Source organism: Electrona antarctica, assembly GCF_951216825.1.
Source record: "Electrona antarctica genome assembly, contig: scaffold_413, whole genome shotgun sequence".
Taxonomy (NCBI): Eukaryota; Metazoa; Chordata; class Actinopteri; order Myctophiformes; family Myctophidae; genus Electrona; species Electrona antarctica.
The window spans coordinates 42,982-113,000 of NW_027637248.1; the positions used below are offsets into that span (position 1 = coordinate 42,982).

The following is a 70,019-nucleotide window of genomic DNA, read 5'->3' on the forward strand; positions in this document are numbered from 1 at the left end:
TCAGATAATAGGGGGGCGGAGTTGTGTTCTGCTGCCTGGCCTGCTTGAAGACGGCAAGACGCACACACACGTTGTCACACGCATTCAACATGGATGAACGCAGGGCTGCCAAGTCTCACGCTTTGAGAGTGAGAGTCACGCAATTTGACCTTTTACCACGCACCACGCCACACCTCTCATTTCTCACGCACGCCGAGGGGGGCATAAAATGTGCCAAAAAAGCCAAGCCGGCTATCATAATAACAATTTTATAACAACGCGCGCCCATGTGTGCGTCCTCACAAACGGCAAAATAGCCGATCTGCAGGAGATCATGCAGCGCTGTTATATGCAGTAGAAAGGGTAACCAGGCAGTGGACCACCAAATCGTCAGCCGGGTCCCTGACTGTGACGCATGGAAATGAGCCATGCAGAGTTTAACATCGCATCGAAATATTTTTCATGGAAGACAATATAGCCTCCACAAGTTACAACATTAAGTGAGTAAGTCACAAGTGACTATCTCTCTTCTATACTGGTGTGTGGCGTGACTGGCGTCTCTTGCGTGATATGAGGAACGGTGCCAGTAGCCTACGCACATTATAGGGTGTGTGTGTGTATGTGTGTGTGTGTGTGTGAAGGGGGAGGGGCCGCATCGCAACTTGTCGTTATAGTTCTGTTCAGAGAGGGGGGGGGGGGGGGGGGGGGGGGGGAGGGAGAGAGAGAGAGAGAGAGACCACAGATGTGTGGGCATGGGGAAATTAAAAATAAGGCATTTTCCCAAATTCCAGTTTTCTGACTTTTTATTTCACAACATATTCCCCAATTTCCACTGAGATTATGGGGTGAATGAATGTGGCCAGACCCATCTTCTCTTTCTGTCATAGTGACATTGTCCTGCATCAGATCATGTCCAAATCAGGTTCTCCAATCTCCAGTAGCCTCTTCAGTTTTTTTAAGATTTTTTGAGTGGTGCAACCACTCCCTTACGGAGCTATGTGTGTGGCTGGCTGGGTCTGAGCACTATGTGTGTGGATTGCTGGCTGGCTGGGTCTGAGCACTATGTGTGTGGCTTGCTGGCTGGCTGGCTGGGTCTGCATTTGCGTCCAAAATGGTGTCAATGTTGAGCTTTGGCTTGAGAGAACTTGCAACCTGTGATGTTGTGAGCTTGTAGATTAGCCGTTTTCGCCGGAGCGTGCGCTGTAGCCACTTCACGCTGAGTGTGTGTGTGTGTGTGTGTGTGTGTGTGTGTTGGGGGGGTGGGAGAGGGAAGACAGTTGTATCTTGTGTTGTGTTTAGCCGCACGAACTGAAGACGGCTGCATCCCCACTCAAAATGTGCACTTGGCCAGGCGTACACACACGCACGCACGCTACACAGAAAATGTGCGCTTGTCCACGTGTGCACACACGCACAGTACACACGCGCTGACACACACGCGCGCGTGAGTGCACAGCGAAGCGAAAGTAGTTTGTACACACAGTACACACACACACGCGTGCGCGCACAGCGAAAGTAGTTTGGAAAGTTTACGTGGGCTGTTGATGTGGAAGTGGTGGAAGTCAACATGTGGAAGTGGTGGAAGTCAACATGTGGAAGTGGTGGAAGTCAACATGTGGAAGTGGTGGAAGTCAACATGTGGAAGTGGTGGAAGTCAACATGTGGAAGTGGTGGAAGTCAACATGTGGAAGTGGTGGAAGTCAACATGTGGAAGTGGTGGAAGTCAACATGTGGAAGTGGTGGAAGTCAACATGTGGAAGTGGTGGAAGTCAACATGTGGAAGTGGTGGAAGTCAACATGTGGAAGTGGTGGAAGTCAACATGTGGAAGTCAACATGTGGAAGCAGCAGTGGGTCCAGCGTGATGCAGCAACATACGATAAGCAAGGGGCCCCAGCGTGTGTGTGTGTGTGTGTGTGTGTGTTTGTGCGCAGATAGGCAGTCTGAGCGGTGGGCCAGGGCTTCGTTAAGACCTCCATATTATTATGGTCAATGCCTGTGTGAAAAGTGGGAGTGATTTCAGGCAGTGAGGAGCTTAGATATTGCCCCCCCCCCCCCTTGTGGCCGCAGGGACTACTGCGCCCTGAGCGCATTTTTAATTCACTAATAAATTCATTATTAATCTATAATTTGTTAAATTGGAAAAAGGGCTTTGTTAAGACCTCCATATTATTATGGTCAATTATGTGTGAAAAGTGGGAGTGATTTGGTGCAGGCAGTGTGGAGCTATGTGAACGGAATTCATTTGAATGAGTAGTGCCCATGACGCGGGAACGGAATTCATTTGAATGAGTAGTGCCCATGACGCGGAAACGGAATTAATTTGAATGAGTAGTGCCCATGACGCGGGAACGGAATTCATTTGAATGAGTAGTGCCCATGACGCGGGAACGGAATTCATTTGAATGAGTAGTGCCCATGACGCGGGAACGGAATTCATTTGAATGAGTAGTGCCCATGACGCGGGAACGGAATTCATTTGAATGAGTAGTGCCCATGACGCGGGAACAGAATTCATTTAATGAGTAGTGCCCATGACGCGGGAACGGAATTCATTTGAATGAGTAGTGCCCATGACGCGGGAACGGAATTCATTTGAATGAGTAGTGCCCATGACGCGGGAACGGAATTAATTTGAATGAGTAGTGCCCATGACGCGGGAACGGAATGATTAGTGCCCATGACGCGGGAACGGAATGAGTAGTGCCCATGACGCGGGAACGGAATGAGTAGTGCCCATGACGCGGGAACGGAATGAGTAGTGCCCATGACGCGGGAACGGAATGAGTAGTGCCCATGACGCGGGAACGGAATGAGTAGTGCCCATGACGCGGGAACGGAATGAGTAGTGCCCATGACGCGGGAACGGAATTCATTTTATAGGCACTTTTTCTGGGGTCCCAACACGGCCTATTACTGTGTTATTGCTGATCCATTTCCGGTAGTCGTTGCTTAAAGTCCCTATTAGTTAGTAGCAGTACTTATTATTTAGTAGCAGTACTTATTATTTAGTAGCAGTACTTATTATTTAGTAGCAGTACTTGCGCGCTCTGCTTGTGCACAAGTATGCACTTGTGTGCAAGGCGCAACTTGGCACCTCGACAGAGTGCAATTCCAGTTACTTGTGCTAAGTTGCGCAAGCAGAGCACGCAAGTATACACTGACACCACGGCGCGTAAACAGCGCCACAAACGGGGGAAGTTGTGAATTTCACTCATTCACTGCAATGCAATTTGCGGCATTTTCAAAACAATATTGAGCAGAGTAACGATTATCAAACGTATTTGCAATGCCATACGTTGAAAGATCTGTTGCCCGTGGACAAGGCACGCTACCTCCGCAAGTTAGATAGCATCGGCATAGATGTTTGTCCGTATGTGATTAAGGATTGGACCAAGTTGCATTGGAAGCCATAGAAAATTCCAGGGTCAATTCTTACCCCGGATGTGACGTTTTTGGGCGTTCCTGTCTAGCGTGGTGTCAGTGTATAGTGGTTGGCTGGACAGATTAAAAGCAACCTTATTGGTTGTTGATACTGACGTAATTAAGATTAGGTTACACATTTTAACATTACCTTTTACCAGTGGCGTATCCAGGAATTACGTTTTGGCCAGGCAAGATATGTTAATTGTCGTCTCCCCGCGCACAATCGTATCACTAAAGGTTTTCAAAGAGATATACCTGCCAGACGAGTAGGATACAAAGGCTGAAAGGCATGCATTTACATTCCAATGGGTGATTGAGCGTCGCTCTACCGCAACGGCCAATCAGCTGTCCATTTTAATAGTTCTCAGGTCTTGTTTTTGCTTTTTTCTCATTGTATGGATTTTGGCCAGGCCAGAAATGGATTTGGACAGGCGGATGCCTGCCCTCGCCTTATTGTAGATACGCCTCTGCCTTTTACCCACCCGACATTGAAACAAATCTTAATTACGTCACCATCAACAGCCAATTATAACCATGCATACCATACATACAGACCACTTTCAGTCCAGCCGACCACAGTACTTTCAAGTTACATACATGTATACATACAATACAACTGTTATAGCAACATTGTATTTTATATTAATGTCATATTTCTTGCTTGACTTTTCTAATGACATCACGCTTATCAGTCAATCATTGGAATACGCTCAGGCTCTCCTTCAGTCTCTTGAGCAGGCCTCCAACTGTGTTGGGGCTTTATCTCAACGAGACGGAAAATGAATATGTAATTTCCAAATCCAACAATAACCACGTTATCAAAACACTTAACACTCCTCTGAAACAGGTTGATGAAAACAAGTAGCCTATGTGGGTTCATATATCGTCTTCAAACTAGGAAGGGAATGGCCTGGTCAGCCTGCAACGACATGCATAAGGTCTGGTCATCCAAGCTTAGTATGAGGTTCAAAGTAAAAACTGCCAGTGCTACAGAGCTGATAATGATGATCAAATGTGTGCATGAGTGTAACTTGACTCTCTTTCTGTTCTCTGTACAGAAGTAATGCTCTATGTCAGTAGCAGCTTTTACCCTGGATTTTCTTAGCTAGATTTGCTATGCGGGTAAAAATGAGCAATAAATCAAAATCAGTACATTTTAGACAGCTGAGGACCAAGTAGAAATGTTGAAGTGTGCTTCAATAAAGTACTGCAAAAACAAACAAAAAACACACAGTCAATCAAGTCAATTTATTTATCATTGCTGAATCAAAACAGTTTTCTCATCACAATTCAGGTCAAGATCATACATCATTTAGCCAACAATTCACCCATGAGCCGACAGCAAGGACACAATGCATTATGGGACGACAGCACGGACAAACTGTCCTTTACACAATGCATTATGGACACTGATGCATTATGGGAGCATTATTAACTGTTGTAATGCAAAATTTTACTATTTAACTGTTTTAATGCTAATTACACATTGTACCATTTAACTGTTTTAATGCTAATTCATAATTGTACTAAATCCTTTTTTTTTTCTTTTTTTTTAATCCCACGATTTTGCAACCCATTTTTCACCCAGTGTCAATTATCTAATGTAATGTAATACTCTAATTATCTAATGTAATGTAATACTCCCGAAAGTTACAGAAATAAACCTGAGCTTTGCCCTCCCACATACAAGGGATTTCACGCAGTGTTGGGCATTTTAATGCTAATTACGTGTTGTACTATTTAACTGATTTAATGCAAACTCAAGGCTGAAGTGGACAAACAATCAAACAGTACAGCCTTGCCGTGTTAATTTTGTCGACTAAAACTATGAAGGAAAATGTTGGTTGACGAGCGGAGAAGTCCTCTAGTCCTTAAAGTAGGACTTTAAAAAAGTGATTTTATGTTTGGTTTTGGCTCTGATGGCTACGATGCCATCAAGTCCCACCAAAATACATTTGAGTCGACAAAAACAACTGTAGATTTACTCGACTAAAACATATAAAATTAAAAAAACAAAATAAAAATGTACTCAAAAGACTATAGGCTAAAACTAAATCAAAATCAACACTGCAGCCTCGATTAGCGAAACGACCAGTGTTTTATCTTGTGGTCATGTGATGTTTAGCATGGGGGGGGGGGGGGGGGGGGGGGGGTAACGCCCCGCCTTCCTCTGATTGGCCTACCATAGACATGGTAACGCCCCGCCTGCCTCTGATTGGCCTACTGACACAGCCGGTGTCTCCGAGGTGGAAGATACATGCTGGATTGTCTGCCGCGAGGTTACAAGAGAATAACAGCTTGACACGCGCGACAGTAACTTTTAATTTTGTAGAAGAGGCAAACTAATATTGTTTATGCCGTTGGCCTGTTTATTTGTATACATGTGTAAACTTAAAACATTATTGTGCTGTAAAAAGGTATCTTTTCCCTTGATCTTTATCATTTTCAGTTTAATAGTATTAGTTTACTATAATTAGATTAATACACGATAATCAACACTTCATTTAGAACACAGCTAAATCAAATCATAGTACATGCGTGTTAAAATCAATTATTCAATCAAAGCAAACGGCACAAACAATATTAGTTTGCCTCTTCTACAAAAAATAAAGTTACAAGTTACTGTTGCGTGTTGCCATTCTCTTGTACTTGTATTATTTCCCACCACAGAGGACCCTTGCATCTCAGAGGATAGTCAAGACAGGCAGTGTCGGTAGGCCAATCAGAGGCAGGCGGGGTGTTACCATGTCTATGCTCGGACGTAGAATAGATACAGCAATGTCATGCTATGTGATTTGAGCCTGCTGTGTAAATTGTACAGGGTCATCCAGATGCATTATGGGATAAAATGGTAAATGGTGCATTTATATAGCGCCTTTATCCAAGGCCTTTATCCAAGGCGCTTTACATAGATGTGCATTACATTCACCCATTCACACACACATTCATACACTGATGGCAGCGGAAACCATGCAAGGCACCAACCAGCACATCAGGAGCAATTAGGGGTTCAGTGTCTTGCTCAAGGACACTTCGACACTAACTCTGGGGGAGCCCGGGTTCGAACTGGCAACCTTGCGGTTACCATCCGGAAACTCAGGTGGAAGACTTTAGTTAAAGGACAACTTTAGTTTACTTTGGACAGGTGGAAGACTTTAGTTAAAGGACAACTTTAGTTTGGACAGGTGGAAGACTTTAGTTAAAGGACAACTTTAGTTTACTTTGGACAGGTGGAAGACTTTAGTTAAAGGACAACTATAGTTTACTTTGGACAGGTGGAAGACTATAGTTAAAGGACAACTTTAGTTTACTTTGGACAGGTGGAAGACTTTAGTTAAAGGACAACTTTAGTTTACTTTGGACAGGTGGAAGACTTTAGTTAAAGGACAACTTTAGTTTACTTTGGACAGGTGGAAGACTTTAGTTAAAGGACAACTATAGTTTACTTTGGACAGGTGGAAGACTTTAGTTAAAGGACAACTTTAGTTTACTTTGGACAGGTGGAAGACTTTAGTTAAAGGACAACTTTAGTTTACTTTGGACAGGTGGAAGACTTTAGTTAAAGGACAACTTTAGTTTACTTTGGACAGATGGAAGACTTTAGTTAAAGGACAACTTTAGTTTACTTTGGACAGGTGGAAGACTTTAGTTAAAGGACAACTTTAGTTTACTTTGGACAGGTGGAAGACTTTAGTTAAAGGACAACTTTAGTTTACTTTAGACAGATGGAAGACTTTAGTTAAAGGACAACTTTAGTTTTTTTCAACCAAGGATCATTAGGTTGTTATTAGAGAAGGTCAAATATGAGCATATTTTTTATTTTTATTTTGCTGCCTTTTTTCATTTTATTGATTTATATGTTTATATTATTTATTATATATTTATTTTTTCCAAATTTTATAGCGTTTTTCTGAAAAAGGTTGAGAACCACTGACAGAAACATTATGCGACACTGAAGTAACACAGACGTACGCCATATTAGTCCACTTGAAGTAACACTGAAGTAACACGGACGTAACACTGAAGTAACACGGACGTACGCCATATTAGTCCACTTGAAGTAACACTGAAGTAACACGGACATAACACTGAAGTAACACGGACGTACGCCATATTAGTCCACTTGAAGTAACACTGAAGTAACACGGACGTAACACTGAAGTAACACGGACGTACGCCATATTAGTCCACTTGAAGTAACACTGAAGTAACACAGACGTACGCCATATTAGTCCACTTGCCAGAATGTGAACCCGGACATTTTGAGTGCCCTAAAGTTTTATGTTAGAAATGTCAAGTATGGGACCTCATAATTTAGAAACTGCCGGATGCTAACTTGCATATGTTGGGCAATTTCCATAATAGGGGGATAAGTGACCATACCATTAACAACCTATATAAGGAAAAGTTTTCAAAATGTCATCATGCTTTCAGTAGCATGTGACGTGTCAAACTAGCGGGTTTTCATTTCATTCTGAATCCATGCCAAGCATTCATTTTGCACACAAAGAAAACACTCTTTGGGTTAAAAACGGCCATAGCCGTCATCATAAATGTGATGAGGTCATCACATCTGGGCACATTTGGGCAAGTAGCTATGGACGTTTTTAGATGACTTTGGACATGTGATGTTTTTAGATTACTTTGGACAGGTGATGTTTTTAGATGACTTTGGACAGGTGATGTTTTTAGATGACTTTGGACAGGTGATGTTTTTAGATGACGTTGGACAGGTGATGTTTTAGATGACTTTGGACATGAGGTGATGTTTTTAGATGACTTTGGACATGAGGTGATGTTTTTAGATGACTTTGGACATGAGGTGATGTTTTTAGATGACTTTGGACATGAGGTGATGTTTTTAGATGACTTTGGACAGGTGATGTTTTTAGATGACTTTGGACATGAGGTGATGTTTTTAGATGACTTTGGACAGGTGATGTTTTTAGATGACTTTGGACATGAGGTGATGTCACTGTTATGCAACACGGGAGTAGCCGGGTCAGTTTTGTCTTTTTCTTTCCGTAATCTTTGACTCGCGGGACATTGTGCCGTTTTGTGGGACGCGGGACAGACTTTTCGGGACTGTGCTGCGCGATGCCGGACGGTTGGAATGGTTACCCTAATTCTGATAGTCATAATCGGACACACTCTGTGTCCGACACGGTGATCCAGCCACACAGCCAGCGATCCATTCCACATGATCGTGGACGTTGGCGTAGACACCAGGCACCTGACCGCTGCACGACCCGTTCACCCAGCTCACCAAGCCTGCAATGTAGTGAACATCATTGTCCTTGCAGATCAGCGGCCCGCCGGAATCTCCCTGTAACACACACAGAACCATATGGACCACCCTGTAACACACAGAACCACCTGAAGACACACAGAACCATATGGACCACCCTGTAACACACAACCATATGGACCACCCTGTAACACACATAACCATATGGACCACCCTGTAAGACACAGAACCATATGGACCACCCTGTAACACACAGAACCATATGTAACACACAGAACCATATGGACCACCCTGTAACACACAGAACCATATGGACCACCCTGTAACACACACAGAACCACCCTGTAAGACAACAGTGCTGGTTGGCAGGTATCAATACACTTTTGTGCCAGCATGGGTGATTAGATATATTTATTGATCGCCTCTTGTCTCGATTGTTTAACCGTCATGACGTCATGGGCCACTATGCTCGATACCAGGCTTGATAAGCCCAAAGCTTATTGATACCGGGTACTCGATAAGCCCAAAGCTTATTGATACCGGGTACTCGATAAGCCCAAAGCTTATTGATACCAGGCTTGATAAGCCCAAAGCTTATTGATACCAGGCTTGATAAGCCCAAAGCTTATTGATACCGGGTACTCGGTAAGCCCAAAGCTTATTGATACCGGGTACTCGATAAGCCCAAAGCTTATTGATACCGGGTACTCGATAAGCCCAAAGCTTATTGATACCGGGTACTCGATAAGCCCAAAGCTTATTGATAGCGGAGGTACTCGATAAGCCCAAAGCTTATTGATACCGGAGTTACTCAATAAGCCCAAAGCTTATTGATACCGGTTACTCAATAAGCCCAAAGCTTATTGATACCGGGTACTCGATAAGCCCAAAGCTTATTGATAGCGGAGGTACTCGATAAGCCCAAAGCTTATTGATACCGGGTACTCAATAAGCCCAAAGCCTATTGATAGCGGGTACTCGATAAGCCCAAAGCTTATTGGTACCGGAGGTACTCGATAAGCCCAAAGCTTATAGATACCGGGTACTCGATAAGCCCAAAGCTTATTGATACCGGGTACTCGATAAGCCCAAAGCTTATTGATACCGGGTACTCAATAAGCCCAAAGCTTATAGATACCGGGTACTCGATAAGCTTGTTCTCTTTTTGGGGGAATCTGTTCTGGAGCTCCATCCCTACTCCTGGCAGTGGTGACTGCCAAAAGAGTGAGCGACCATATGCACTTTATCATGGGAGAGAGAGAGGAATGACTGAGGTCTCTCTGGGGTAGTTATGAAGACCATGAGGTCCACTGGGGGTAACTCTCTCTGGGGTAGTTATGAAGACCATGAGGTCCACTGGGGGTAACTCTGGGGTAGTTATGAAGACCATGAGGTCCACTGGGGGTAACTCTCTCTGGAGTAGTTATGAAGACCATGAGGTCCACTGGGGTAACTCTCTCTGGGGTAGTTATGAAGACCATGAGGTCCACTGGGGGTAACTCTCTCTGGGGTAGTTATGAAGACCATGAGGTCCACTGGGGGGATCTCTGGGGTAGTTATGAAGACCATGATGTCCACTGGGGGGAACTCTCTCTGGGGTAGTTATGAAGACCATGAGGTCCACTGGGGGTAACTCTGGGGTAGTTATGAAGATCATGAGGTCCCACTGGGGGGAACTCTCTCTGGGGTAGTTATGAAGACCATGAGGTCCACTGGGGAGCTGGGGAGCTCGATACCAGGCTTGATAAGCCCAAAGCTTATTGATACCGGGTACTCGATAAGCCCAAAGCTTATTGATACCGGGTACTCGATAAGCCCAAAGAATCATAGCGCCCCCTGTGTCCCCAGGAATCATAGCGCCCCCTGTGTCCCCAGGAATCATAGCACCCCCTGTGTCCCCAGGAATAATAGCACCCCCTGTGTCCCCAGGAATCATAGCGCCCCCTGTGTCCCCAGGAATCATAGCACCCCCTGTGTCCCCAGGAATAATAGCACCCCCTGTGTCCCCAGGAATCATAGCGCCCCCTGTGTCCCCAGGAATCATAGCACCCCCTGTGTCCCCAGGAATCATAGCGCCCCCTGTTGTCCAGGAATCATAGCACCCCCTGTGTCCCCAGGAATCATAGCGCCCCCTGTGTACCCAGGAATCATAGCACCCCCTGTGTCCCCAGGAATCATAGCGCCCCCTGTGTCCCCAGGAATCATAGCGCCCCCTGTGTCCCCAGGAATCATAGCGCCCCCTGTGTCCCCAGGAATCATAGCGCCCCCTGTGTCCCCAGGAATCATAGCGCCCCCGTGTTTCCCCGTGGAGCCTGCCTGCTCTCACAGTGCTGTCAAATGTGAAAAAAGGAAGAAAACAAATCTGGTCTCGGTCTGGCTTTCAGTGGACTCGACTACAACAGTAACGCACGCGCGCACGCACGCACACGCACACGCACACGCACACTTACACACACACACACACTTACATTACAGAAGTTGACTTTTCCCATGGTGTCTTCTGCACAGATCATGGTGTTGTCGACTTGCAGGGCTCCATAGACATCCGTACAACGCTGCTTAGACATCAGGGTAACGTCTCCATGGGACATTCTGTGTGGCCGGTTAGCTGAGGGACAACAACACACAGACAGGTGGTCAGAACACACAGACAGGTGGTCAGAACAACACAGACAGGTGGTCAGAACACACAGACAGGTGGTCAGAACACAGACAGGTGGTCAGAACAACACAAACAGGTGGTCAGAACAACACAGACAGGTGGTCAGAACACACAGACAGGTGGTCAGAACACAGACAGGTGGTCAGAACAACACAGACAGGTGGTCAGAACACAGACAGGTGGTCAGAACAACACAGACAGGTGGTCAGAACACGACAGGTGGTCAGAACACAGACAGGTGGTCAGAACAACACAGACAGGTGGTCAGAACACAGACAGGTGGTCAGAACACAGACAGGTGGTCAGAACACAGACAGGTGGTCAGAACAACACAGACAGGTGGTCAGAACACACAGCCAGGTGGTCAGAACAACACAGACAGGTGGTCAGAACAACACAGACAGGTGGTCAGAACACAGACAGGTGGTCAGAACAACACAGACAGGTGGTCAGAACACAGACAGGTGGTCAGAACAACACAGACAGGTGGTCAGAACACAGACAGGTGGTCAGAAGCCATCTAGGATCCTGGAGAATCACAACCTGCATAAATCTTTCGATTCTGTGAAAAAGGTATTCGATTTCCTGTTATTTTGTGATTTGAGCCAAATGCTTTTATTTTGAAGGGAGTTTTGTGTGACATAGCCACCTGCACACCGGAAACAAGGACTGTCTAAAGAGGACGAGACGCGAATACCGTACGGGCGACGCCATGTTGCTCCATGGAAGGAAAGAAACATGCGCAGTTGAGACCAGGAAGTTGTACATGCCCAAATTTGTGCATGTACAACTTCCTGGTCTCAACTGCGCATGTTTCTTTCCTTCCATGGAGCACCATGGAGCAACATGGCGTCGCCCGTACGTTCTTCGCGTCTCGTCCTCTTTAGACAGTCCTTGACCGGAAAGAGGAAGGATATTACATAAACAGAGAGAGAAGCTCGAGAGAAGGCGTGCGTTTTGCTGCTGCTACAAAGCAATCTTACGTGCATCTTACTGTTTGTATCTTGAGACATTCAATGATTGTTTTAGCACCCCCCGAAGAGGCATAAGGTTGGTACACATGGACTGTGTTTGCTACATGAAGAGGCATAAGGTTGGTACACATGGACTGTGTTTGCTACATGAAGAGGTATAAGGTTGGTACACATGAACAGTGTTTGCTACATGAAGAGGTATAAGGTTGGTACACATGAACAGTGTTTGCTACATGAAGAGGTATAAGGTTGGTACACATGGACTGTGTTTGCTACATGAAGAGGCATAAGGTTGGTACACATGGACTGTGTTTGCTACATGAAGAGGTATAAGGTTGGTACACATGAACAGTGTTTGCTACATGAAGAGGTATAAGGTTGGTACACATGAACAGTGTTTGCTACATGAAGAGGTATAAGGTTGGTACACATGGACTGTTTGCTACATGAAGAGGTATAAGGTTGGTACACATGAACAGTGTTTGCTACATGAAGAGGCATAAGGTTGGTACACATGGACTGTGTTTGCTACATGAAGAGGTATAAGGTTGGTACACATGAACAGTGTTTGCTACATGAAGAGGTATAAGGTTGGTACACATGAACAGTGTTTGCTACATGAAGAGGTATAAAGTTGGTACACATGAACAGTGTTTGCTACATGAAGAGGTATAAGGTTGGTACACATGGACTGTGTTTGCTGTATGAAGAGGCATAAGGTTGGTACACATGGACTGTGTTTGCTACATGAAGAGGCATACGGTTGGTACACATGGACTGTGTTTGCTACATGCAATACAACACGTTTTTGGAGCTAAAAGGACTATTGCTAAAAATGCATTGTTGAATTGTTTACATCCTGTTCAGTTATGGTAGCCAATATGGAAGGACGGTAAATGAAAGAAACATATTTCTGCAGCAAAGGCACACAGTGCTAATGATAATGCCTTACATATAGCAGAGTTTGCTACTATTTCTGTAAAGTGTTGAAAATGAAAAGTTAGAATTGTACTTGGCAAAGGAAGGTATTTGATATGATTGTATTTCATACATTTTGGATAAAAAGGGTCTTTATTTCATGTCATTATTATATTACACTTAAAAGGGTTAAAAGGAGGTATTTCATTACTTTTGGAGTTAACAGCTGTTAAAAGGAAAAACGAGTTCATTATAATAAGTGCATGGTGATGTTAAAGTCATCAATTCATTGTAATGCGATTACAGTAATTATAATTTCTGACTGATGGTCAAAACCATTTAAAAGGGAATTGTACTGTTTTGAATATGCTAGTTACATTTGGAGCTAATGTGACCTACAGCAATTTTATGGAAAAATATGTGTAATACTAACAGAGTATTTAGTTTTGTGTTCTTTATTTTCTTAAATAAATTCACTACCATCAGTACAAGTATTGACCTTCTCTCGGCGGGGACCGCTACAGTATATATATATATATAAAAATAAAGGGGACTGTCCGGTGACAACTTACCCGGCCACGTAAGTCCCCTAACCTCATATCAGTCTTAACCGGCCACGTAAGTCTCCTAACCTCATATCAGTCTTAACCGGCCACGTAAGTCCCCTAACCTCATATCAGTCTTAACCTGCCACGTAAGTCCCCTAACCTCATATCAGTCCCTTTATTTAGAGGTAATAAAGTTGGCACCTCGACAGAGTGCATTTCTAGGTGTGATTAGTGGTAGACAGTGGTTGGATACGTACCATCTTTAGTTTAAGGTGTGATTAGTGGTAGTCAGTGGTTGGATACATACCATCTTTAGTTTAAGGTGTGATTAGTGGTAGTCAGTGGTTGGATACGTACCATCTTTAGTTTAAGGTGTGATTAGTGGTAGTCAGTGGTTGGATACGTACCATCTTTAGTTTAAGGTGTGATTAGTGGTAGTCAGTGGTTGGATACGTACCATCTATAGTTTAAGGTGTGATTAGTGGTAGTCAGTGGTTGGATACGTACCATCTTTAGTTTAAGGTGTGATTAGTGGTAGTCAGTGGTTGGATACGTACCATCTATAGTTTAAGGTGTGATTAGTGGTAGTCAGTGGTTGGATACGTACCATCTATAGTTTAAGGTGTGATTAGTGGTAGTCAGTGGTTGGATACGTACCATCTATAGTTTAAGGTGTGATTAGTGGTAGTCAGTGGTTGGATACGTACCATCATTAGTTTAAGGTGTGATTAGTGGTAGTCAGTGGTTGGATACGTACCATCTATAGTTTAAGGTGTGATTAGTGGTAGTCAGTGGTTGGATACGTACCATCTATAGTTTAAGGTGTGATTAGTGGTAGTCAGTGGTTGGATACGTACCATCTATAGTTTAAGGTGTGATTAGTGGTAGTCAGTGGTTGGATACGTACCATCTATAGTTTAAGGTGTGATTAGTGGTAGTCAGTGGTTGGATACGTACCATCTATAGTTTAAGGTGTGATTAGTGGTAGTCAGTGGTTGGATACGTACCATCATTAGTTTAAGGTGTGATTAGTGGTAGTCAGTGGTTGGATACGTACCATCTATAGTTTAAGGTGTGATTAGTGGTAGTCAGTGGTTGGATACGTACCATCTATAGTTTAAGGTGTGATTAGTGGTAGTCAGTGGTTGGATACGTACCATCTTTAGTTTAAGGTGTGATTAGTGGTAGACAGTGGTTGGATACGTACCATCTATAGTTTAAGGTGTGATTAGTGGTAGTCAGTGGTTGGATACGTACCATCTATAGTTTAAGGTGTGATTAGTGGTAGTCAGTGGTTGGATACGTACCATCTATAGTTTAAGGTGTGATTAGTGGTAGTCAGTGGTTGGATACGTACCATCTATAGTTTAAGGTGTGATTAGTGGTAGTCAGTGGTTGGATACGTACCATCTTTAGTTTAAGGTGTGATTAGTGGTAGTCAGTGGTTGGATACGTACCATCTATAGTTTAAGGTGTGATTAGTGGTAGTCAGTGGTTGGATACGTACCATCTTTAGTTTTGCCCCATCCAGAGATCACACACTGCTTTCCATCGGGGAAGATCTTGTTTGGCAGACAGGCAGTTTTAACATAGCTGTTTCCATTGGCACAGAATGCTCCGTTGGTGAAACTCAGCTGGAGTAATGCTGACACAGTAAACACAATAGTTCCATAACATTAGCATTAGTGAGGCGTAGGTGGTGCCCGGCCAGGAGTCAACCCACAGTGCCTAGTCCCTCCACATCACTGAGGATACGTCCCAGGTGATGGCCTTGGGATACATCACTGAGGATACGTCCCAGGTGATGACCTTGGGATACATCACTGAGGATACGTCCCAGGTGATGACCTTGGGATACATCACTGAGGATACGTCCCAGGTGATGACCTTGGGATACATCACTGAGGATAAGTCCCAGGTGATGACCTTGGGATACATCACTGAGGATACGTCCCATGTGATGACCTTGTGATACATCACTGAGGATACGTCCCAGGTGATGACCTTGGGATACATCACTGAGGATACGTCCCAGGTGAGGACCTTGGGATACATCACTGAGGATACGTCCCAGGTGATGACCTTGGGATACATCACTGAGGATACGTCCCAGGTGATGACCTTGGGATACATCACTGATGATACGTCCCAGGTGACCTTGGGATACATCACTGAGGATACGTCCCAGGTGATGACCTTGGGATACATCACTGAGGATACGTCCCAGGTGATGACCTTGGGTTACATCACTGAGGATACGTCCCAGGTGCATCAATGTGATGTCTTTAAGTTCTCTGACTGACATGATGTCATCATTTAGACTTTAAGCATGCTGTGTGACTGACCTACAGTAAATGGATGGACCAATCAGAGACATACAGTAAATGGATGGACCAATCAGAGACCTACAGTAAATGGATGGACCAATCAGAGACATACAGTAAATGGATGGACCAATCAGAGACATACAGTAAATGGATGGACCAATCAGAGACATACAGTAAATGGATGGACCAATCAGAGACATACAGTAAATGGATGGACCAATCAGTGACATACGGTAAATGCATGACTCACCAATGTCATTACTTCCAGTGCTCTTCCTGAAATCCACATGAATGAAGTCTCTCTCCACGGCGATGACCTGGTCTGACTCTTCATGTCTCCCATTGTCCACTCCCCCCACCACCACCTGCATGTCCATGGAGCTGTTACTGGAGGAACAACAGACAGTCAGTCATTAAGACCACCTGCATGTCCATGGAGCTGTTACTGGAGAGGAACAACAGACAGTCAGTCATTAAGACCACCTGCATGTCCATGGAGCTGTTACTGGAGGAACAACAGACAGTCAGTCATTAAGACCACCTGCATGTCCATGGAGCTGTTACTGGAGAAACAACAGACAGTCAGTTATCCCAGAGAGACATACATTATTCTGTCTCCAAAACTATGGAATGAACTTCCCATTGCAGTCAGAACTACAGACTCACTCCCAATCTAAGCTATGGAATGAACTTCCCATTGCAGTCAGAACTGCAGACTCACTCCCAATCTAAACTATGGAATGAATTTCCCATTGCAGTCAGAACTGCAGACTCACTCCCAATCTAAACGATGGAATGAACTTCCCATTGCAGTCAGAACCACAGACTCACTCCCAATCTAAACTATGGAATGAACTTCCCATTGCAGTCAGAACTACAGACTCACTCCCAATCTAAACTATGGAATGAACTTCCCATTGCAGTCAGAACTACAGACTCACTCCCAATCTAAACTATGGAATGAACTTCCCATTGCAGTCAGAACTGCAAACTCACTCCCAATCTAAACTATGGAATGAACTTCCCATTGCAGTCAGAACTGCAGACTCACTCCCAATCTAAACTATGGAATGAACTTCCCATTGCAGTTAGAACTGCACACTCACTCCCAATCTAAACTATGGAATGAACTTCCCATTGCAGTCAGAACTGCAGACTCACTCCCAATCTAAACTATGGAATGAACTTCCCATTGCAGTCAGAACTGCAGACTCACTCGCAATCTAAACTATGGAATGAACTTCCCATTGCAGTCAGAACTGCAGACTCACTCGCAATCTAAACTATGGAATGAACTTCCCATTGCAGTCAGAACTGCACACTCACTCGCAATCTAAACTATGGAATGAACTTCCCATTGCAGTCAGAACTGCACACTCACTCCCAATCTAAACTATGGAATGAACTTCCCATTGCAGTCAGAACTGCAGACTCACTCCCAATCTAAACGATGGAATGAACTTCCCATTGCAGTCAGAACCACAGACTCACTCCCAATCTAAACTATGGAATGAACTTCCCATTGCAGTCAGAACTACAGACTCACTCCCAATCTAAACTATGGAATGAACTTCCCATTGCAGTCAGAACTGCAGACTCACTCCCAATCTAAACTATGGAATGAACTTCCCATTGCAGTCAGAACTGCAGACTCACTCCCAATCTAAACTATGGAATGAACTTCCCATTGCAGTTAGAACTGCACACTCACTCCCAATCTAAACTATGGAATGAACTTCCCATTGCAGTCAGAACTGCAGACTCACTCCCAATCTAAACTATGGAATGAACTTCCCATTGCAGTAAGAACTACAGACTCACTCCCAATCTAAACTATGGAATGAACTTCCCATTGCAGTCAGAACTACAGACTCACTCGCAATCTAAAGTATGGAATGAACTTCCCATTGCAGTCAGAACTGCAGACTCACTCCCAATCTAAACTATGGAATGAACTTCCCATTGCAGTCAGAACTACAGACTCACTCCCAATCTAAAATATGGAATGAACTCCCCATTGCAGTCAGAACTGCAGACTCACTCCCAATCTAAACTATGGAATGAACTTCACATTGCAGTCAGAACTACAGACTCACTCTTAATCTACCGTAAACTATGGAATGAACTTCACATTACAATGAACTGCAGACTCACTCCCAATCTAAACTATGGAATGAACTTCCCATTGCAGTCAGAACTGCAGACTCACTCCCAATCTAAACTATGGAATGAACTTCCCATTGCAGTCAGAACTGCAAACTCACTCCCAATCTAAACTATGGAATGCATACCCGAGGCAGGTTTGGCGAAAGGGCCTTTCTGTGTGGAGTTTGCATGTTCTCTCCGTGTCCCCTAGGGTAGGTACCCTCACAAAAAACATGCAGTAATCCTGGTCTCTAAACTGCCTCCCCCTGGCCAGCCGGGGGGAGGAACTGGTTGGAATAACGTGTTCCTTCCACGCGCTACGTCCAACCAGGGAAACTCCCCCCTGTCAGGTGTAAAGGAGCAACTTGGACACTCAGGCATGAAGGAAGCATGAGTTCAAGTCTGTTGCTCTCCCCAGGTTGGCGGAGGATGTGTAGAGCCCAGGATCACATTAGATAATTGACAGGGGTGAAAAATGCGTTACAAAATTGTGGGATAAACAAATCTAAACTATGGAATGAACTGAATGGAATGAACACACATAGCATTTAAATTTTAGAGCATCTTACATGCAGTGAGCAGCCGTGAGGACCCAACAGGACGCGATGAGGACGCCTCCACAGTGGTGTCCGAACGGATCCAATGTTTCTTTGAGTCTGCGCTGCAGAGACACCTGCCATGGATGCTCTCCTGGACGGGACAGAGTGCCTTCGAGGACCGCGAATGTAATGCCATTCTGGTCCGTATGCCTGCCACACTGGCCTGGGTCAGATGGAGAGACAGAGCATGAGGACATTTATTTAATTTAACCTTTATTTTACCAGTAGAAACACATTGAGACTGAGACTCTTTTTCAAGTGGGAACTGGCCAAGAGGCAGAAACCAAATGACACTTCAATGCTATGTTGTACATGTCAAATAATACATCCATGACATACTTCAAGAAACCTATACAACACATCTCCAAAATGGTACACTAACAGTGACCGGGCGAAAGAACATTGTGCACAGAGCAAATACACAATGTACATTATAAACAGGGAGAATATAAACATAGGCCTGAAGAAAGGCTAGTACACATCTGGACATGTGCAGGTGTTGGACTGTACATCTGGACATGTGCAGGTGTTGGACTGTACGTCTGGACATGTGCAGGTGTTGGACTGTACATCTGGACATGTGCAGGTGTTGGACTGTACATCTGGACATGTGCAGGTGTTGGACTGTACATCTGGACATGTGCAGGTGTTGGACTGTACATCTGGACATGTGCAGGTGTTGGACTGTACATCTGGACATGTGCAGGTGTTGGACTGTACATCCGGACATGTGCAGGTGTTGGACTGTACATCCGGACATGTGCAGGTGTTGGACTGTACATCTGGACATGTGCAGGTGTTGGACTGTACATCCGGACATGTGCAGGTGTTGGACTGTACATCTGGACATGTGCAGGTGTTGGACTGTACATCTGGACATGTGCAGGTGTTGGACTGTACATCCGGACATGTGCAGGTGTTGGACTGTACATCCGGACATGTGCAGGTGTTTGACTGTACATCCGGACATGTGCAGGTGTTGGACTGTACATCTGGACATGTGCAGGTGTTGGACTGTACATCTGGACATGTGCAGGTGTTGGACTGTACATCTGGACATGTGCAGGTGTTGGATTGTACATCCGGACATGTGCAGGTGTTGGACTGTACATCTGGACATGTGCAGGTGTTGGACTGTACATCCGGACATGTGCAGGTGTTGGACTGTACATCCGGACATATGCAGGTGTTGGACTGTACATCTAAGACATGTGCAGGTGTTGGACTGTACATCCGGACATATGCAGGTGTTGGACTGTACATCTAAGACATGTGCAGGTGTTGGACTGTACATCTGGACATGTGCAGGTGTTGGACTGTACATCTGGACATGTGCAGGTGTTGGACTGTACATCTAAGACATGTGCAGATGTTGGACTGTACGTCTAAGATGATGCTTTTGAAACTCCTCAAAGGAACTTTCAAGGGCAATTTTAGTCTGAACTGCAGGTCATTCCACGACCACTATAGCAAGATTTGAAGGCTGGCACTACACACCGCAGCCAGACATTTGATCTGAGGTGTAGACCGTTCTTCACCAAATTGAATTTGGGGGAAATGTAAGGAGGAAGATCACCAAGTATGGCTTTATAAATGAAAATGATGCCAATGATGTTCTGAAAGGTGAGCTAGTTATGAATCTACAACATGGTACAGATAGATATGAATCTACAGCATGGTACAGATAGATATGAATCTACAGCATGGTACAGATAGATATGAATCTACAACATGGTACAGATAGATATGAATCTACAACATGGTACAGATAGATATGAATCTACAACATGGTACAGATAGATATGAATCTACAACATGGTACAGATAGATATGAATCTACAACATGGTACAGATAGATATGAATCTACAGCATAGTACAGATAGATATGAATCTACAACATGGTACAGATAGATATGAATCTACAACATGGTACAGATAGATATGAATCTAAAGCATGGTACAGATATATATGAATCTACAGCATGGTACAGATAGATATGAATCTACAACATGGTACAGATAGATATGAATCTACAACATGGTACAGATAGATATGAATCTACAACATGGTACAGATAGATATGAATCTACAGTTTGGCGGAGGTGGAGGAGGTGGAGGAGGTGGAGGAGGATCAAGCAAACCTATAAATGGTATCACCATAGTGAGTCCAACTGGGACAGAAAGAGACCAGTGTTTTTGTCGGGAATGTGGAATATTTTGGCCACTATTACAAACCACTGGAATATATTCAGGCATATTTTCGTGAAACGGACCTACATTTGCGCCCGGGTGATTCTTCAGAGGTCAGTGAAATACTCAGAGGTCAGTGAAATACTCAGAGGTCAGTGAAATACTCAGAGGTCAGTGAAATACTCAGAGGTCAGTGAAATACGCAGAGGTCAGTGAAATACTCAGAGGTCAGTGAAATACTCAGAGGTCAGTGAAATACTCAGAGGTCAGTGAAATACTCAGAGGTCAGTGAAATACTCAGAGGTCAGTGAAATACTCAGAGGTCAGTGAAATACTCAGAGGTCAGTGAAATACTCAGAGGTCAGTGAAATACTCAGGTCAGTGAAATACTCAGCAGTGAAGCTTATTTGACCGTTTCAATTATCAGCCGTCAACGTGTTAACACTCCGATTGCCCGGGGTTATTTAATCCATTACATCATAGCGCCTGGCGATTTATAGCAGCGGAGCACTTTTAGCAGCTAAATGTAGCCAAAACACTCTAGAGGCGACAACAACGGGAGGTATGATTAAATCTACCGCGACTAGCGACGGGACCGTGGTGGGCCGTCTAACACAGGATCTTTTCTTAGAATTGGACGGGATGATTTAGATCAAGAGTTATTAACGTTTTAAGATTTTCGTTCTCGTCTGCTAAACAGGGGGGGAACATTTTCGATGACGTCCCACTGTTGTGCAACAGGCGCTCCTAGGCTGTGGAGCGATGCGATCGGTTTTGATATCAATAAACGTCTTTTGGATAAAACATCGTCCTGGGTGTTACTAATATAAAGGACGGTGAACTTCGTCCTGGGTGTTACTAATAGAAAGGACGGTGAACTTCGTCCTGGGCGCTGGGTGTTACTAATATAAAGGACGGTGAACTTCGTCCTGGGCGCTGGGTGTTACTAATATAAAGGACGGTGAACTTCGTCCTGGGCGCTGGGTGTTACTAATATAAAGGACGGTGAACTTCGTCCTGGGCGCTGGGTGTTACTAATATAAAGGACGGTGAACTTCGTCCTGGGCGCTGGGTGTTACTAATATAAAGGACGGTGAACTTCGTCCTGGGTGTTACTAATAGAAAGGACGGTGAACTTCGTCCTGGGTGTTACTAATAGAAAGGACGGTGAACTTCGTCCTGGGCGTTTGGGGTGTTACTAATAGAAAGGACGGTGAACTTCGTCCTGGGTGTCACTAATAGAAAGGACGGTGAACTTCGTCCTGGGTGTTACTAATAGAAAGGACGGTGAACTTGGTCCTGGGTGTTACTAATAGAAAGGACGGTGAACTTCGTCCTGGGTGTTACTAATAGAAAGGACGGTGAACTTCGTCCTGGGTGTTACTAATAGAAAGGACGGTGAACTTCGTCCTGGGCGATCGGGGTGTTAATAATGATAAAACGTCACAACACTGATGAACACTTACCTTCACATGTCAGAGTCAAAGGTGTCCATTTTCCATCCATACACGTCACATCGGGGCGTCCTCCGGTCGAGGTGTATCCCACCATGCAGTCGTACAACACCTTGGCTTTGGGTGTGTACAGGATTTGTAGCGTGCTGATCATGATGCTGTTCATACGGTAGAACTCTGGAGGTACACAGTGGTTTGGACGCCGCGGAGCTGTGGAGAGATGAGCAAGATGACTGTATCTGTACATGTGTGTATTGTGTACTGAGTATTTGTATTGTGTGTATTGAGTATTTGTATTGTGTACTGAGTATTTGTATTGTGTACTGAGTATTTGCATTGTGTACTGAGTATTTGTATTGTGTACTGAGTATTTGTATTGTGTATTGAGTATTTGTATTGTGTACTGAGTATTTGTATTGTGTACTGCATATTTAGTCTTCAAAATAAAAGTCCCCGCTGCATCCAACACAGTATAAAGGGCCTTTCAAACGGGACACGTTGTTGCCTGGGTCAACGGCAGCTCTGCTACAGGTCTGTTCAAGAGGGGCATGTTGTTGCCTGGGTCAACGGCAGCTCTGCTACAGGTCTGTTCAAGAGGGACACGTTGTTGCCTGGGTCAACGGCAGCTCTGCTACAGGTCTGTTCAAGAGGGACACGTTGTTGCCTGGGTCAACGGCAGCTCTGCTACAGGTCTGTTCAAGAGGGACACGTTGTTGCCTGGGTCAACGGCAGCTCTGCTACAGGTCTGTTCAAGAGGGACACGTTGTTGCCTGGGTCAACGGCAGCTCTGCTACAGGTCTGTTCAAGAGGGACACGTTGTTGCCTGGGTCAACGGCAGCTAGACTACGGGTGCGTTCCATCTAGACTATGGGTGCGTTCCATCTAGACTACGGGTGCGTTCCATCTAGACTACGGGTGCGTTCCATATAGACTACGGGTGCGTTCCATCTAGACTATGGGTGCGTTCCATCTAGACTATGGGTGCGTTCCATCTAGACTACGGGTGCGTTCCATCTAGACTACGGGTGCGTTACACTTTTATATTATATGATTGTGAATGTGAAGGGAATTCCTGACCTGCCCGCAGCCCGCGTTCCTTTTTGCTCGTATAAATAACCACCCGATCCCCCCCCCTCCTCAGACAGTCCCTCCTCCGACGGTCTTTGCAAATAACGGACACTACAACAGGAATTATAGGTAGTCTCTCTGACTTACATATTCAGTTCAGTTCAGTCCACATATAAATAAATACATTTTTGTCACCGTCATTCATAGAAGTCTGTGCATTCAGGCATGCACAGAGAGAAATTAACTATAGCTAGTGGCTTGTTGTGGTCCTTTCACTTTCACATAGGCTATAGGCTACTGTATCATTCTGAAGCTCTATTAATTCAGCGAAAATGTGTCTCTTCAACAAACAGCAAAGCTTTTTAGTTTAATGTGTGTGCGTGTGTGTGTGCATGTGTGTGTTGGGTCAGCGACAGCGTCTCATCAGCCGCAGCGGCCGGGAGCTAGTGGATGGGGGGTGGGGGGTGCATAGTATCGGGTTTCAAGCAGTGTTTTCTGTGCCACATGTGGAGGAGGCGACTTATGTCACTGGAGAAGGAAAAAAACATGTACACGTGATGCGGAAATCCGCAGCGAGGAGACAACATACCCCACCGAGCCTGCACCTGATGTACACTCGCTCTATGCGGTCTCGGAGAGCCCACTCGGCTCCTCCACTCGACTCCACTCTCCTCCTCGATGAAGCACTTTAACAATCGGAACGTTAACCATTTCCGGGTCAACCTGGAATGACCCAGAGTGATCGAGTGGGAGTGAGCGAGTGGCCGAGATTTTGGGTATTGGAATTTGGCTTATGTCTAGGCAGCGCGCGCGCGCATGATGTATATTTATCACAGAGTTACCAAAATGTGTCTTAACAGTGATGGTCGAGTGTGGAAGAAAGGAAGCAAGCAGGTTGGTAGTCGTCACATCTGATCAGGTTTATTGAACAGAATAACTCAGTACAAGGCACCACGGGCAGTAGTCACATCGTAAGCTAATCAGTGTGAACTCTTCCAAGTTTCACAGCGTCAACGTATTTACTAACTTTTAGATCCCGCCTCTCCGGACACTCACAGGATCTTCCGGTGAAGGAGGAGGGACCCATGGCATTCAGCTCATATAATGAACTATATGTTTTATACCAAATAGGACTAATTCAATATCTATACTATATATGAAGTACATTGTTTAACACATGTAATGAAATAGTTCAAACTATATTGTTTAACCAGTCTTAAATGATTAAGCACAAATACATTGTATACTAATGTCAATTCTGGAGCAGAGAGCAGGAGCCCTCTGCCACACACACACCCCCACAGCTGTTGTATAGCCGTTGGAGATAAGCACTGTCCTTAAGATTAGGTCAGGACAGCACCCCCGACCCCCCTGGGGTGTTTTAGCAGCATTCTAACAAAAGGCTTTGTTTTTACGGACTGATTGTAAATAACTCTAAGCCGTTTTTACTCTGTGTTAGTCACCACAGTATCGTATGTCTCAACTTACAGTTCTCCTCTTGTGTGCAGTCTATGCACCTAGCTGTCTATTCAAATATCAACTAATTGATATATACGTGTCCATGTCTATAAAATATCCATCACGCACACACACTGATAAGCTGACATGTTGGTGTGATCTTTTTCCACCCTAAAACATGATCATCAGGAATTATTATTATTATTATTATTATTATTATTAGTCAGTAATAATAAGGAACATACAGTCAGTATTGAGTCAGTAATAAGGAGAATAAAGGAGTAATTCAAAAGTAATGAATCAAATCATTGTGATGAACATTCAGTGGTCAACGTTACCTGGAACACATCTGGGGATCTCACAGAACTCCCAGAGTTTCTGTGGGTCAGTGGTGTAACACCATGGCTTCCTCTCACCGTCTGGATTACGGCAGTAGTTGTTCTCCAGACCGCTGATAAACACATGGAGGTAGACAGTAGGTAGGAAGTACACACACACACACACACACACACACACACACACACACACACACACACACACACACACACACACACACACACACACACACACACACACACACACACACACACACACACACACACACACACACACACACACACACACACACACACACACACAGCTCAACAGACAGACAGACAGACAGCTCAACAGACAGACAGACAGACAGTAGATGTTTACTGGGTGTTCTTACGCGTGTGGACGGTTCTCGGGCGTTGACGAGGTGTGTCTGTGAGGTGTCTGGACCGACCAGCTCTGGCAGGTTCTCCCAGAGGTCGTCATGGCAACCGTCCCTCGGTAGTTCTCACCACAGAGGGTGAAGCAGGACAGCTCTGGAACGAAGGGCTCTGATAGGTGGAGAGGACAGGAAGTAGATGGATGAGAGGACAGGAAGTAGATAGAAAGAGAGAACAGGAAGTAGATGGATGGAGCGGACAGGAAATAGATAGGTGGAGAGGACAGGAAGTAGATAGATTCAGAGAGCAGAGGAGAGGATTTAGTTAAATACTGCATGCGTGCGTGTGTGCGTGCGTTGTGAAGAACATTCAGTGGTCAAGGTTTACCTGGCTGTCCAACACATCTGGGGATCTCACAGACCTCCCAGCGTTCCTGTGGGTCAGTGGTGTGACACCATGGCTTAATGTCACCGTCTGGATTACGGCAGTAGTTGTTGTTCTCCAGACCGCTGATAAACACATGGAGGTAGACAGTATAGGTAGGAAGTACACACACACACACACACACACACACACACACACACACACACACACACACACACACACACACACACACACACACACACACACACACACACACACACACACACACACACACACACACACACACACACACACACACACACACAATAGATCAGGCTATATTTGTATTGAGGAACCAGAACTAAACACAAGTCATAAACACATGATGACATCACCATTCAAATGTAGCTTTTTAAAATATAGTGCGTGCGTGCGTGCGTGCGTGCGTGCGTGCGTGCTCCCAACATGGAACCACTGCTGTAGAGCAGTAGATGTTGTTTATTCTTGTTCTTGTTGTTGTTATTGTTGTTGTGGTTGTTGTTGTCGTCATCCCTGTGTCGAGCAGTAGATGTTAGGATGGATGTTCTCACCTGCATGGACGGCCCTCGGGCGTTACGGTGTGGCTGTGAGGTGTCTGGACCGACCAGCTCTGGCAGGTTCTCCCAGAGGTCGTCTTGGAAACCGTCCCTCGGTAGTTCATGCCCCGGCCAGTGTAGCAGGTCTGGTCTAGAACTATGGATGACAGGACAGGAAGTAGGAGATGGATGGACAGGAAGTAGGAGATGGATGGAGAGGACAGGACAGGAAGTAGGAGATGGATGGACAGGAAGTAGGAGATGGATGGACAGGAAGTAGGAGATGGATGGAGAGGACAGGACAGGAAGTAGGAGATGGATGGACAGGAAGTAGGAGATGGATGGAGAGGACAGGACAGGAAGTAGGAGATGGATGGACAGGAAGTAGGAGATGGATGGACAGGAAGTAGGAGATGGATGGAGAGGACAGGACAGGAAGTAGGAGATGGATGGACAGGAAGTAGGAGATGGATATTGAGGAGTGGACAGGACAGGAAGTAGGAGATGGACAGGACAGGAAGTAGGAGATGGATGGACAGGAAGTAGGAGGGGTGGTCCCCCAACCCAATAGCTACGAGCTACGAGCTTGTAGATCTGCTATTTTTCAATAGCTAAAGTGTAACATAATGCTTAAGACACCAAAAGGGGTTCCCGCCCAGAATGGATTAATGTGCAACAGTGTTTTCTCACTCAGCAGTAAACAAACTGACGTACAGTATTAGGGCCAAATTTACGTCATTGCTAAAGCCCTTATCCCTAAACTTCTTAGCCTTTTTTACTACTTTGACAAAACATTGGTGTGCGGCTCGGCCGGGAACGGTGTGCCTGTGCTTATATTTCCGTTACGCGTTACCATGGCGACATAATTCGCCAAAAAAAACAAATTATGGGTGGGGCGAGAGGCGGCGAAATTCAGGTAGAAGAGTGGTCTTATTCGGACGCACGCACGCACGCACGCACGCACGCACGCACGCACGCACGCTTTAACACACCTCTCCATTATAGGCATTATGTATGCAGCATCAGCAAGCATTATACATATTATTAGCGCCATAATATTAGAGCCACCCACTTTACTGTAATTATTAAATTGGCAATTACAGACGACAAACTCCACAGCAGACAGTTTAGCAGTTTAGGGAAAAAGAAAAGATGCTGTCGGTACATCATGCACAGCAGCATACCTGGATTTACACGGGACCAAACGTAGCCTTGCGTTCTGGTGTGTTGCTGATGAAACTTTTTGCATGGTATCGTGTCCAACTTGTGCTTCCAGTTTGTTTGCTCTGCTGTTTCGCCATGCTTTTTTGTTTGTTTGTTTTTTTTCGTGGCTACTAGTCTGTCGCTCTGTGATAGACGTCAATACGTTCACGTATAGGCTGACCTGTCTGTCAGTCACCTTAGATTGACGTGACGTGAGGTGGGCAGGGCATGTCCTATCATAGATATATATAAGAAAGCTAGATGGCGCTAGACCCGCGCTCTGGCCAATGGAGAGCGACGTTGCTACGTGGCTGCCATCTTACCGAGGGGCAGCATAACATTGTGTCTATGGGGCATGTACTTTTTAAATAACCATAACTGCCAATTTTCATCGGTTTGGTTTGTTATAAACGTCAGAGACGTCCGCATACTTATATGCTTTTATACGACGTTCATATAAAAAACAAAATCATGCAGATAAGCGTTTGTAAATCCGTCAAAATTTGAGGGAGTTATGACTATTTTTGTTCGAGCTGCCATAGAACATACTGTACTGTAGCCCCGAAGCAAGATGGCAGCGGGTGAACTACGTCAGAGACTCTGCCTTGAGCCATCTAGCCTTTATATACAGTATGTCTATGGGGCCTATGGGCAGGGCAGGGCATATGGGCAGGGCCTATGGGCAGGGCAGGGCATTTTCCAGCCATTCAGTTGCAAAAAATAAAAAAATATATATATATTGTTTTTTCTTTTACAAAATAATTTGGCGACCCCCAGAGGGGTTGTGTGAGAGATCTCTCTCTCTCTCTCTCTCTCTCTCTCTCTCTCTCTCTCTCTCTCTCTCTCTCTCTCTCTCTCTCTCCTCTCTCTCTCTCTCTCTCTCTCTCTCTCTCTCATCTCTCTCTCTCTCTCTCTCTCTCTCTCTCCTCTCTCTCTCTCACTCTCTACTCTCTCTCTCTCTCTCTCTCTATGCCACACACACAGGAACAGCCAAATGTTTGTGACAGCGTGTAGCCTAGCCTACATGGGGTTGCAGCGAGACAGGACGTTACATCTTGATTTTCATGAAATAATGAACTCTCTTTCTCTCTCCGTGTACGCGCACACACACACACACGAGCTAGTCGAAGAAGCATGGCTTGACTTCAAAACCAAATTTACATCAGTACTAAACAACATGGCTCCTTTGAGAACCATCAGGGTCAAAACCCGCTCGGAACCATGGATGAATTCGGACATACTGACTGCAATGAAAGCCAGAGCCAAAAAATGCTCTGAACTTCTCAAATGCAAGTCCAAGCTAGCCAGGCGCTTCGACAGTGATCACCAAACCCAACAAGCTAAGAAACATTGTATCTACCATGACTAAATCTGCTAAAAGTAACTTCATCAACGATAAGGCAGAGGAAATCAAAAACAATCCTCGGGAGCTCTGGAAGCTTCTAAACAATCAACTAGGCTGCAGTCAGAAACTAAAAACCAGGTTTACAAACATAAACATCAAATCGAACGACACCCTCATCACTGACAAGCTAGATGTGGCCAACTACTTAAACATCTTCTTTACAAACATTGCAACAACGCTGGTTAACAAACTGCCCTCCCACTCTGGGCGTTTTGGTGTAGAGCACATCAAAGCCTTCTACAAAAACCTAGGTGTTTGTAAAGATGATTTTAAACTGAAAATGGTAACAACTGAGGAGGTACTTAAAAGACTGCGTGCCCTTCAACCCCACAAGGCCACTGGCCATGACAATATTCCCTCCAAAATTTCTCAGAGACTCTGCCATCTCTATAGCTCCAATCATCACCCACAGGCCAAACAAGCTGTGGATACAACTGCCTATAATCTTGGTCATAATAGATACTTCTTCGACAAAAGTGCCTACAGTGATACTTTAAGTGTGTTTTATAATACACATGGTAAAGTGTTACTAATAGTGGATTTTTGAACTGGTTTTTGGACTTGGAGAGAGACTGTGTCTAGGCTCTAGATCATATCTAGGCCTGACCTAGGCTCCAGTGAGGAACCAGTCACCACCTATCAAGATCCAGCAGGAGCTTAAACCTGGAACCCGGAGGCAGCGACCTGGCCAGGGACAGGTCTTAGAAATAAGATTCAGGATGTCAAGAATATGTTGATATCAAACAATATCAGTATTTTGGCCACTTAGACGACTCATTTGAGGATGGTGCACTATCAATACAAGGGTATAATACAAGGGTAATGGTGCACTATAAATACAAGGGTATAACACAAGGGTAATGGTGCACTATCAATACAAGGGTATAATACAAGGGTAATGGTGCACTATCAATACAAGGGTATAATACAAGGGTAATGGTGCACTATCAATACAATGGGATGTTGTTATAGACCACCTACCCCACTTAAAACCTGTTGATGGGATGTTGTTATAGACCACCTACCCCACTTAAAACCTGTTGATGGGATGTTGTTATAGACCACCTACCCCACTTAAAACCTGTTGATGGGATGTTGTTATAGACCACCTACCCCACTTAAAACCTGTTGATGGGATGTTGTTATAGACCACCTACCCCACTTAAAACCTGTTGATGGGATGTTGTTATAGACTACCTACCCCACTTAAAACCTGTTGATGGGATGTTGTTATAGACCACCTACCCAGGCATGATTAAATCTACCACGACTAGCAACTGGACAGTGGGGGGCCGTCTAACACAGCATCTTTTCTTGGACGGGAGGATTTAGATCAAGAGTTATTAACGTTTTAAGATTTGCGTTGTCGTCGGCTAAACAGGCAGGGAACATTATCAATGACGTGTCACTGTTGTGCAACACCGAGGATTGCGCAACAAGCGCTTCTAGGCTGTGGAGCGATGCGACCAGTTTTGATATCACTAATTTGACGGAGATTAATCAATCTCGGAGATTAATCAATCTCCGTCTCAGGCACATGACCGTACTAAGTACCATGACGGACATCTACGTCATGGACCCTTAAACTGTTAACTGGGGACAGGGAGGAACTCCTTATATGGTCAGCACACTCTATAGTAGGGAGGATTATCACAACAAAACAAAGAAAAATAAGTGATATTTGAATTAAGTGAAATCACTGAATATACCTTCAAAATAGTAAAAAGAAAAGACAAAAAAAAAGACAAAGAAGTTTATGGATAAGTGCTTTAGCACTGACAAAAATAGGCCCATGTGTACAGTAAGTAAACAGTTACAGTAAACATAACTATACAGTATTATAGTGACTCATAGGAATAGACTACGTGACAACCAGGAATAGTCTGGTGACCACCGGAGAGACGGGTGGCAGCCGGAAAGTAGACGGCACCCGGGAGCAGTATGGGTTAGCGCCCCAGCCTGTGTCTTTCGTGAGGAAGAAGCCCAACAAACCCACGGTGAGGCCTTTAGGAGGGCCATTCAAGCCTCAAGCGGAGCCTGCGGCACCACCAAGGGCAAGGTGGAGCCTGCGTAACCGTTGCGGCTCGAGAATCCACCATTCCTGAATAAAGTGCCTGGTGCTGGGAGTCTGGTGCAAAGCACAGGGCCTGACCTGGTGAGAGCAGGAGTGGACCTGGCGATACGTACGAGGGGCCCGGACAGGAGTCAACCCACAGAGCCTAGTCCTTCCACGCGCCAGAATGGTACCTCCCAGTCCCGGCAGAGTAGTTCAGGAGGAACGGATTGTGTGGTCCTGGTTTTTCCCTAATGGGACTGATCGAGGGTAGCTACTGGGACGTAAGTCGGGACTTGATCACCCCGGCTGGGTCACCTGAGTGAGGGGTATGATGTTGGGATACATCACTGAGGATACGTCCCAGGTGCATCTATGTATGTATGTATTTTGTATTTGTGTACAGGTATTATGCACATTTATAAAGTGACAATGTAATGACGTTTTAAGACCTATTTTAACACGAAATTGTCAAATATTATGCAAGAAATATGTGAAAATAGCAGATCTACAAGCTCACAACACCCCACACTGCTTTTTATCTGTGGAACTGAGTCAAACTAAATGTAATGCCTATATAGCTCCACGTGCTTGTCGAGGGGGGGGGGGGGGGGGGGGGGGCAGACAGACAGTCTATTTGAAGTGAGGGGCGCTCTTATCATCATACATCACATCAGCCAATCAAATCATCACATTCTGACACACACACACACACACACACACACACACACACACACACACACACACACACACACACACACACACACACACACACACACACACACACACACACACACACACACACACACACACACACACACACACACACCTCAGCTGTGCATAGCAGGGGCTAGCACCCCTCAAAAACTACTGGGGGTCACTCATTAAAAATAAATTAATCCACAAAACTATCGTCATTTGTATTATTGAGCAATGTCTACCATACAGAGCGACGTTGGTTCAACTTTGACCTCTCTGTCACATGGAACTACAGAGGGTTTGACCTTTGACCTATCCGTCACATGGAACTATGTTGTGTGTCCAGTATCAGTACACCAGCAGCAGCAAAAACAAATAGTTCCATCATGTGACAGAGAGGTCAAAGTTGAACCAACGTTGTGCTATATGATAGTTTTGTGGATTTGTTTTTGTTGAGTGGTGCAACCACTCCCTTACGGAGCTGTGTGTGTGGCTGGGTGCCTGGGTCTGAGCACGAAAATAGCATGGTTGTTTTTCACCACCTGTGGTGCGCAACCTAACACACACACACAAACACACACGCACATATTAACTGTATATATGGTGATTTTGGGGTATGCCAGTACAGTACAGTGACAGTACAGTACAGTAGAGGGACCCCCACACGGTAACTCTGTCATTTCTCTATACCGTTTCGGACGTGGGGCGGCTCACCGGAATCGGCCCGGCCCCCTGACCTCTCACCACGGGACTCAACCAATCAATGAATACCTTTACAACCACTAGATTAATGACAAGTAATCTATGTCCAGCAGCTTTAAGTCCTCACATCTGATCTAACACTTTAAAGTACCAAGAGTAAAAGTGCAGAAATGTCCCGTTTCAAGTTTTCAAAATGCAATCTTTTGAAAAAAGCCGATCTACAATGCTCACAAGGCCTCACATTGTGACATTGTGAGCTTGTAGAGCTGCTATTTTCAAATAGGCCTACCCTTAACGTAAATGTACTCAGTTACTCTCCACCACTATTAATACAATGGCATGACATCATTATAAAACATGTTAATGACATCATTATGACATCATTATAAAACACGTCGAAAATCCACTGAATGTTCAAAGTTCAGGTTTTTGAGTGGTGTAAACCACTCCTACAACTGGCTTTTTTGTGCAGAAAAAATGAGCATGGTTGCTATGTTCACCCTGTTGTAATGACGTAATGAAATCACACCCGGGTGAACAGGGTGAACATAGCAACCATGCTCATTTTTTCTGCACAAACAAAGCCAGGTAATGAAATCACACCCGGGTGTGATTTCATTACGTCAGACATGATTTCATTACGTCAGACAGACCTTACACCACTCAGTTCACACGGGTGTGATTTTTTTTGGTGTAATTGAGGTCATAAAAACAAAATACAAAATAAAAATAAAAATAAATGAAAATGAATGTCATGAAACATGTGAGTAGTTCTTTCCTTACCTTCAGCCTTCAGTGAGTCCAGAGAGAGCAGCCATGATGTGAAGAGGAGAGCCAGCGCTGTTAACACACGCATCTCTGCACAGCCTGTCAATCTGTCAGCCTGTCAATCAGCCTGTCCGCCTGTCAATCAGCCTGTCAGCCTGTCAATCCGCCTGTCAATCAGCCTGTCCGCACGTCAACCTGGGAGAGCAGAGAGAGAGACTGACTGCATTAGGAGGAAAACTCTTATAGTCCAGTCTAGTCTACCACAAGGACATATCCCCTCCAGCACAAGGACGGGGTCAAAGGTACAGGTGACAACACACACACACAGTCTCATGACTTACTGTGTGAGCCGTGATGAAATCAGCACTCTAGATTAGACTCATTGATTGATTGACATATTTTATAGTCTAGAGCAGTGGTTTTCAACCTTTTTCATATCGAGGCCCATTATTTTTTATTCAGCATTTGAGCCACGGACCACCATTTGAAGACATTTAGCCTCTCAGACCCATTTGAGCCACGGACCACCATTTGATGACATTTAACCTCTCAGACCCATGGACCACCATTTGATGACATTTTTTTGTATTATATTAGTTTTTATTAGGTTTTTTATAGACATGACATACATACATAACAATGACACATACACCAGACTAGACAATGTATAAAACGAGTGGCGAGCCTATCGTGATGAGATAACTGGCTATGAACACAACAATCATAAGACATCAACAAGAGCACAGCAGCAGGGCAAACAGGCCAGCGGTTACACAGCAGAGTCAAGGTGAGTTGTAATAGGGCCCCATATATATTCAAATGTTGCTATGCTATCTTGGCCGTTGCATCGCAACCTCTCCAAATGTATCAATGATATAAATTCATTGAGCCATTTAGAGAAACAGGGCACAATGGGTGTCTTCCATTCAGTTAATATAATTCGTTTAGCTACTAATGTACCGAGCATCAGCGTCTGCTGTGTAGTGTATGGCAGCGCGAGGGAGGCATCAGAGCAGCCGAAGAGGGCAGCTAGAACATCAGGAACAATGTTAATACGGTATACTCTTGAGTACCATGCAAAAATATTTTTCCAAAAAAAGATAATCTTTGGACAGGACCAGAATGTGTGGCCCAGAGTGCCCTTGGAGATGTTGCATCTACCACATATGTCAGAAACAGCGGAGTACATTTTGTTCATTTTGACTTTTGAGTAATGTAGTCTATGGATGACTTTAAACTGGATGAGTTGTAATCTAGAATTGACTGAACCAGAATGGATCCTCCTTAACCCCTCGCTCCATATCTCATCTGACAGCTCCAGGCCAATATCCTCCTCCCAGGCAGCCTTTATATGGTTTGTTGATGGAATAGATAGTTTGGAGAATAGTGAGACAAATTTTGAGACAAGTTGTTTGGAGTTGGGATGTTGTTTCAATAACGCATGTAAACAGTGATCCTGAGGTAAATTTAGAAAATTATGAAATTGATTTTGGAAAAAATGTCTAACTTGTAAATAGCGAAAAAGGTGGGAGTGTGGGAGAGAAAATACTTCTTTCAGCTCAGAAAATGATGCGAATTGATTGTTTATATATAGATCTGAAAATTTGGTCAGGCCCTTGTCCTTCCAAAGTGCAAAGGCTGCATCTGTCTGAGATGGAATGAAGTTGTGATTATGACATATAGGAGAGTGTACAGACAGATTGGGAACTGAAAGTACCTTCCATACTTGTTTCAAGATTTCAATTGAGTTTCTCAGTACGAAATTGTCTTCCAATAGATGCGCTGGCAACTCTTTTGAGGAGAACAGGAGAGCTGAAAGAGAGCTGCCCTTCACTGCCTGGGATTCAAACTGGAGCCATTTAGGAGTGTCTGCGGATGATTGAGGGAGCTGGTCTTGCCAATAAATTAAAGCTCTAAGATTGGTGGCCCAGTAGTAGTGTTGAAACACAGGGAGGGAAAGCCCCCCCATTTGTTTTGGTTTCTGTAAGTGATTCTTTGAGATACGGTTAGATTTGTAACCCCAATAAAAAATATTATTGAATCGATTTTTTTAAAGAAAGATGATGCAAGCTTGATTGGGATGTTTTGAAATAAATACATAAACCTGGGGAGAGAAACCATCTTGATCGCGTTCACGCGCCCTATCATTGATAGCGGCAGGGCCAATGTTCGATATCTGTTTTAAGTTTCTCTAATAGAGGAATAAAGTTATATTTAAAGAGCAACTTTGGCTTCACTGGGATGGATAAACCCAGATATGTAAACTGTTCTGTAGCGATCTTAAACGGGAGGGAGTCAAGATATGACTGCTCCAAATTATCAGTGAGAGGAATAAATGCGCTTTTTTGCCAGTTGATAGAGTAGCCCGACAGTTTACCGAAATATTTAATTAAGGAGAGAAGCGGAGGGAGTGATGAGGCTGGATCCATCATAAAAATTTATAAATCATCGGCGTAAAGCGATAATTTACATTCCACGCTCCCAATAGTTATTCCTTTGATGTCAAGATGCTTTCTTATACAAATAGCAAGCGGTTCAAGCATTAAATTGAACAGAAGAGAGCTCGTGCAACAACCCTGCCGCGTACCGCGTTGCAACCTAAATAATAATGATTTATTACCGTTAGTCAAAATGGAGGAGGTGGGCGCTGCATAGAGCATCTTGATCAAATTCAAAAATGAGTCACCGAATCCATAATGTCTTAATGTGGCATGCATATATCTCCAATCGATTTGATCGAAGGCACGCTCCGCGCCATTTGATGACATTTAACCTCTCAGACCCATTTGAGCCACGGACCACCATTTGATCACATTTAGCCTCTCAGACCCATTTGAGCCACGGACCACCGTTTGATGACATTTAGCCTCTCAGACCCATCTGAGCCACGGACCACCGTTTGATGACATTTAGCCTCTCAGACCCATTTGAGCCACGGACCACCGTTTGATGACATTTAGCCTCTCAGACCCATCTGAGCCACGGACCACCGTTTGATGACATTTAGCCTCTCAGACCCATCTGAGCCACGGACCACCGTTTGATGACATTTAGCCTCTCAGACCCATTTGAGCCACGGACCACGGTTTGATGACATTTAGCCTCTCAGACCCATCTGAGCCACGGACCACCGTTTGATGACATTTAGCCTCTCAGACCCATCTGAGCCACGGACCACCGTTTGATGACATTTAGCCTCTCAGACCCATCTGAGTCACGGACCACCGTTTGATGACATTTAGCCTCTCAGACCCGAAACTAAAGAATGTTTTGTTGTCGTTGGATCAGATTTTGTCCACAATTCCATGCTGTATTGATGTGTTACCATAGGAGAGAACTGTATTGATGTGTTACCACAGGAGAGAACTGTATTGATGTGTTACCACAGGAGAGAACTGGAAAATGTGATTATTCTACATTCTCCAATTGTGTAGACTTCTTGTAAATGAAGTAATGCAGATGTTTAACAATAATGTAAGTCCTGAGAGTGTAAAATTAAACCAAATGGACCCCTACGGGTGAAGTGAGGGGCGCTCTTGTTGTCGTACATCATCCAATAAAAAAAATGAATATACTTATATATTTTGTCAACTTATGTTATTATCTTTTAACCATGATACAATGCTTTAAAAAAAACTCTATTGGACAAGGATGGGTTGGAAGTCAGTTGTGTGTGTGTGTGTGTGCGCGTGTGCAAAAGATTATTTTTGGGCCATTATTGATTATGTTTGTGTGTGTTGTCTTCATGCTGTACCTTGACTGCTGTGCAGACAGACAGACAGACAGACAATTTTGAACAGACAATAATGCATACATTAAGCTCTGATAGTAGTAATACTCTAATAGTATTCTTTTATTTTATTACTTAAATAAAAATCACACCTGTGTGAAGTGAGGGGCGCTACCCGTCGGTTGGATTGCTTATGACGTGCCGACACGTCGTACGGTCTGAACCAGTTAATCCTCTTAATCCCGAGCGATTTACAGTAAGCGTTTAAATTGTGCAGAAATTGGCCTCATGGTGGCGCAACAACAGGCAGATGTGGAAAATGCAGGGCAAAGGTTTTGTTTTGGCCCCTAGGGGGAGTGAGCATGGAAAGGTGTACAACTGTACACAGATCGATGCAGTTATAGGTAAGAACATGAATTGGCCTGTTATAGCGCCACCTGCCTAGTGGTAATGTGTATGTATAATATCAGGGAAATCACACACTGTTCATGATTTGAACATACCCCTGGGCAGACCAAGGCGCAGTTGGAGGAAACACATCGACTCACTGGCCTTGGAACGTCTCGGGAATCCCCCAGGAGGAAGTCACTAATATTGCTTTGGAGAGGGAAGTCTGGTGCCCCTGCGACCCGACTACGGATAAGCGGTTGAAGATGGATGGATGGAAGTTCAAAACGGACAAATCTGCAGAACTTTGGAAGGCAATCTTAGCCAATGGGGATGGAATATGCATGGGGACACGGACAGGTCCGTGTTGATCACATGACTATAGAGATGGTGTATACCGAGTTGCGTGATGTATGGATACAATGTGTACGAGTAATATAAATAAATGTGTTTTGCAAAAGTCGGCCTCATGGTGGCGCTATAACAGTCCGTTGTGGAAATAATTGAGGCAGAGGTTCGTCGTTGGCATCCAGGGAGTGTGTGTTAACCGGATTTGGCGGGCCTTGATGCCGTCGTAATGACTGATATTACACTCGCTGAAAATAGCCGATCTACAAATAGCCGATCTACAAGCTCACAACGCGTCGCGTGTGTGCGGTTGTCACGGGCTGTGTGCGTCCAAACTCGATCATTCCAATATAAATGGTAAATGGCATTTATAGCACCTTCATCCAAGGCGCTTTACATAGATATTAGATTGTGCATTACATTGACCCATTCACACACACATTCATACACCGATGGCAGAGGAAAACCATGCAAGGCACCAACCTGCACATCAGGAGCAATTAGGGGTTCAGTATCTTGCTCAAGGACACTTCGACACTAACTCTGGGGGAGCCCACAGGGTTCGAACTGGCAACCTTGCGGTTACCATCCAGCCACTCTACCCCTGAGCCACTGCCACCCCCAACAGATATTTTTTGGACCCCGAGATATTTTGTATGTACCTATGTAATAATTATTCAAATATGTCTTCCCTGTGTATTTTCTTCTTCCTGAAAGCTGAAAGCCTTTGAGTCAAAAGGCCCAATCAAAATAACTATCATAACCCTAACCCCTCCACCATTATCATACAACACAGAACTGTGGGCTATAGTCTTAAATTCAGGTGGGTGATGCTTAGCCTGGTTAATAAACCAGACCGAATCAGCCGTTGGCAAAACAAAATTGCCTACCAGCGGATTACGGTCTGGCGAGGCTCAGTAGCACTCCTCTTTCCTACAACCGAGAACAGGTCGGACCAATCGGGACACGGTATGCAATATGGGCGGGCTTTGGTACAGTGACGTTCAATGCTTGAGACTTTTGACTGACAGTAGCTCTGACCAATTGCGTCAAAGAGAAAATGTTTGAACCCGCCCCCCGGGAAATGAAATCCAAGTGGAGCCAGCCCAGACTAATATACCGCGACAGTGTTGTGTGATATTAGTCTGGCTTATTAGCCAGGCTAGGTGATGCTATGGTGAAAACCAGGTACACTTAACCAGAGCCATCTAATAGAAGAGTTGCGATGTTGAGGGGACAGAAACCGAGCGCTCGAGCACTGTTCATGCAGCCTGAACTGAGACGAGCTGGAGTTGGAAATACATTGTTTTCAACGAGGGCGGCGCAAATAAGAGCTATTTTAAGCATGTGTGCAACATGACTGTTTTAAAGTATTGTACAGTAACAACTAAAGTCTCTGTAATGTTTATGTTGTACTATTACTACAAAACAATCTAAAATAAAGGGATTTAGGATCATTAAAGCTGGGCTGTTGCCCTGAGTCCAATGCAAGTTCAGCACTTCCAGGTCATGGGACCGCCATTGGACTGAAGCCCCATGAAGTGAACGCAGTTTGCGTAACTCTGTCTATATCTAAGGCTCTGTACTTAAAGGGGAAAATCACCCATTTTCAACATTTTACTATGTCATTAATATACCTTAGAGCTGTTGGAAAGAATAATAAAAAAGTCCCCCCATTCTGTGTTTCCTAGAACTGTAATTATGAAAAAAATCCTAGTTCTAGGAAACACAGAATGGGGGAACTTTATTATTTCCACACAACAGCTCTAAGGTACATTAATGACATAGTAAAATGTTGAACATGAGTGGAATGCCCCTTTAATTAACTGGTGCGTGTGTGGCATTAATGGTTAAAAATCATAGTACCTGATAAATAATCATGTTTTAGAGGGGGGGGGGGGGGGGGGGTGATCACAGCACTCCATCTTTAGAGAAAGGAAGAGCACATGAAACTTACTGATGTGTGGATGGTCTTCGCGTTCATGTTTAATAGAAATGTCTTCGCGTTCCTGTTTAAAGGGACACTTCACCCTTTTCGCTAAAAAATATATGTTAATGACGTTTAGGAGCTTTAGAGCACTTTCCTGGGGGTCTTTAAGTGTGTAATATGTGGTTTTAGATATTTTAGATTGTAGCAGTGAGCCTAGTGTCTCTGATGTCATGGACACTGGGCTCACTTACTTCCTGGACTACATGTTGTCTCAGTAAGACAGCCATCCCCCTATCCACAAGGAGGAGCAGTGCACCAAAGTATTATGGGAATTGTAGTACAGGAAGGAAGTGAGCCCAGTGTCCATGACATCAGAGACACTGGGCTCACTGCTACAATCTAAAATATCTAAAACCACAAATTACACACATAAAGACCCCCAGGAAAGTGTTCTAAAGCTTCTAAACGTCATTAACATATATGTTTTTGCAAAAAGGGTGAAGTGTCCCTTTAATAGAAATGTCTTCAGGTTCCTGGTTAATAGAAATGTCTTCGCGTTCCTGTTTAATAGAAACGTCTTCAGGTTCCTGTGCAATAGAAACATCCCTGGCTGAGTCTGGAGAGTTCATCTTCACCTGCAGTCTGGGCTCCACACACTGGTCTGGAGAGTTCATCTTCACCTGCAGACTGGGCTCCACACACTGGTCTGGAGAGTTCATCTTCACCTGCAGTCTGGGCTCCACACACTGGTCTGGAGAGTTCATCTTCACCTGCAGTCTGGACTCCACACACTGGTCTGGAGAGTTCATCTTCACCTGCAGTCTGGGCTCCACACACTGGTCTGGAGAGTTCATCTTCACCTGCAGTCTGGACTCCACACACTGGTCTGGAGAGTTCATCTTCACCTGCAGTCTGGGCTCCACACACTGGTCTGGAGAGTTCATCTTCACCTGCAGTCTGGGCTCCACACACTGGTCTGGAGAGTTCATCTTTACCTGCAGTCTGGGCTCCATACACTGGTCTGGAGAGTATATCTTCACCTGCAGTCTGGGCTCCACACACTGGTCTGAAATCAAGTGAATAAGGAAGGACTTTAATAACAGCGGTGTTACGGTTAGCCCAACTCTCCAACATGTGAATATTGAGATTATGGGATTCATCCATTAGGGAACAAATCACACTTAACTTAAGTTTACACAAGGAACAATGAGTGTAAAGTGAATAAGGTGAAAGTATCCAATCTGCGTACAGTGCAACCATTCTTTTTAAATATATTGTTTATCCCACGATTTTTCACCCCTGTGACAATTATCGAATGTGATCCTGGGCTCTACACACCCTCCGCCAACCTAGTCCCCATATATGGGGGACATGGGGAGAGCAACGGACTTGAACTCATGCTTCCTTCATGCCTGAGTGTCCAAGTTGCTCCTTTACACCTGACAGGGGGGAGTTTCCCTGGTTGGACGTAGCGCGTGGAAAGAACACGTTATTCCAACCAGTTCCTTTCCCCTCCATGAGGCGCCCCCGGCTGGCCAGGGGGAGGCAGTTTAGAGACCAGGATTATTGCATGTTTTTTGTGAGGGTACCTACCCTAGGGGACACAGGGAGAACATGTGAGGGTACCTACCCTAGGGGACACAGGGAGAACATGCAAACTCCACACAGAAGGGCCCTTTCGCCAACCCCGCCTCAGGTATGGGCACTGATGATGCAGAGGAGGGAACACGCCCCCCAGTGCCCACAGCGCCCCCAGCGGGAATTGGAACTGTGCCCCCGTGCCCCACCGTGCCCCACCGTGCCCCCAAGTGGAACCATTTCTGACACACAGCGGGGCATAGGAGGGCAAACACACCTTTTAGTTGTATTATTAAACACGTAGGGTTGTGCACATGCGCATTAGTGCTGTTGGTGCTGCAGTGTGCACGGTGCGCGTACCATAAACGGTCAATAGAGGGAGCCATGGTACAGTGTAATACAGTGGGTAGCAGTTAGTTAGTTAGTTAGTTTATTTGTCTCTGTCATTTATCACATCTGTTGTACATACAAAGGTTTGTGTTTTACAATTGACCGAAAAGGAAAGGGCTGAAGCCGTAGCTTATTATGCCAACCTTATTGACAATTTACTGAATTATTATGTAAAAAGGAAAACAAAAGCCAAAATAAGGAAAACAAGATTCAAGGTTGTTGCACTTCATACAAAAACAAAATAGAGTGAAAAGAAAAACAATGCTGGACGTTTGATTTTTGACAGAAAAAGCATTTCCAGATTTCTTGATACATAGCTGATTGATGAGAAAATTATGACAGTTTCCTAGTATACTTCCTGTTGTTTACCAAAGACGTCATCACCAATTGACCAGGGAAACACAAAAGTTTGGGGCACACAATTGGCAGGTGCCTTGCGATAGGTGCTGGGTAATTAATCACACCACCTGCCAATTGTGTGACCCAAACTTTTGTGTTTCCCTGGTCAATTGGTGATGACGTCTTTGGTAAACGGGACATATTCGTAAAATCAGTTCATCGATCATTCCGGCCCCCCCTCGCCCGGAGAGAAAGACGTCCGTGTGCATCTCTTGAAAAAGTGGAGATAATTGACTAAATACACTTTGTGCCAGAACTTTCACATGGATATAAAACTAGAGGACCATATTTCACTCCACGTCTTTGGAATTATTTAATGGGCGAGTACAAACGGAGCATTTATCACATTTAGGCCGCCAATTTGGAACCCGAACAGAAGTTAAGCAGACCTTTCTATGGCTCTGTATGTGAAATACTGTACATACTGTATGAAACAACAAGAGCCATTCTAGGGCTATGTAGAAACGCAGCCATTCAAGGACTTAAGGCTCATACATACAAACCACCGCCACAGCCCCAGCCCTTCTCTCTGTTTTTACTCACCACCGCTCAACGTTATTTCAGCTCCGGTGGTCACCTCACCACCGAAAATCCAGACTATGAATAGGCCTTTACTCTACACATTTGACAAACAGTACGAGCTTCCTGCAAGGCAATACTTTTCCAAGACAGCCATTCCAGACTTGTATAACAAAATGAGGGGCGAAATAAAAAACGAGATGGGTGCAGCTGACTTTATCGCGCTAACAACAGACATGTGGTCCGCTACAAACATGGTCCCCTATATGGGTGTCACAGCGCATTACATCACGGGAAGTTGGGTACTGCAGGCAAAATGCCTTGAAGTGACATACGTCCCCGATGACCACACAGCTGATGAACTGAAAGATCAACTTCAAGAATGCATTGAAGCGTGGGGCATCGCAGAGGAAAAGCTGGCCTGTGTCACCACAGACAATGGCTCTAACATTGTCAGTGCCATGCGCAAACTGGAGTGGCCGTGGCTCAACTGTTTTGGTCACAATCTTAACGTGGCCGTGAATAACAGCATAAAGAAGGAACAGAAAGGGATGGAGGCCGAACGGATAGCGGAGCGGTCTTGATACCGGAAGGTCGCCAGTTCGAATCAGCTGTCCGACACGTTAAAATTACCACCGCTGAAGTGCCCTTGAACAAGGCATTGAACCACTACGATGAAATGTGTTCAATGAGCAGGGCCTGGCTGGAAACAAGTTCTTGAGCTTAGCCCAGATACCCTGGGTAAATATAGTAATCATTTCATTTCATTTCATTTCGACCATGCCTTTGCTATGTGTAGAGCCATCAACAGGGCATTTGCTCACAGTTGGTACAGGCGACGGGAGCTGCGTAAAGCCCAAGAAGAACTCGAGCTGCCAGAGCATTCCATGATAGCGGTAAATAAAGCTAAAGCAAGACTATATTATAAAACTATATTATAAAACAATAAACAAACATATAAATGCATTGCATATGTGTCGCTCTTTTTTTTATAACCTTATGCACGTTAGCCTATTTGCCCTATTATTTATTGGGCAACTGTGTTATCAAATTAGCTCAATTAACACATTTGTATATTGTATGTGTTTTTGTTTTAAGGAATGTCCAACTCGCTGGGGAACAAAAAAATGGTGGCCAGGGTCATCGAACAAGCCGATGCCATTAAAAGGGTATTTGCTGCTGACAAGGGGAGGCGTCCTCTAACACCGTTGACCTGGCAAGACATGGATGTGCTTAAGGCAGTGAATGAAGGCTTGAAACCAGTGGCAGATTTCACAGACATTATGTCTGCGGAAAAGTATGTGATTGTATCCTGTCTGATCCCAATGCTCATCCATCTCCGTGACACAGCTCTTGAAATAAAAAAAGATGTCAAGATGACAAAGAACATCAAACTGGAGGTTATGGCACAGATGGACAAAACAATATGACGACACAATGCTACTGCTGCGCACCGCAACTTTCCTCGACCCGCGGTACAAGGGAGACCATTTAACACACGCCCAATTGGATGTCATCAAAACAAAGCTCGAGACTGAGATGGTGGAGTTCTGGTCCACTAAAAACACGCCTGTTGCCCCAGCGGTGCGTATTCGAGTTGAAGAGGAGGATGACTACGAGGGAGGACAGCGCCAGCGCGCGGCCCCTCAGCAGCCAGAGAAGAAAGCCAAAACACTGGGTGGCCTGTTGGGGAGATCAAGGAATCCAGTGAGTAGTTCACCACAGGAGAGAGCAGAGTCCGAATTGGACATCTACGCCCGTGAAGAGGTCATTATGGGTGACGACGACCCACTGCAATGGTGGAAGACAAGTGAAACGCGCCTTCCTCTACTGGCCAACATGGCACGCAAATATCTCTGTATACCTGCCACTAGCACACCGTCAGAAAGAGTATTTAGTACAGCTGGCAATGTTGTCACCCATCTGCGCACATTGCTCATGCCCAAAGGTATTTATCTGTAAGCCTCAACTGTAGGCCCAAGCAAGGTAAGCATTGCCTTAGTGAATGGTTTTGACCTGCAATTTATTATATATTATATTATAATTTACTTATTTTGTATTTGCACTATTGTGTTCGTAAGCCTTAACTGTGTGCCACAGAGCAAATAAACCATGTGGTGGTTTATCAGGGATCATGGTTAACCTGCAATTTATTTCGATTTAATTTCGATTTTAATTCCACTAGCCTATATATTTTGCACTCTAGGGTATTTCATTTGTCTTATCTTAACTTAAAATAGGCTAAACGGTGGTTATTTTTGCACAGAACGGCTAGGCCTACTGTTTTGCATTTATTTTTGTTTGTGAAATGTGAATGTTTACATTTAGAGGGTCTCAGAGGGAGACTGCTCACAGAGTCATTTAGAGGGTCTCAGAGGGAGACTGCTCACAGAGTCATTTAGAGGGTCTCAGAGGGAGACTGCTCACAGAGTCATTTAGAGGGTCTCAGAGGGAGACTGCTCACAGAGTCATTTAGAGGGTCTCAGAGGGAGACTGCTCACAGAGTCATTTAGAGGGTCTCAGAGGGAGACTGCTCACAGAGTCATTTAGAGGGTCTCAGAGGGAGACTGCTCACAGAGTCATTTAGAGGGTCTCAGAGGGAGACTGCTCACAGAGTCATTTAGAGGGTCTCAGAGGGAGACTGCTCACAGAGTCATTTAGAGGGTCTCAGAGGGAGACTGCTCACAGAGTCATTTAGAGGGTCTCAGAGGGAGACTGCTCACAGAGTCATTTAGAGGGTCTCAGAGGGAGACTGCTCACAGAGTCATTTAGAGGGTCTCAGAGGGAGACTGCTCACAGAGTCATTTAGAGGGTCTCAGAGGGAGACTGCTCACAGAGTCATTTAGAGGGTCTCAGAGGGAGACTGCTCACAGAGTCATTTAGAGGGTCTCAGAGGGAGACTGCTCACAGAGTCATTTAGAGGGTCTCAGAGGGAGACTGCTCACAGAGTCATTTAGAGGGTCTCAGAGGGAGACTGCTCACAGAGTCATTTAGAGGGTCTCAGAGGGAGACTGCTCACAGAGTCATTTAGAGGGTCTCAGAGGGAGACTGCTCACAGAGTCATTTAGAGGGTCTCAGAGGGAGACTGCTCACAGAGTCATTTAGAGGGTCTCAGAGGGAGACTGCTCACAGAGTCATTTAGAGGGTCTCAGAGGGAGACTGCTCACAGAGTCATTTAGAGGGTCTCAGAGGGAGACTGCTCACAGAGTCATTTAGAGGGTCTCAGAGGGAGACTGCTCACAGAGTCATTTAGAGGGTCTCAGAGGGAGACTGCTCACAGAGTCATTTAGAGGGTCTCAGAGGGAGACTGCTCACAGAGTCATTTAGAGGGTCTCAGAGGGAGACTGCTCACAGAGTCATTTAGAGGGTCTCAGAGGGAGACTGCTCACAGAGTCATTTAGAGGGTCTCAGAGGGAGACTGCTCACAGAGTCATTTAGAGGGTCTCAGAGGGAGACTGCTCACAGAGTCATTTAGAGGGTCTCAGAGGGAGACTGCTCACAGAGTCATTTAGAGGGTCTCAGAGGGAGACTGCTCACAGAGTCATTTAGAGGGTCTCAGAGGGAGACTGCTCACAGAGTCATTTAGAGGGTCTCAGAGGGAGACTGCTCACAGAGTCATTTAGAGGGTCTCAGAGGGAGACTGCTCACAGAGTCATTTAGAGGGTCTCAGAGGGAGACTGCTCACAGAGTCATTTAGAGGGTCTCAGAGGGAGACAGCTCACAGAGTCATTTAGAGGGTCTCAGAGGGAGACTGCTCACAGAGTCATTTAGAGGGTCTCAGAGGGAGACTGCTCACAGAGTCATTTAGAGGGTCTCAGAGGGAGACTGCTCACAGAGTCATTTAGAGGGTCTCAGAGGGAGACTGCTCACAGAGTCATTTAGAGGGTCTCAGAGGGAGACTGCTCACAGAGTCATTTAGAGGGTCTCAGAGGGAGACTGCTCACAGAGTCATTTAGAGGGTCTCAGAGGGAGACTGCTCACAGAGTCATTTAGAGGGTCTCAGAGGGAGACTGCTCACAGAGTCATTTAGAGGGTCTCAGAGGGAGACTGCTCACAGAGTCATTTAGAGGGTCTCAGAGGGAGACTGCTCACAGAGTCATTTAGAGGGTCTCAGAGGGAGACTGCTCACAGAGTCATTTAGAGGGTCTCAGAGGGAGACTGCTCACAGAGTCATTTAGAGGGTCTCAGAGGGAGACTGCTCACAGAGTCATTTAGAGGGTCTCAGAGGGAGACTGCTCACAGAGTCATTTAGAGGGTCTCAGAGGGAGACAGCTCACAGAGTCCGGAAACTGTATTAATTTAACAGTTTGTAGAACTGTAACAAGCACAAAAAACAATTCAATACAGTATTACAATGTCTGCTTTGTTTCTTAAGGTTTACAGATTTGCTCAGGATTTATTGAAAAGTTGAAAACTATTCATTTAACAGCACAGGAAAGGTCTGCTTTGTTTGTTAATGTTTATTAACATTTATATTATAGAGGGTCAGGGTCTCAGATTGATTTTGAAAACTGTATTAAGTTTGTAAAAAAAAAAAAGGAAAAAAAAGCACAGAAAGAACAAGCAGGTCAAAGAGGATCCAAGACCTAAATCAGCAAAAAAGCTTGTTTACAGTACTTACAGTGTTGTTTGCATAATCATTCAGGCTACAGGAACGTTTTAGCCACAGGTGTGAAACAGTTATGTCGCACCGTCATTGTTCTGATTGTGAGGGAGGTATTTTTACGAGTCTACTCTACTCTGTGGAGTCTGAACCAAATGTTTATTCACGTTGAATAAATAAGTTGCCTCAACTGATCTGACCTGTCTGTCCTAGATTCTAAGCCATGGAAATATTCTGCATTCTTTTCCATTCTGCAGCAAGGGGCGATATAATGCTGTTGTGATTCATTCCACTTTACTGACGGTTTCATTGCCCATATGTCCGTCATGAGTGACTATACTCGTCGACATAATATAAATATGAAATGGGAATATTTAGGTCAAATTGCTCTGATTGTCGAAATTGATTGATTTTGAACATGCATTAACGATAGCCCCGAGAAGATAACACAAGACAACATGCATTTATTAATTTCAAGTTTATTCATTACAGTCGAGCCGAGTGCCCTCTCTGCCCTGTCCTTGGAATTGAGGTACGCTAAGGCTAAGACTATGTCTACAGAATTCATGAGTGAAAAACATTGTATGGGTATTGGTAATTGGGTATTATGAGTCACTGTAAGTAACCGTGTCGGCCCCAATTCACATATGATGATTACGGATCCCCTCGTCCCATCCATGCAGGTAGGTCTGCCCTACAAGACCAGCGGTTGTTTTTTAATGGTTAGTCACCCATTAGCCTCGGAAACCCAGACGTTTTTATTTCCAGGGAGGGAAAAAAAAGTCTGGGTCCGAGTCCACTTCAATTCGGCATAGAGTAGTGCAAACATCACTCACTCTCTGCTGATTTCTGATCATCGTCTGCACCTTTGTTAAATTGACACACACACACTCCTCTCTCTCTCTCTCTGTCGCTCTAATTAATTAGTCTCATGTCTAGCAGCTGCGCATAGTTTCTGCCGGCGGATCCTGCCGGGAGCTGCCTATGCCATAAAAAGCATAGGTGAGTTCCAGGCTAGTCACCCATGGTCACCGTCTTAAAAATAAAAAGATTCTCTAAAAGTGCTTGGTAGGGATATAGCTGGGAAAGTCTCCACTTCATTCAGTAGAACATTGTGTAGACGTAACGAGCTGTCACTCATTCATGCAGCGGCAGCCCCGCGTTAACCTCACTCCGCCAGATGGGGCAGCAGAGAGTACACTGGGTTCCCCCCTCCTGCTCCCATCTGGGAACTCTCAGGCAGACTTGATGCCCGGCCACAAAACGGCCTGGCCAATCAGCGGCAGCTAGAGGCGGGATCAAGGCATACACAGTGCTGCCTTGATCCCCATCTGGCGGAGTCAGGTTAGCCCGCGTTGCACACACAAGGAAGGAAGGAATCTTCACTGCCTGCAGCAGCAGCAGCAGCAGCAGGGCAGCTAGTTTGCTAGCCGAGATTGAGTCGCATTTTGCGCTCTATAGGCTACCGTTAAAGAGTTGGATTTTTGCTAAGGCTGAGTACAATTTTTCGGAGGGGGAAAAAAATCGCCCCGAAAAATCGCCTAATAAAAATATTCGGCGATTGGACTTCGCAATTGACGATAGATTCGTATCGTCACCCAACCCTAACCCACATACAAATACCTTAACCCACACGGGTACATGTGTTTGGTCCGACGATTCATTGATCCGATACCCCTAACCCCTAACCTAACCATAACCGCAAGCACGGGAGCAGGCGCTAGTCCGAGGTGCGGACGCATATCGAACCAATGCTCCGTCGGACCATAGTATGCCTCCCAACCCACACACGTGCTCGCATGCACGCGTACGGGATACACCTATATACTATGCAATCATCACCATCATACTACCACCATATAATTAGAGTGATTCTATATATTTATTTATCAATTACCATTTCTTTATATCTTCTCTTAAATGTTATGATGGAGTTGCTCAATTTGAGTTTGGTGCCTAGTTTGTTCCATAGGTTAACCCCAATGGCAGATAAACTTCTCTCTTTGATATTGGTTTGTGATATATATATATTTTTTTTAATTCTGATTCCCCTGAGTCCGTACCTGCTTTCCCTGGGCTTAAACAACTCCTGCATGCTGAATGGAAGAGACTTATTATATACCTTGTACATTATTTTTGCAGTTTTGAGGTTGACTAAATCTTCAAATTTCAACGTGCGGTTTTTAATGAATAGTGGGTTTGTTGGTGCATAATAATCGGCCCGGTTGACAATTCTTATTGCTTTCTTTTGTAGGATAGAAATAGGGTGTATTATAGTTGTATAAATAGGGTGCATTTCCCCAGACTTCGACACAGTACGTTAGGTAGTATAGAGAGTTGTATGGTGTCTGGAGTGATTTTTTGTGGGGTTTCCACCGGTGTCATTTTTAATTAGGCCATTTAATATTTTCCATGTCCCTTTATGTTATGTTTATGCTGCTCCAGTAGTTTACGATAATGATCTTTTGTACTAGTTCTTATTATATTGGTTAACTTAATTTTATATGTCTTATATCTTGTTTCTGTAGTTTTGGTTCTATTTGTTATGGATACCATTTGTTATCCATGGCTTTTCCTGTTATTTTTGTGGGAGGTCTTTTTCAGAGGGCAGTGTTTGTCATATAACTTTATTATATTTGATAAAAAGGCTTCATAGGCCTCATTTGGCTCATTTGCTGCATATACACCACTCCATGTTTGAATATACAGGTCAACTTTGAAGGCCGCTATGGCTTCTGGTGTTCTTTTCCGTGTTAATACCGGGGTGTGATTTATGTGCTTTACATCATTATTGAGAAGGTGTTGGGAATATAGCAAAGACAGGGAGGTGGTCAGTTATGTCGTTTATGAGGAGTCCGGCTGTTATTTGGCTTTCTATAGTGTTCGTGAAAATGTTGTCTATTAATGTTGCCGTTTCCATGGTTATTCTACTGGGTTTGGTGATTAATGGGAATAGGTTATTGCTATACATAGTATCTATGAAGTTTAGTTTTACTGAGTCCATGGGGATTTAGAATGTCCACATTAAAGTTTCCATATGTTATGTGTACCTTAGAGGTTTTGATGCTGCCAAACATACTGTCAAGCTTGGCGTTGAATGTGTTAAGACAAGTCCCAGGAGTTCTATATACACATGAAATTATTATGTTTTTGGAGTTTTCAACAAAGATTTCGACAGTAATACACTCGAGAATGTTGTCTATATTGGTTGTCATATTTTTGACCAGACTACATCTTAATGCTGTGTCGACATAGATGGCCACTCCTCCAACTTTATCCGTCCTATTTGTTGTAAATAATTAATATCCTTCAGACAAGGAAAAATAATATTTTGGACAAGTGCTATGTAAACATTCCAAATGCATATGTAGCCAAGATTGGGCCACCGATAGAGACCTCTGACCACAATGTTGTGTGCATGACTCCAGTCTATAAGTCCAAATTAAAAAGAGGGAAGCCAGAGAAGAAGGTAGTTAGGACATGGACAAATGAAAACAAGGAACAACTACAAGCATGCCTGGACTGGACTGATTGGGACACGTTCAGAGATGGTTCATTGGATGAAATTACCACAGTTACAAATGATTATATTATTTTTTGTGTACAGCTGGTTGTGCCTACAAAGGAGATAAAAATCTATCCAAACAACAAATCATATGTGACCAAGGATATAAGAAATGTAATAAATGAAAGGAAAACAGCCTTCATAAACAAAGATTTCGGTGCACTTAAATTGGCAGAAAAAAAGTTAAAAACGAGGCAGGCAAAATTGGCACATAGACAGCGTCTGGAGGATGCGTTTAATGCCAATGATCACAAAAAGGCATGGGATACTATGAAATCTATGACAGGAATGTCAACCCCAACGAAACCTATTGCGACAGAAAATGAACTTTGTTTTTCTAATGACCTAAATACCTTTTTCGCCAGATTTGAATCATTAGACAATTCCTCAAAGTGCACTGACATACAAGGCTGTAACACCTGCCCCCTCAGACAGAATTACCATCACTGTAGAGCAGGGGTGCCCATTACGTCGATCGCGGTCGACCAGTCGATCGCAAGCGCTGCGCAGGTAGACCGCTTGGCCTTGCCATGAAAAAAGAAAAAAAGAAAAACAATCCTCGCCTCGGGCAGGCGGCGGCGGCTTTGAAGGAGAACGTCGGGTCTGTTCTGTTGTTAAACAAACAAATTAAAAGGATATCTATCCATCATTGTTCATATAGCAAGATGCGCGCGGCAAAGAAGCCTAAAACATATCACTTCCATGGAGAGTGGGAAGATGATTATTAATGCTGGGCCGTTATATCGCCGTTAATCTATTCTCAAAGTTGGGTATGGGAGCTGGGTCTCTTAACTGCGAGTGTAGCCTTAGCCTGCTTCAAATGGAACCAAAGGACCCTTTTCTAAAAAATAAATGGACTAGACTCCTCCGCGGGGACCCCCATTATCCGCGGACCCCCACACAGACTACCGCGGAGGCGCGGACCACCGCGGAGGTCGGCACGGACCCCCGTGGAGGTCCGCGATAGTCTGCGTGGGGGTCCGCGATAGTCTGCGTGGGGGTCCGCGCCTCCACGGTAGTCTCTGTGTGGTCTGTGCGGTAGCATCATGATGCCATCACATGCATCACAACCAAAACAAACTAGGACTAGCTTTGACGGTTGCCACATTTCGTGACTGAGAGAGAAACAAGCAACCAGGTCTATGAAAATGTTAACAGGCCAGATCAAGTCAGAAAATCCGAAAAAGTCAGAAATGAAGTCTCTTCTTTGCAATGCGGGGAAACTGAAAAGATAAATAAATAGAATTGATTTTGAAACCTAGATTTTGAAAGTCCTAATGCCTTAATGTTATTTATTTATTCGCCATATAGGTACATATTTTGAGTATTTTAAGCAAAGGGATAATTATCTTTTGGTTGGTAGATCACCTTGAGCTGGCAATTTTAAAAGTAGACCTCAAGTCAAAAAAGTGTGGGCACCCCTGCTGTAGAGGATGTAAGGAAAGTGTTTCAGTGTACTACTAACACAAGGAAAGCTAATGGGCCAGATGAATGCAGTGCTTTTCTCCTCAAAAACTTTGCATCTGAGTTGGCTCCAGTGTGGCAACCAATATTCCAAACCTCTGTAGACACACACACAATTCCCCTGTCTTGGAAAACCTCACACATAAAACCACTACCCAAAATTCAATGCCCAAAAGAACATAAGGATTATAGACCCATAGCTCTCACTTCAGTGATTATGAAATCACTTGAAAGAATACTGTTACAACATCTTGTTAGTATAACCAAAGAAATATTCGACCCCAGTCAGTTTGCCTATAAAAAGGGTTGCGGTAGAGAGGATGCGGTTGTGACACTGGTCCACTTAATTACAAAACACCTAGATAAGTCAAATAAGAATCATGCGAGAGTGCTATTCTTAAAGGCGTAGTGAAACGGAAATGGTGGACATTTTATTTTGAAGTTTCAGACGATCTCAAGTTGAAACTGTCAGCTTTACCAGTTTACACTTAATGTGGCTTATTTCTACCCTATAATGTTTTCAGATACATTTTTTGCGTGATGATTAAGTTGAAACCGAGTAATACACTCTCTGGATGTTACCTTGAATGGGAATAAAAACGGAAGATTTCTGTAATCAGTAGCAGCTGTGCAGCCTGTGCTGGACGGATGCGGAGATATGGGGAATTAAACTGGTGAGCTTCATTTTTATTGGCTTCTATCGATGTTGGCCTCGACACGCCATCACGCAGCACGTTTTCGTTTTCAGGAAGTAATACAAAATATTTTTTTATGGACTTTTAATATAAAAACACACAAAAATGAGAATTTTCACATTGTTTTGGCATCCATTGTTAGGTATGCCCATATGATGACCATGGATATGGTCTAAAAGTGTGAAAAACGTGTTTTTCATTTCACTACACCTTTAAGGCCTATTCATAGTCTGGATTTTCGGTAGTGAGGTGACCACCGCTCCGGTGGTGAGCTGACCACCGGAGCTGAAATAACGTTGAGCGGTGGTGAGTAAAAACAGAGAGAAGGGCTGGAGCGGTGGCAGTGGTTTGCTCTTCACCGTGGCTTGTGACGTCATGTTGTAGTTCGGTGGTCACCTAACCACCGAAAATCCAGACTATGTATGAGCCTTTAGACTTTTCTTCAGCTTTCAATACAATACAGTCTGATATACTGTGTCAAAAATGGTACAGTTGGAACTGAATCCATACTTAATTCACTGGTATGCTTCTTTTCTTACTAACAGAGTACAGAAGGTGAAAGTGAACACAACCCTCTCATCAGCATTAACTACCAATGTTGGTGCCCCCCAGGGGTGTGTGAGCTCAGCTGTACTTTTCACCCTTTATACTGACAGCTGTCGTATTGAGGAATGCCTGTCTGAATGTCGCACTGACACACCAGACCAATACATTCTAAAATACTCAGATGATACAGTTTTGATTTCTCTCCTAGATAGTTCCAGTGATCCTGGCCTGCACCAACACAGAGTAAATAAGGTGGTTGAATGGAGTGATAACAACGCTCTCATCATTAACACAAAAAAGACAGAAGAGATTGTTTTTGGTACACCACCAGATATACACCGATCCCCCATTACTATTCATGGTGAACCGATCAACCAGGTATGTTCGTACAAATACCTATAGGAGTAGTAATAGACCATCTATTGTCATGGAACGATCAGATTGATTCAGTGTGTAAGAAAACAAAGCAAAGAATCTACTTTCTTCGCCGTCTAAGATCCTTCGGTGCTAGTAGACGGATTCTTCTTTTGTTTTTCACTTCTGTTATTATGAGTGTTCTTCAGTACTGTAGTACCACCTGGTATATGGATGTTTGTCTGCAGCCCTAAAGTCACAAATGCTGCAACAACTGAACATTTGTTCAAAGATTGTTGGACAACAACTTCAGAAACTTTATACATCCACGTATGATAACAGCATCCTAAGGTTAGCAAGGAATATCACCTCTAATACTAAGCATGTGTTGTATGGAGAATATAGGTTGCTACCTTCAGGAAGGAGATATGGTGTACCAGCATACAATAAGGTCAGACTAAAGAGGTCCTTTGTCCACCAGTCAACCTTGAGGCTTAATCAGGAGTCGTAGTAGCCACAGGATAATCTAAGCGGTGGATATTGCTCTTGTCTTCATGTCTTTATGTATGTAAATTGTCTTGTTCTTTGTGTTATGTCAAATGTGTGTACGTATATGTGTTCTGCATACTTGGCTGCTGTGTCGCAAGACAAATTTCAGTGTGAACTGACAATAAAGTACTCAGTGATGTAAATAGGGTGCGTTTTGCGTCCCAAAACGCACTTTATAGTTTTGGGCCGCACTTCAAAAAAACCTCTGCGTCCACGGGATGCACTACTGTACTCAGCGTACAGTAATAATAATCCACGTGGAAAATAAATCGCGGAGAAAATAAATGCGGTAAAACAAATAATCTACGGACACGATCATTTTGCATGGCCGCATGCGACCTCATCCTACGTTATAAACTATAAAATCCACGTAGGACTCGTTGTAGAACCACTAGTTAACAACAACAGTCTGACGGGCGCCGCCATCTTGCTCAGAGACGAGCGCTGAGCGGAGCGCAGCCTGGAGACCAGAGCCGTTTAAAGAGAGAGAGTGACGACAACATACCGTTCAGTGACTCATGAAGCTCCGTGAATAAACAGTGAACGGGGTTGTCGCAACTCTCTCATCTACACGGCGCTGCCTCCGACAGAAAGACAGGCGAACATTTTTGAGCATGACAAACAGTAGACCCGATTGAATGGGAAACACACATTTTGTGTACTGTAACAAACGCCGATACTGTTGTATGTTGTGGACCGGTGCCACCACACATTAACATGCCTCCCCCACCCCCCCAAAAAAGAAGTGCCAAAGCCAACTGCAGGGCAACAAAACATATTAGCAACCCTATTTTCTAAATCTAACATGTGTGCTGCTGTGCACAGCCTACCTCCTCCACGACTGCTTCTACTTAATCTCCAGGTTAGTTTTGTAGCATTCATTTTTGTTTTGTATGTATTGTGTAATGTGTCATAAAAACATTATTTACAGTTAAAACTGGCAGAATTATTATAGATTTCATATAGCCAAAATCATATAAAATATGTATGTAGTATGAATGTAGAGCTTTTCTTTTTTTTATTCTAATTTATTTTGCTAGCTTTAGTTATAATAATAATTTCTTCTTCGTTTTCTACATGAATATAACCACATTATAACCATATAAGATGAAATGGGAGTTAAATGCTGCAATTTGGAAAAATGGCAAAATATGACTCTTAAACGTCGCTGAAGTGGGACTCATCAAATGTCCCTGGGACTCATCTAAAAGACCACCCCTGCATCCCGGGACTCATTACATTGAAAACCTATTTACATCACTGAGTACTATATCATATATCATTTCTGTATTGTGGATTTTATCATTGTCTAGCCAGGTCTCAGATACTGCAGTGCTACTATATTAATTGTTTTAAACTGTTGCAAATAATCCTATGTTCTTCTGCTTCTGCTGTTAAAGTGAATAACAGAAAAGGTGTCATCCCTTTTTAGTCCTTTAAACTGGTAGTAGTACTCACAGTTGTTGCTTTAGTTATTATACAAGTTGTTTTCAGGGTCTATTTCATTTCCAAGCTCATGAGTTTTATATTCGGTAGGATCATAGTTTTTCAAATTGAAGTGTTCGTATTTATTACAAAGATGTTCTAGTTGTTCACTGCTTACTCTGTGGTTATGGAAGGTGTTCTCAGAGTCCCACTCTAGATTGCTTAATGACATCAATGTGTTTTCTTCAAGGTCTGCCATTGTAATTTGGATCAGAGAGTAGGCCTAGAGTCTAGGCCTACTCTCTGATCCAAAGTTTCTGGGATACCGTCTAGGCCCTAGACGGTATCCCAGAAACCTCCCTAATTGTACTACACAGATACTGACGAGTGGATTTCTCATTACGGGTCGGCTTGCAAAGGCGCACACACAAGAGCAATACGCACACAGACACGCGAGCGCAAATCTCTCCCGTTTTGTGACTCTGAGATGACACACACCACCACCCGCACACACACACACACATCTCCTTGCTAATGTCTGAGATGTCAACAGTACAATTGTTCAGTTCTTTATGAACTATTGGAAGTGAGAGTTTGTTTGTAGCACGTAATGCAGTGCATTTGAGTTGATCTGTGGCCACTCGCTCACGTATACCTGCACATACATGCATGTGCATACACACACGGACACACACTCATATCGGCCTCACACGCACCCACGCTGACGCCAACACGCACCAGCTCACATGCACACACTCGGACAACACCCACCTACACACACACGACACACCACTTGCGACAAAAATGACAGCAGAGCGCAAAAATAGAGTCCAGCATAGTCTGAAAAAAATGTAAGAAAATGTGAAAGATCGACAGCTGCACCATAATCCGTTTGGAAAAAAATCCAACGAAGAAATATGTGGAAGAATTGCAAAAAATATCCAACGAGACAAAGTTAAGGATGCATCCATGCTTAATTGTTTTATATCAAAGTTCAAAAGTCATGCAATAGCTCAGTTATTGTATCCATGCATTGAAAAAACATTTTGCATCCATGCAATCTCCATGCAAAAGTTAAGAAAAATATCTCGAAGAAAAACCATTAGAAAAAAATTAATGATGATTGTTATGAACAAAAATAAACGAGAAAAAATTAATCCGTGGTTCACGGAGGCCTCGGGGCCATCAGGTTCAAGTTTCATTTTATTAACTTTGCCGATTAGGTGCCAAGTTGGTCGAGCTCGCTGAGATCTCTTACCTTGACCACCTTCGCTTCTTCTGGCGTGGATCCATTTAGTCATATGTAGACATTGCAGTTTCTTGTCCATGTTGCTTGGATTGTTTTCTGTTTCTTTCGGAGTCGAGCTTCTCTTGCAATTTCTGCATTCTTTTGGGTCAGGTGCTCATTCAAGAAGACGTTTGAGCCTTTTAATTTATTTCTCTGCATTAGTAGATCCGTTTTGTGCTTTCGGTTGGCAAAGCGAATGATAATTGCGGGTTTGTTTTTCCTGTCCTTTCGGGGAAGAGTGTGGCAGGCGGATAGGTGGTTCGGGTCCAGGTGAATGTCCTTTCCTTTCCAGAAAAGTTATCACCTGCATTTCGAGGCTCTGGTGTTCCTCGACCTGGTCATCTTCCTCAACAGCCCCACCCTGGGCCACTGCTCTTGCATAGAAGAGCAACAGAACCCTGGCCGCTAGGGGCGCTTTTACGCATTTACAATGGAGATAAATCCAAGATGGACGCCAGATTCCGAGACAGAGTATGGACAGAGTGGATCAAAATACCTTTTTTATTGAAAACTACGGCCGTACGCTGTGTAATTGTTTGCCGAACACCCACCGGACAAGTGGAGAAACGAGAAAGCAGCTTAGATTTTGCATTTGTACATGGTAAGAGTGCCGGTTAGACTCTCGTAGAGTCTAAATGTTGGGCTACAGTATGCTTAAAGGAGAATTCCATGCTAGAAGGCTTTCTTACCTTTATTTGTAGTTGTTACGTCCCCACCAAAGAGGTCTAGGACGGTGTTATTTTGTGCAAAACCTCCTTATTGGCTATTCCCCCTACCATAAGCCCTAAATGAATGGGAATTGAATGGGGCTATAGGGTGTTGTGCTAATTAGCTTATTTCCATTGCTCAAAATTATAATGTTTTTGTATAGGCCTATATCCTCTCTTCATAATGTAAATAATATCCCAAGTGGCACACTTTACTACTTATTTCGATGGAAATAAGCGAAATTAGCACAACACCCCATAGCAACATTCAATTCCCATTCAATTCAATGCAATTCATTGAGGGCTTATGGTAGGGGAAATAGCCAATAAGGAGTTTTTGCACAAAAAAACACCTGTACCTCTTTGGTGGGGACGTAACAACTACAAAGAAAGGTAAGAAAGCTTTCTAGCATGGAATTCTCCTTTAAAGGACCACTTCACCACTTTTCAACCTATCTTCATATAATAGGTCCTCACTAATAATCATGATAAAATGGCACGATTTTTTTCTACTCAGTCTGTGTCTCATAAGAGGGCTGTGGGCAGTTTAGAAACCGTCTTCCAGTGACATCATCATTAGGCAGATTCCTTTTTTTTTAACAAGATTTAAATGTTTAGATTTTCATTATCGTGAGAACGATGGCTTCCATTTTCGCATTGCAACTTTCCAGGACTAGAAAGCCTGCAGTTTCTATTAGCTTGTATTCCCCATCGATGATGTCACTGGAAGACGGTTTCTGAACTGCCCACAGCCCTCTTATGAGACACAGACCAAGTAGAAAAAAAAATTGCGCCATTTTCTCATGATTATTAGTGAGGACCTAGTATATGAAGTATAGGTTGAAAAGTGGTGAAGTGGTCCTTTAAGCATAAAACCGTTACCACACTAGTAGAAGTGCATCAAAGTGCTTAAATGCAGTCATGACAAATGCACAGTCTGTTAACATACACATGACATAGCGCCTACACGGTTGTTCAGTTTTTAACTAACTATTATATAAATGCATTTCTCATTGTAGCCTACTCTTTTATCCCCTTTTAACCATAAGTTATTCTTTTTACTTTTCAAATTACTCTTTTACTCTTTCATGAACTCAATTGTCCATATTCTTTTAGCTGTGACAAATTAAATTATTAATGCATTATATAATGCATTAAAACATATGTTTTAAACATTCACCAATGTATTGCACTGTTCTATAACTATGTGGTTCAGAAATAAATGTAAACAACATTATACACGACGCAAACCAGTGTATAGCTACAGAAGATGGCGGAGCCTAGTTTACACCATATGTGGCTCTGAAACCACAATCAACTTCGTATTTGGTCTGTATTAAGCTCTTAACGTGACTATAAACAAAGGAAAATACAGTTCACAACGTCATACACAATTCAATACGTTTGGTTGAATACTTTGAGCCGTCTGACGGCAGTTTTACCTGTAAAAGGAGCAATGTGTGAATACAGAAATCTCACGACGCTTTGTCTCTCTTCCAAACACAAACGGTACTGAAGAGGAAACCGCGCCAGGTCCAACTTCAGGAACAACAGAGGCAGACCAAAACAATCGATCACCGATTCACCAAAACACAATAGAGCGTCGCAGTCCCGCCTCCTACCCTGGACCCAAGGATAGTCTAAGAAGGATGAGACGCGAAGACCGTACGGGCGACGCCATGTTGCTTTGGAAGGAAAGAAACATGCGCAGTTGTGCATGTCCAACTTCCTGGTCTCAACTGCGCATGTTTCTTTCCTTCCAAAGCAACATGGCGTCGCCCGTACGGTCTTCGCGTCTCATCCTTCTTAGACTATCCTTGCCTGGACCAAGGAAGCTCAGAGCAAGGAAGCTCAGAGAAGGAAGAGACACCAACGTCATTTTCTCTACCATGCAATTCAAGCCGGCAGATTCGTCACAGTGAGTGGCAATCTGCTGCCGAAACTGCGGGGAATGCATTGGAGTGAATGGAGCCGAGTGGACAAGCACACGAACAAACTCTATTTCTGAACGATTGAGACCATTGTCAAATAATCACTTCTGGAAAATAACAGAAGACATATAACACATTATTGTCTGCTGTGTTGCTTTTCGATGTGTACACTGTGTAATTTGATAGAGCTATCCAAAGAGCACAAAGTACGTTTCTGAACGTGAAGACTGTCTGCAATTCCAGCCGGCAGATTCGCCTTGCAAACTGAAGCAGACACTGCGGTGAAATGCATTGGAGTCAATGGAGCCAAGTAGACAAGCATATTAATATACACTATTTCTGAATGATTGAGACCATTGTAAAATAATATCTTATGGAAAATAAAAGACATATATCACACATTGCTTTCTACTGTCTTGTTTTTAGATGTAGCCTACAAACCTATATAATTTTATTTAGCTATCCAAACCGCAGCTGAGTTTTGATAGACTGAGTGATATGCCTACAGTCACTGATTGACAGCTGTCTGCAAATCAATCCAAACACCTGTTGCCAGCTCTAATCCATTTTCAGTAGGAGTTGAACGAGCAACAAAGTAAGTAGGCCTATATCTTGTTATGGAAATATTTGTAAATACATGCATAAATATTATGAAATTAAATTAATTTAAAGGACTGACCTGCAGTGCCAACTAAGCATTTTTATTCAAGTACTGTATTGCTACTATTTTGAGGGACATGACACAATCGTTTTATATTACCTCTACATTTCACATGCAAATATTGTACTTTCACTACAATTATTATAGTTACTACTTACTACCTAAAACTAATGTATTCGGCCTCTATTGTTATTACAACAATAGACTGTCTGTATGGCTAGTTAATGTATTGTTACTAGGCCTACAACAGTATCTAGACCTACTCTAGACTGTAGGCTACAGTTAATTTGCGTAGGCCTATTATTTTAAAATTTAACCACTTAAGCCCTATTTTGGATATCTGCTATTTTCATTAACGCTAGACATTTAAAAGAATAAAGTGAACTTTTACTTTGGTACTGTAAGCAGGCCTATATTTTGCTGGCAATACTTACTGTAGGCTACTTGTAAATTGTATTGCTATATTACTTTGAGATAGCCTACTGTTAATCAACTTTTGCTTGAGTAAATAAAAAAAAACGTATTAGTATTTCATCCAACACCACTGACATTGCAATTTGCAAAAAACTTTATTTTCAACATTTTAAGACGCTATTTAGTTTGTAATGTTGATGAATTAAAACCAATATGGTCTCGCGTCCTCAATGAAATTGAGAATAGTGGGCTAGGCCTATTACAATTTATTAGGCCTACATAGTTTAATTTCATGTAATAGCCTATATCGTGTTATAATTGTAGAATCTATCGGATTCACCAAGCTGTGCCGTGCAGCTGCACCAAGCTTCATTTAGCCTAATTGGCGCAGCAAATGAAGTGGGGTTGTCCAGCTGGTTCGATCCCAGCGCGCCGAGCGCGGAGTTCTATAAAACGTGCAATGTTTCTATTATATTTTTAGGCCTACTATATTAGTCTATAAATTGTTGCTGTTTGGTGAAAACATTGTAGCCTATGTCCAAAACGGCACTCATTAGTCATTAAACAAATGGGGTTATGTTGTCCGATAGCAATTATCCACTTGTCTTGTTGCGCTGTACATTATTCAGGTTTTGCTGGGATTATATTTATCTGACTGAATATTCAATCTATCATAATATGCAGTGTCCACTGTCAGTCCACTTACAGTAGCCTACACATTGAAGGGTTTAACATTAGCAATGTGGTAGAATAATTAGAAGTAGGCCTACTCACATTTCTTAGGCCCACTGTTTTACTATAGGCCTAATAAAACAATGTAGAAATACTTGTGAAGTATATTCTTCTAGCTGCGGCCGACGCTAAACAAGTATTTACAGTAGGCCTATACCAAAGTACCCGGCCTTCATCATGCATATAGTCAAATTCTCACACTCGTTTTAAGTTTTCAATACTACGAAGGGTCTAATTATATACAGTATTATATATATATATATTATTTTAAATGTTGTTAAAGCTCTGTATTCCATCATTGCTATAGTATTTGTTCAGTAACAGTGGTCTGACAGGTCTCCCTGTCCCTGCTTTAATCTGAGAGCCCATGGTCAAAAAATTGAAAAACAGCGCCCCCAACCGTCTGTGTCAGACTAGGTAAACATAGTGGTGTTATACTACTTCTCTACTGATTGGCTCAAATTGGTATCACGACCGGAACATGCATTGGTTAAGAGCTGAAGCAACTCTATAGCAAGTATTACTATCAGAATATAGAGCCATTAACACTTTAAAATATCACTTACTATACATACCTTGTGTTTTGTAATCATCTAATCTGTAAATGTAACATTTTACCTAAAGACTTCAAATGTTTTCTTTTCCCATCTGAGATGTAGGGGTATAAAGCATTGAAAGGTACCTACAAAAACTAAATACAGTACTTGAGTAAATGTAATTAGTTACTTTACACTGCTGAACATGGTAATTTGGATTAGGGATGGACAGGAAAGACAAATGATAATGATTATGAAGTATGATCAATCAATCAATACAACAATTGTTTCACTGATAAAATGTGAATGTCCTTATTTGTCTAATTGAATGGGTTATTTCACAACAGTTAAAAATGGTTAGCTGTGCAGCACCACACTGCAAGTCCAGGAGGACAGGGCCTGGGCCACACAAGAAATATTTTACATTTCCCAAAGACCTTGTAAGGCTAAAGCAATGGGCAAAAGCCCTTAAAAGAGCTGGGTCAGATGGGTTCACACCTTGGAAACCCACAAAGTGGGCAAGGATCTGTGAGGTAGGACACTGTAAAAACACATACAATGCTATTTCAGTGTCTAATTGAAAAGTTCATAATTCTTCTTTTCTTTTCAAAACTAGGATCACTTTTCAAAAGCCCAGTTGTATCCCACTGGGCATCTTCTGCCTAATGCAGTCCCTGATAAAATGATCAAGCTCTGCATGACCGTGACCCCCTGTGTGACCGAGACCCCCAGTGTGACAGAGAGCCCCAGTGTGTCGGAGAGCTCTGGTGTGCCTGAGACCCTCGGTGTGCCTGAGAGCTCCGATGTGCCTGAGAGCCCTGTGACCCGTGGTGTGTCCGAGAGCTCTGTGACCCTTGGTGTGTCTGAGAGCTGCAGTGTATCCGAGACCCTCGGTGTGCCTGAGAGCTCTGGAGTGCCCGAGACCCTCGGTGTGCCTGAGAGCTCTGGTGTGCCCGAGACCCTCGGTGTGCCTGAGAGCTCTGGTGTGCCTGAGACCCCCAGTGTGACAGAGAACCCCTGCATGATTAACAGCAATGGCATGGATCACAGTTACAGCAGGCAATCAACTGGTAAAAAAAATAACATAGGATGATCTCATCGAGAACAGAACCCTTTTAATCAAGTGTAATCATGAACATAATCAGATAAACAAAAACATATTAAGGATCACTTTTCAATCACCCAGTTTTAAAAGTCTGTTTTCTCCCTACTTCAGTCAGTGATCAAATGAGCAATCCCCGTATGATTGAGGGCATCTGCATGACTGGGAGCACTTGCAGAACACCCCTGGATCACACGTACACCAATACAACAGGTAAAGCGACATGGGATACAGTCATGCAGAACATAACCTTTGTAATTAAGTGTACATAACATGAACAAAAATATCATGTTTATTAAAAGGATTTCCCTACTTTTGAAATTGAAACTATAAAAACTAGAGTATGAAGATGTTATGAAGATGTTGCCACAATTGTAATTTATTCAGTAACTTTCTGCCAAAGCACATGCAATACCACCATCGTGGTCTTTGAAACCTAGATGCACCAGACACCTTCCATCACAGCCATGCTGAGGTTGTCACTGCCCACTTTCCTGATTGCAGAACAAGACGAAGAACCTGCAGAGGAAATAGACAGAGACACACGCAGACGGATTGCTGAACTCGAAGTTGAGCTAGAGATCAAGGTATTATTATATATGCTTTATTTATGCTCCAGACCCCAAGCAGGACACTCAGCTAAGAGCATCGGGGGGCACCAGAAGGCAGGGCCTGCGATGGACGGTGGGCTCGCCTGTCTGTGGACCATCAGCTTGGTCCTGAGATCCAACTAGGAGCTTTTTAACTGCAATGTTTCAAAACCTTCATTAATGCAAAAAGGCTTCTCTTTTCATTTTCCAATTTTCACTATTCCTCTTTCAGAATAAGATGCTTAGCCTGGTCTTCAATCCTGACCAACTTCAGAGCCTTGAAAGCAGGTGAGATAATAACCACATCACTACTTACAGTGCTATAAAGCAAGGTAGTAACAGAAGCAGTTTTACCCAACTAATTTCTGGGTCAAAGGTAGTGAAGAAGTGCATGTCAACAAGGCTGACGACCAGAGAGGGAAAGAATGATAGATAGATAGATAGATAGATAGATAGATAGATAGATAGATAGATAGATAGATAGATAGATAGATAGATAGATAGATAGATAGATAGATAGAGAGAGAGAGAGAGAGAGAGAGAGAGAGAGAGAGAGAGAGAGAGAGAGAGAGAGTAGATAGATAGATAGATCTAGATCAGTGGTCTGAACATAGGGGATGATTGGGAGATGGGATTAACGTATGCACCATACGTTAATCCCATACAACCATACCAATACAGTAAACAAACTGATTTACAACACACACGACCAAGCCACTGCTGAATTATTGGTAGGGTGTGATATATGGGTGACAGTCACTGCCAGTGCTTGCCTGTTCATGTCTCTCCATATTCCCTTCTCGGTTATACTGTAGATTTCAACCAGCAGAGTCTGCAGACAAGGTCAATAAATGGTCATCTGCAACTATAAGCAAATGCTTAAAAGTCAGAGTTGCCACAGGGATCAGTGGCTATGAATATTTAAGAAAAGGTATGAGCCCTAGACTTGTTATAACATATTTACATCTTTCTAACACGAAGAGACAACAAGGTACAAACTTTGCTAAAATATCTTTACACATTCTAGAGATGAATTTGCCCATGCCATCCTACCGGACACTCAGCAGGCGCCTGGAGGCCATAGCATTCGCACCAGGAATCCAAAAGGAAATCCTGGACTTAATGGTGCTGAAACTGCAGCAACTCCCTCCCAGTGCCCGCCTTGCTGTCCTGAAGGTACCTTAAAATGAAAATGAATAGTTAGTTTGTATAGTTTCATCAGTACGATAAAATCAGAATGATTAACAACAAATACATACACAGTATAGAATATACAGTATAGTATTTTCCAAAAGACACACTTACAGATTACAGAACAGACATACAGACTTATGACTGCACACTGTTGAACTTAGTCATGTTGCTTATTCACAAGAAATTGTTTCACTCCCATAGCCTATAAAGTATTTTGTTTCATCTGCACATTGTAAATTTGGAATATATATATTTTTCTCCTTTTTTTAATAGATTGATGAAATGGCCATCAAAAAAGAAATGCAATATGACGCAGGGAGCAAAACAATTTTGGGTACAGTAACCTTGCCCCCCCAAACGAAGACATTGGCCACAAAAGTGCTGACGACTATTCTGGCCTCCTTAACCAAAGATTTTAAGCAGGTTGTGGCTTATGATTACACTGGGCCTTCGGTGTCAGGGAAAGATCTCTGGGCCTACATGAAATCCATAATTCTGGCATGTGGAGAGCGGGGCATACAAGTCGTTGCTGTGGTACGTTCAGGCTTTAGCCTTTAATTTACCACCACATCCTATATGAACAAACCAGTTATTGGCTTTGTAAAAGCTTAATTCTCAGCTTTGCTATTAACATTATGTCAATGAATGTTCTTACCTTCTATATCACCTTCTAGTGTTCTGACATGGACTCATCCAACCAGGCGATGTGGCGGGAGGCTGGCCTTCATAATGGACAATCCATGGACAGGACATACATTGCCCATCCATGTTTTGATGGAGCTTATCTGTTATTTTGTCCTGACACCCCCCACCTGCTTAAATGCATGAAAACGGCACTGTGTAACCACAACTTTGTCATACCAGATGACATAGTCAGGAACAACAGCTTGCCTGGTGATACAGTGAGTACATTTATTAATGGGATGCTACTCAGATCACAATATAACAAAAAGCAAATAGATGGTTTTGACATTTATGAATGATAACCCCAAATGAGCTATACTTACTGAATTACTGAAATGACAAAATCTACCTACTTCTGCTTGAAATGTTTTCCAGGTGTCTATACTTGCCATTGAGAAGGTGATCGCTGTGCAGGCCGACATGGCAGAGAAACTGGTGCCTGGTCTGACACAAAGAGCCATATCAACAGGCAACAGCTTCGATAAAATGAAAGTATGTTGCACTAACAACACACATTTACAGTTTGGTATATGTACAAAGGCCTTGCATCTTAAATGAAATTTAAGACAGTATCTAAAATGAGGTCCAAAAGGCTTAGTAAATCTGGCCCTGAGTGTATAAAATACTGAAAGTGCCTTCTCTTTCTATGACATACAATGACCAGGTAGATCTAGATACAGACAGGGTACTGTATGTGCAGTATTTTCTATGCTTAACAGTTATGTTCTCTTCAGGTCCTACCTGCATGCAAGGTGTATTCGCACAGCACTGCAAGTGCCATTCGAATGCTGGTGCACTGTCATCAACTCCCAACTGAGGCTTTAAGCACAGCATGGTTTATCGACATGGTGAATGACTGGTTCGACCTGATGACATCGAGAGGTCCCCTTTATGGTCAGCGCATGCACGCTCACACGCCCTCACACACACTCACCTTACTTGGCATTCCTCTGGCTTGAACTCCTGTGCACTCCATCTGTATTACACAGAAACAACATTATTATGACTAGCAAGAAACAATGAACAAAATGAGTGTGATTGTGCATGTTACACTAACAACACTAGGAAAAAATAGAGTCCGCAACACTGGTATGAAAACTCAGCTCCACTGGTTTATTTGATTCAACGTTTCGATCACTAGGATCTTCTTCAGGAATTCATTCATTCCTGAAGAAGATCCTAGTGATCGAAACGTTGACACACACACACACACACACACACACACACACACACACACACACACACACACACACACACACACACACACACACACACACACACACACACACACACACACACACACACACACACACACACACACACACACACACACACACACACACACACACACACGTTGAATGGTGTTAGTCCTTCTCTTGTTCAGCAATATACACAGTTGTTTCACCTAAAGACGGAGTGTCTCAGGATTCTTCTCCTTAGACAGTCTGCACCACAAGCAGAACTTCGGGGGATTTATAAATATACCTACCTGTTTCACTGAAGAGCACCTGTTTAAGAATGCCACTGAGCCCAGGCAGTGCTTGCTCCTTCTGTTTGACCCTAATGAAATGATTTACGCAGCACTATATCCACCTAACGCCACTGCTGGGGCAACCTGGAAATTGGAGAGGCTGCAGGAGTTCATGCGAACATTCACTGCCATAGTGTTTCGCTCCAAGAAAAAGGGAACACAACAGCGTAAGTGCCTCTGAGACAAACAATTAAAAGCAGAATTAATGGCAGCAGTTATGAGACTTACAATACTAAATTAATCCATTTTATTCACAGCCTGGAAGCCATCTCAGACTGGGGTGAGAATGGCAACCACGACCATGCTGGTAATGGCAGGTGCTGCACTGTTCCCAGAGGAACTGGAGCAGCACCTGCCATCAGTCCCCCCTTCCTTCCTGCCAGAAAACAGGGTCTGGATGGTGCAGCTGACAGGACAGGTATCAGCCCTCAATAATTTCCACACTGGGCGCATCTCCATGGATGCAAATGAAAATCTGCATTCGCAGTTGAGGGCAGATAATGTCATCCACCCCAGCGCCAAAACCTGCCGTGCCAGATTGAAGGCTATTGCCCTCACCCAATATGAAGGCAAGGGCGCCTCATCTGACACCACAATGGTCGAATACATCGACACCTTGGCCCACACAGAGCAGCCAGTCAATATAATGGAGTTGCCAGCTCAGGCCTCAGATGAGCAACAAGAGCTGCCCTTGATACAAGGGCAGGTTCTGTATTACCTTTCAGGATGGGCAGTGTTCACTGAACTCCGCAAGACTGCATGTGAACTGTGAAGCCTGTCGTGAGTACTGCCTCTCAAGCAGTGCCCTCAGTGAGCATGGCTACCACAGCCTCCACCCCGTGGAGTCAGAGGCAGTACTCACTACAGTGAAGAGCAAGGGGAAACTGGTCCACCCATCCACAGCTGTGCACCACCTGCATGAGAGGCTCCACCACCTCATGAACGAACACCAGGCACTCCTCACAACTGAGAAGCCTTTGGATGTCATCATGAGGTGGATGGACACCACTTCCACCTGGCTCCCTCCTTGTCACAACATAACAAGGAAAATAATTAAGAGATTGGCTACTTTAAAATTACACATGCTGGTTAAGCAAAAAACTAGCCAGACTGGCGAACTCTATCAATATGATAGCAGGTCGGCTCTAAGAGCGACTTCAGTTAAGTAATCATTGTTTTTCCTTTCGTTTTTTGCATCTCAGTGTGACGTGATGCAAGCTTGTAGATGGGCTAGTTTCTATTTTTTTCCATTTTAGCAGTACTCGATGAGTAAATTGTTATGATTTGCTCGATCCACTTTTCGGGCATTTTTTGGCCAGTAATGAGTAAATTGTTACGATCTGCTCGATCCACTTTTCGGGCATTTTTTGGCCACGTCACAGAAATGTCATATGTGTCTGAGCAAATATACATGTTATGTCATGATTTTGTATGATGATAAGAACACCTCTCACTTCACACGGGTGTGATTTTTCTTTTCTTTTTACCAGTTTTTACCAGTTTTTGTAAAAGTAATAGTTTTCGTCCAAGTCGCCGTTTGATGTGTATGCGCCGTGCCAGCGTATGACGTAATGACTACTTGTGCTTGATATGGCAGTGGTGTCAGATTACATACATGTATACATAGGGGCATTACCAGACACTAAAGCATATCGTCATTACGTCACCATCGAAAACCAATTACACCCTGGCATTGGGTCCTTTAATCCACATCTTTATTACGTCAGCTAGTTGTACCAGTTATACCCTGACGTCATATGCTGCTACGATACATACGCATCAAACGGGGCATACTCAAAGTAACCACAGTATCCCGCTAATCAACTTACAAATTACATATACATAGAGGCATTTCCTTTAATCCACCCGACACTGATCGACATATACGTCACCATCGAATGCCGTCACTCGTCCGTATTAATTACAACATTATGCAATTGATTGTTGTTAATTACGTAACGAAATAATGAATTTGAAATGCTTAAAAACGTTCAAACGTTCTTTCACAGAGAAGCTGAGATTGTACTGTTTGTAGCGGTCGTTTCATTTCACGCTCTCAAGAATTAAAGATCTATAAGGGTCCTTTTGGTTACCAACTCTACATCATTCAGCTGGGGACCACCTGGAGCCCCCTCAAGGATTTTCAACCAGTTTTCAACCAGTGGTCCCCGGACCACTGGTTGAAAACCACTGATTTAGTCAATGTTTTTGTGTAAAATAACAGCTTGCTTTTCGATTAATTTACTTGAAGCTGCCAATGCACTTTTACTCTTCTTTGCACTTTAATCTCATGTACAATGCACTGCTATTCTTTTTTGCACTTTAATGTCTAAAACCATGTACAGTGAATGCTGCTATATTCACACATGTGACACACCAAATATATATATATATATATATGGTGTGTCACATGTATATATATATATTTGGTGTGTCACATGTGTGAATATAGCAGCATTCACTGTGTGTGTGTGTGTGTGTGTGTGTGTGTGTGTGTGTGTGTGTGTGTGTGTGTGTGTGTGTGTGTGTGTGTGTGTGTGTGTGTGTGTGTGTGTGTGTGTGTGAGAGATTTTTTTTTAAACTTTTCTCTTGCTCCCCCTAGCTGTTCACCTGTGATCTGACATTGACAATAAAGTTAAGTTGATGTAATGTTGCAGGCAGCTATACATACCTCATATCTTGGATCCAGTGTTTTAATCATGCCTTTA

General features: G+C 43.7%; 1 protein-coding gene across 1 annotated transcript; it reads right to left on the reverse strand.

The window, feature by feature from the left end:
• Positions 1-6,861: 6,861 nt before the first annotated feature.
• LOC306919037 (chymotrypsinogen A-like) lies at positions 6,862-59,476 on the reverse strand. The gene is made up of 9 exons (XM_079531884.1): positions 59,379-59,476; positions 33,475-33,654; positions 22,483-22,680; positions 18,795-18,987; positions 16,331-16,467; positions 15,261-15,398; positions 11,120-11,259; positions 7,622-8,729; positions 6,862-7,355 (listed from the first exon to the last, which is right to left on the reverse strand). Exons 2-8 carry the CDS (start codon positions 33,545-33,547, stop codon positions 8,526-8,528), a joined length of 1,083 nt encoding a protein of 360 aa, XP_079388010.1. The 5' UTR covers positions 33,548-33,654; positions 59,379-59,476; the 3' UTR covers positions 6,862-7,355; positions 7,622-8,525.
• Positions 59,477-70,019: the final 10,543 nt, after the last annotated feature.

What these genes read in the sequence shown, in the direction of transcription:
- LOC306919037 (XM_079531884.1), bottom strand. Translation starts at nt 33,547, where the DNA reads ATGCGTGTGTTAACAGCGCTGGCTCTCCTCTTCACATCATGGCTGCTC. An exon ending in TTTGACTCTGACATGTGAAG is followed by an intron (nt 18,988 to 22,482) that starts GTAAGTGTTCAT and finishes CATCTGACCCAG; the next exon opens with GCCAGTGTGGCAGGCATACG. An exon ending in GAAAAGTCAACTTCTGTAAT is followed by an intron (nt 8,730 to 11,119) that starts GTAAGTGTGTGT and finishes TGTGTGTTACAG; the next exon opens with GGAGATTCCGGCGGGCCGCT.